Source organism: Rhinolophus sinicus, linkage group LG09 (assembly GCF_036562045.2).
Source record: "Rhinolophus sinicus isolate RSC01 linkage group LG09, ASM3656204v1, whole genome shotgun sequence".
NCBI classification, from domain to species: Eukaryota; Metazoa; Chordata; class Mammalia; order Chiroptera; family Rhinolophidae; genus Rhinolophus; species Rhinolophus sinicus.
The window spans coordinates 85,361,886-85,433,974 of NC_133758.1; the positions used below are offsets into that span (position 1 = coordinate 85,361,886).

At 38.6% G+C, this 72,089-nt stretch overlaps 1 protein-coding gene across 2 annotated transcripts; it reads left to right on the top strand.

Moving 5' to 3' along the window:
• The first annotated feature begins 16,367 nt into the window (after positions 1–16,367).
• Positions 16,368–52,068, top strand: COL1A2 (collagen type I alpha 2 chain). Of its 2 annotated transcripts, XM_019729717.2 has the most exons (52): positions 16,368–16,586; positions 19,304–19,314; positions 19,920–19,934; positions 20,591–20,626; positions 21,794–21,886; positions 23,184–23,237; positions 26,151–26,195; positions 26,284–26,337; positions 26,437–26,490; positions 26,803–26,856; positions 27,272–27,325; positions 27,847–27,900; positions 29,459–29,503; positions 29,792–29,845; positions 29,946–29,990; positions 30,338–30,391; positions 30,890–30,988; positions 31,119–31,163; positions 31,279–31,377; positions 31,779–31,832; positions 31,991–32,098; positions 32,471–32,524; positions 32,626–32,724; positions 33,641–33,694; positions 34,156–34,254; positions 34,637–34,690; positions 35,168–35,221; positions 35,375–35,428; positions 35,699–35,752; positions 36,724–36,768; positions 37,974–38,072; positions 39,248–39,355; positions 40,434–40,487; positions 41,422–41,475; positions 42,194–42,247; positions 42,350–42,403; positions 42,502–42,609; positions 42,990–43,043; positions 43,872–43,925; positions 44,895–45,056; positions 45,786–45,893; positions 46,571–46,678; positions 47,076–47,129; positions 47,217–47,324; positions 47,501–47,554; positions 47,939–48,046; positions 48,508–48,561; positions 48,685–48,792; positions 49,118–49,376; positions 49,793–49,977; positions 50,674–50,916; positions 51,598–52,068. In XM_019729717.2, the coding sequence occupies exons 1-52, from the start codon at positions 16,508–16,510 to the stop codon at positions 51,742–51,744; spliced, it is 4,110 nt and encodes a 1,369-aa protein (XP_019585276.1). In that variant the 5' UTR covers positions 16,368–16,507; the 3' UTR covers positions 51,745–52,068. The 2 variants fall into 2 exon arrangements, with proteins under 2 accessions (XP_019585276.1, XP_074196840.1); XM_074340739.1 differs by lacking the exons at positions 19,304–19,314; positions 19,920–19,934 and having other exon boundaries at positions 16,380–16,586; positions 20,555–20,626.
• The last annotated feature ends 20,021 nt before the right edge of the window (positions 52,069–72,089 follow it).

A 72,089-nucleotide genomic window follows, 5' to 3' on the forward strand; every position in this document is an offset into this window, starting at 1 on the left:
TGCTTGCCTCCAATCTCAGCTCCCTGTGATCCATCCTATTCATATCAATGTTCTAAAACACAAACCGAACCACAGAATTCCCTACTGAGAATCCCTCAATGATTCTCCATCTCTTACAAGATAAAACTGTGTCCTCTATACATGGATGCTGCCTGCTTCTCTGCTTCTCTTCTGATTCTTCACCATAAGCGGCCTCCATGTTCCAGCCATGGGAAATTATATATGGTGTTTCAAACACAACATGTCTACAAGGGAATACATTATTTTCTCAAACTCAAATCCACTGTTCTGCCAGAATTCTCTATCTCAGAAATGTTAGACAGAAACAACAAGACAGAAACCTGGTAGTCATATTTGATTCCTCCCTTTTCCTGATTCTCACATCCCAAATCTACCTAATTCTCTTCACCCCCAGTGTTACCACCCCCGGCTCCACTGCCATTCATTTCTCATCTGGAACAGTCACTTAAAGGGTCATGTTCCACTCATCCCTTTCCAATCCATTCTCTAGACCACAGATGGAGTTATCTTTCTAAACAATATCTGATCATGGTTAGAGTTAGAGGGTCGGGGTTAATGTTAGAGTTAGGGTTTAACACTTTTCAGTGGATTCTCACTACTGCTAGGATATATTTCTTAAAATGTCTTTCAAGGCCATCCCTCTAGCTCACCTAGAACATACCTTTATGGACTCAGCCCCTACCTCACTGATCCCCTTTCCCTGGGATAAATAGCACCCATTTGTTAGGGACTGAATGTTTGTGCCCCCTCCACTCAATTCAAATGTTGAAGTTCTAACCCCCAATGTGATGGCATTTGGAGGTGGTGCTTTGGGGGGATGATTAGGTTTAGATGAGGCCATGAGAGTGAGGCCTCCAAAAAGGAATTAGTGCCCTTTTAGGAAGACAAAGAGAGGCCAGAACTCTCTCTCTCTCTCTCTCTCTCTCTCTCTCTCTCTCTCTCTCTTCCATGTGAGGACACAGCAAGAAGGCAGAGTTCTGCAAGCTAGAAAGAGGATTCTCACCATGAACCAAATCTGTGGGCCCCTTGCTCTTGAACTTCTCAGGCCCAGAACTGTGAAAATTAAATGTCTATTGTTTAAGCCACACAGTCCATGGTATTTTGTTATGGCCGCCCAAGCTGAATAGGACACCACTCTAGTTCTAAGTTTGTCATTTCCTTAGAGTCATTCCCTGTGTTCCAGGGCTAGCGTCCCTGCCATGTACGCCAATAGCACCCCACAGATTTCCTGTCAGATGACTTATCACACATTATGGTGCAGACTTATTTTATGCCTGTCAAGATAGCAGGAAGCTCTTCACCCTAGATTATCAATGCTTGTCACTGTACCTGAGATATAGTAGGCATAAAATAAATATTTAATAAATAAATGAATCAAGAACTTGATTCCACTATACTGCTATGCTTTTGCATATTCCTGTGTATTTCCTGCAGATCCAACCTAACAAACCCTTACCCATCAAGACTCACCATCTCTCCTTGAGGATCCCTCTTAATCTTCTCAGGCAATGTTAGATACCTCTTTTCTGTTTTCCCACAGAAAGACCTCTATCACATTGTTTTGTTTCTCACACACCCTCACTAAATTATGAGCAACTTGAAGCCAATTAGCATCTTAAGCATTCTTCTCTCCTCAGCACCTAGGATTCAATACATGTTTGCTGAATAAATAATTCACTTGAGAAGGAGGTAAGTTAAAGTAATATTTCTTCTAATAATAAGGTATGGAGCTATCCTAACTGTTCAGTGATTTCAGTTGTTCGTTATCATATTCGAAAAGTGTTATAAACATACAAGAAACAATATTCTATTTTTTTAAGTATAGAAAATAAGGGTGTAAATATAGTCATTTTACCTTTTACATAAAGAAAACACTTTCAGTTAATTGTAAGACCATTCTGTCTATTCCTTATTGTTCACTACAGTACATACTTTAGCCCATTCTTTATTTTTTAAAATGACGGAAGTAGTGGACATTCCTTAATATTCTTTGGAAAATCTGTCTAAAACATTAAAGGCCATACAATTTTAAGTTGTGCCTTGAATTTCCACTATTCTTTCTGAAACAATTATTTTTCTATTTGTAATTCTTCAAATTATCACTGTCATCCTCTGACTGTACTTTCTACAAACGTTTTAGAGATGAAGTCTATAGAAGGAAAAGATTAAAGTTCCAAGAATCGGTGCACTGTACTATTTCAGACCTTTGCCATTGACTGGTCACAAGACATTGATGGAACCACTTTGTGTCTCTGGAATGACTCCATTATGCCTCACATGAAGTGTGGCAATCAAGACTGCAAAAATAGAACAAATGGTCTCTTAAGTCCCTTCTTGTTCCCCACTCCTGTCATGGGCTTTCATAGCTGCTGAGTCTTTATCTGGACAGTTTCTTCAGCTTGAAGAACATTTTGTATTATTTGAGACAATTATAGATGGCTCACATTGATTTGCTGTATTTTTTTAGTTGTCTTTCTTTCTCACAAGACTGTGAGATTCTTTTTAAAAAATTGAGGTGAAAGCGCATAATATAAAATTAACCATCTTAAAGTGTAAAATTCAGTGGCATTTAGTATATCCACACTGTTATGCAACCATAACTAATATGGAATTCCAGAATATTTTCATTATCATCAAAGAAGACCCCACACCCATTAAATAGTTATTCCCCATAGCCCTTTGGCCACCACAAATATATATATATATATATATATATATATATATATATATATATATATATATATACATATATATATATATATATATATATATATATATATATATATATATATATATATATATATATATATATATATATATATATATATATATATATATACACATATACTTATACATATATTTTGCCTCTGTGGATTCACCTATTTGGGATATTTCAAATAAATGGAATCATATATTATATGATCCTTTGTGTCTGGCTTCCTTCACTTATCAAAATACTTTTGACGTTCATCTATGTTGAAGCATGTATCAGTACTTCAGTTCTTTCTATGGCTAAATAAAATTCCATTGTATGGCTGTGCTGCATTTTGTTTATCCATTCACTTATTGATGGACATTTGAATTGTTTCCACCTTTTGAATATTGTGAATAGTGCTGCTATAAATATGTCAGCTTCTTAAGGACTAGAATTATATATCTTGATATTCTCAGTGCCTGGTAATTTGCTAATCAAGTCTATTGAATATAATAAGTTAATGTGTTAATAAATATACAAAGACAGATGCACACACACACACACACACACACACACACACACACACATCCTGCTTCTCTTCTTATTTTCTTCATCTCAAATAATGATAATACCAACATCTACTCAGTAGCCCAAGGCAGAGACTTCTCCATTCTCCATATTTAAATGATTGCCAAGTCCTATCAATTCTAAGTGTCAAATATCTCTCAGATCAGCCTTCTTGTGTATTTGCTGTTTTAGCCCTAGGTTAGGCACTCACCATCCCTGCACTGTTATAATGTTTCTAAGTGACTGACCACTCTCCGGGCTATTTCCACTGCTGCTTGGTTATCCTACTAAAACATAAATCAGATGGTATCATTCACCTGCTTGGAATCCTCCAGTGGGTCTATCCATGGACAATATATTAAAGGAAGACTCCTTAATATGGCACAAGATAACACTTAATAATTTCTCTTTATTTTATCAATAGCCTTATTTTCCCACTGCTCTTTAATTATACCCTAACCCAATGCTGAATATGTATAGTAAGTCCTCACTTAGAGTTGTTGATAGATTCTTGGAAACTGTTACTACTTTAAGTGAAATGACATATAACAAAACCAATTTTACCTCAGGCTAATTGATATAAACAAGAGTTATGTCCCTGAGGCAGATTTCTGCTCACAAAAACATCACCAAACTTCTAAATAAAGACCTAAAACACTCTTAATATTAAACACAGCAATAAATGTGAGCTATACATATAAGAAAGATGACTAAAAACAAGGAAGATATTTCCCAAGCCACTTATTCCAGTTCCGGCTCATGGGTGGTCAGAGCCTGTCCCAGCAGCTCAGGGCGCCAGGTGGCAATCCACCCTAGGCAGGACGTCCTTCCATGGCAGGGCCACTCACACCCACACTCACTCACAATGGGACAGCATAGATATGACAATTAACCTCACATGCACATCCCTGGTATGTGGGAGGAAACCAGAGGCCCCAGAGAAACCCATGCAGACATGGGAAGAAACGTGTATCTCCACACAGACAGTGGCCCTGGTGGGAATCAATCTTTTTTCTCATCAATATTATAATGAAACAATATTGAATGAAAAGATGTTATTCAAGAACCTGCTGTATTTCCCCTCCTCAAACATTTCCCCTTCTCTTTCATGCCTCCATTCACTCAACAAATGTTAAATGAGTACCGACTCTTCCTCCAACCATGCTAGGTCCGGCTGACAAAGCGGTGAAAAAGATAGGCGAGGTCCCAGCTCTCATGGGACTTACCTTACAGAGCAGTGGCAATATTGACATTTGAGGGGAGTAATTATGTGTTGTGGCATCTATCGTATGTATGTAGGATATTTAGCAGCACCTCTGACCTCTATCCACTAGACCCCAGGAGCACATTCCTCCCTCTAGTCTTGACAGTAAAAACTGTCTTCAGATATTGCCCAATGTCTCCTGTGGGCAAAATCACCCTGGGTTTAGAACCACTATGCTAGAGGAAAATGGTGATAACATCGATTATTTTTAAATACAAATTATGATACATGTCACCTGCCTCTTCACATGTTGTACTGTCTGCCTAGACAGGGTTTTCCTTTCCTTTCTGCCTGGTGAATTTCTCCAGGATCCAATTTCAATGTTCCTTTTCCCTACTCAGCCTTCCTAAGGAGAATCAGCTATTTCTTGATATTTGATCCTCCTCATGGACTCCCTTAGACCTTGTTAATATATTGTTCAATGAATAAATGCAAAATATCTCTGTTTGAATGAGCTAATGTGCTATTTTCTCCCGTTAGGTAAACTCCCCACCACCACCACCATTAGTGAATTGCCCCTACTTTAAATTTTAGTAAGCAAGGGATTCCAGAATATGCAAATTTAGTTTTGTGCACTTTTTTTCCAACCACAAGAATCTTAGTTTCAGTATATGAGAATTATGAGTCACTCCTGTTGGGGATAATTAGAAGAAGAAATTGAGTGTTGTGGATAAAAAAGTAAAGCAGATGGCATGGTTATAAGTTTTTGCCTTGAGGCTTTAGGAAATAAGCGAATTTAAGGAGACATAAACCAGGACCTTAAAATGGCACTCTCACAGCTGCCAGGAAGGAGGGAAGTGATATTTGCGGAAGAAGGGACTGATGGCATGTGCTTTGAGGGTTATGTCTGGGACTGAGGATGCCAGAGTCAAGAATTCCAAATCATGAAATCAGAAAGGCATTGCACATTTGGATGGAGAACCAGATATGGGGGGGGGGGGGGAATCCTTTCATATGTACATTATCTTCAGCAAACCAAAGCAAATTTATGGGCATTTCATTAAAATGGCAGGGGAGAAAGACCCTGAGAAATTTCAATTGAACAAGAGACGGTTAATTGAAAGCAATTGTGCCATAACCATTATTAGTAATTTAAGATGTGAAAAATGTCACTGATGCTCTATTTAGCATGCTGTCTTGACGGTTCCACTTTAAAGATGTACAAAGATTTATAAGGGTTTGCATTTAGTCCCTCTATTACCTTATTTCAACCTCCCAAAATCTTAAGTACTTCAAACTGAAATATCTTCTCACCCTCACAACTGGGGAGGATCTACTGTGTTTGCAATGTCTTCTGAGCTTGGAATCTATACCTTATTCCTCTACTTATCCCCGCATTTGCACCTGGCACATAGTGGGAACACCATTATTGTTTGTTGAACATACAACCCAAAACAAGAGGTGGCTAGAGGAACTGGCAAAACCCACCCTCTTCTCTCAGATGGAGATTCTGAGAGAAAAGTGGAGATTGGGAGCAGGCACCACAGAAATGGACTCAGCTGCAGGCAATAGCTGGACGTCAGAAGCAGGGCAAACACAGAGAGAACTACTGTGTGTGCTGGGCCAAGCCAGGACTGCCATCAGTGGGGTCCTGCAAGAAGGAATGCAGGTGTTGCAACAGGTGCTGGCATATAGAGCCCCGGGGAAGCACTATGGCAGATGGAGCCAGGCAGGTCTGCAACAGTGACAGACGCGAACATAGAGACATGGCGCTGGAGTTTAGGGGCAGAACTCTGGTCTCCAGGGTGTCAGGAAAGGGCAGGAGAGGGAATGTTGCCAAGATCATGTTTCAGGCTCTGTTTCCAACATAGTATCTTACATAAACAGTAGGAAATTTGTTGAATAAATTAGTAAATAAAGTGAATAAAGCCAATTATAGAGGAAACAGGCACATTTTCGAAAGAACTCAGGTGCAAGAAGATAGAAGGTAGGCTATAAGAATGGGCATAAAATTTAGACTGGGTTTCAGCTATATGAAGCCCAGGCAAAAGAACAGTGTCAGAGAGTGAAATCCAACGAGTGGCAGTTAGACAATGCTACAGCTGGAGCTTCTTACTTGTATCCTCTACAAGGACAGAGCCTGTTTCCAGCGTCTGCGCAGGACTGGGTTTGCAGGTGTGCCTAAAGGGCCAAGGTTGTAAAATAAAAACCCTGTCAGAAAACCCAGCAGGAACTCCCAGGCAAAAACAATGACTTCTCTGATTGTTTTAGTCCAGCAGCTTGCACTTCCTGAAATAGGAAGATCTATTACTTACTCTCTTATTCTCTGTCTCTTATATACTCTCTTGGGTGCTTCAGAAGGAAAGTTCATTTTTTTAAGGCTCCGGTGTGCCATTTTTATTCAAGTACCAAAACATGACATGGGAACTACAGGGAATAGAAGCATATGTCTGAGCTCTCAATATATAAATAAAATGTTTCCAAACATTATCTGGGTCTTGGGGGGCATTGTCTACAATGAGTAATGAATGGATTCGCAGTAAACCATAAATCTTTCCTGTCTCACCTGAACTGTTTAATTATCTAAGGAATTGTACCCCAGGTCCACAGAGTGGTAAATTCCAAAGTACGGTAACAGGAAGAAGTTAATTGGCCATAGAGGAACTGAGGCTACAACCCAGACTTCATTAGCACAAGTTCTAACCATTAGGCCAATCACACTTAGCTTTCTTGAAATGTTAGTATATTCTTTGGAACATTTTTCCACTGTAAATGTTATGTTATCCGAATAACCATAAACAGGGTTTGGATCAACAAAAAGGAATTAAAATGATCTTCCTTTGATGTTACAAATACTGTAAATAAAAAACAATTAATAGACTTTCAGGATGTTCAGTTACCCATCCCCACGAACCAAAGAGAATCAAGAAAAGACGAAGTAAAGATGGGTACTAGACTGATGGGCCTGGTCACTTTGTAAGTTACACAAATGTATAATCAATCTATTGTAGACCTGAAACTAATATAATATGTCAACTGTAATTGAAAATTGTTTTTTATATTTTATAAAATAATAGAGAAAAAAGAAAAGAAGCAGTAAGTCAACAGATATATTAGAGAGAGAGCAAAAATTGATTTTAAGGGGGCTTTCTGGAGTGAAAGAGAAGAGAAAAAAGGAGTTAATATTTTCCTAACTGGGCTCTTCTAGTTTTTAATCTTGTTATGCTCACATCTATTCTCCATGATGTTAAATTCAGATTTATTTCAAATTTAACCATAGCAGTCCCATTCCTCAAACCCAGAGGGCTGTTAAAACACAGGTTGTGCTAACTCACCTCCAGAGTTTCTGATTTAGTGGGTCTGAGATGGGCATGTGATTTGTATTTCTAGCAAGTTCCAAGGTGATGCTGATATTGCTGGTCCGGGAACCACACTTTGAGAACCACCGATCTGGAGAAAACCTTGAGTTTTTTTGAGCCTCAATTTTCTTCTCTGTAACATAATAACTAATCTCCAGACTACTGTAAAGGTTAAATACTGCAAAATAGTCTAGACAAATGCTAGCTGTTATTTTAATTTCGAGGAAAGAGCAAGAGACTGGGAATCAGGAGATCCCCTGGTTAAAGGTCTACCATAAGCTAGCTCATCACATAAACTTCCTGGGCATGTTTTCTCATTTATAAAATGTATTCATTCTTGAAACTAAAACTTATTGAATACCTGCTGTGTACTTGACATTTGCCAGACATTAGAAATATGAAAGAAGAACAAATCCTGATTCCACACATGTATATGATTATGATTTGGATGATATCTAAATTGTCTTCCAACTCTGAAATTTCATGACTTTATAATTATTAATAAAATTAGCTTTTTCCTATTCTTCAATCACTTCGCTCTTCATAAGTAGACTTAATAAAATAAAATATTAAAAGATATCAAGGAATAATTAGGTGCTACTATTGGGTGAGTTGGTTAAAATACATTCATGGACTACTCAAGTAAATTTCGTGTGTTGATTGTCAGTCTTACCTATCAATAAAAAGAAATTTTAAAATGTGTGGGTTAAATGGTTAAACCATCAATGAAAAAAAGTAACCAGAATTTACATTTAAGTTCTATATTCTCCAGTTATGTCATGCCAAATCAGACTTCATTTATTGAGGAAAAATATTTGTTGAGCATCTATTATTCAGCAGACATGATGCTAAGATCTGGGGTTGGGAGTGTGAATAAAATAGGCATCGTCTCTGCTATTGAAGACCTCTCATTCAAGTGAAGCCAGTCAATGAACAATTAACTCCTTTAATTAATCAATCAATTATCATTGTGATACATACTAGATGTTAGAAATACAAAACATTTTGAAAATGTACAACAGAGGCACTGATCCATTCTAGGATCTGGGGACACATAGACAAGTCACTTCATCTTTCTAAGCCTCAGTTTTGTTTTATTTTGGTTTGTTTTGTTTTGTTGCTTGTAAAATTGGGAACAATAAAACACATCCTACTAAAGTTTAGATGATTGTTGGAGGTTTGAGATAATTTATGTGAAATTCCTGGCAGAGTACTTAGCACACTATATATTAGACAGTTATGATGTCACATTAACGAACTGGAAGATTGTTCATGCAAGTAGAGAATTCCAACGGTCAAAAGCAAATTTTAAATTCCAAAGAGTTCATCAGTAATGCCATTAACTTAATTTGCTAGTTATTTTTAAAAGATGAAATACAAATTATATGAATTCTAAATATGGCATCATTTAATAAAGTACTTATAATTCTTTTTCTATATGTAATGTAGGAACCAAAGAGAATATATCTTGATTCAACTTAATGGGTCAATCAATCAATTACAACACCCAGAACCTTTTTTGCAACTGAACAAAAAGTCTCCTTATTTCTTTCCACCACTTGAAAAGATCTGAAAAATATTAGCTTAGAAACCAAGCCAACCAAACTTCTAATAAGCCAGAGTGGACTTTTAGAATGCATTCTGGTGCTCTACAATTTAAAGACGGATTTGGAGCTAGCTGAATAAATGTAATCAGCATCTTCTCAAAGAAAAAGGTAGACTTGATTTAAAGCTGAAATTTGTGTGCCCTGACACATCTCTCTGAATTATGGACCATTGACGATGGAAGAGTCGATAACACGATACCACAAAACACCTATATTCATATAACCTGTACAAGAATACTCAGTGGTTGTCTATTTCATATTTCTAAACCTGCAAAACAGGTCACTAATCCCAGATTAAACTGGGATTCATAAACTATGAGATAAATGGACTCTGTCTACACATTTTAAAAGGAACTCCTGAAGAAAAAAAATTGATCATTCACTACCAAGTTAAAAGTGCTCCTTCCTTTAATATTAAAAAGAAAATGGGGGAGAGGGGAGTATAATGTAGGAAACCTCAAGAAGGAAAACAATATTTCAATGGAAGTCTTTAAAATGGAGTGAGATTGAACGTCTGCTTCTGATGGGATCTTTCTAACATGCGTAATTCTCTTCCAGGTTAATCCTAATGTCACCCTTAAACTATATCCCAGGTCTCTCCTGACTTCTGTTATACAACGTTTTGGTCCACGACTCACCCATGTACAAGTTCATAAGATTATAATGGAAACTAGATTTGGGATGGTGAGCAGGCAATAGAGTATACAGATATTGAATTATAATGTTGCACACCTGAAATTTATATATTATTAACCAATGTTACCTGAATAAATTTAATTTTAAAAAGAAATTATAATGGAGCTGAACACTTCCTATCACCTAGTGACGTAGCTGTTGCAGTGTGGTAGTGCAATGCGTTACTCACATGCTTGTGATGATGCAGTGTAAACAAACCTACTGTGTTTGTTGTTGTGTAAAAGTATAGCACATACAATTACAGTGGTAGGCTATACCACCCAGGTTTCGTAAGAGCACTCTATGATGTGTATATAATGTTGAAATCGCCTAATGTTTTCTCTGATGTTTTAATTACCTCAGTCTTCCATGTTCTCTCAGCTGGATTCTATTCCCTTGAAACCACCTTTACCAAGATCACCATGACTTCCAAGCTGCTCATTTATGTAATAATTGTAGCCTATGTTTCTGACTTGACCTCTCAGAAACATATGAAACTTTTCAGCAACCCCCAAAACTATATTTTGCTCCCTAAACAATCCGTTCCCTTGCCTTCTGTGATGGAGACACTGGTGTTCTTCCACCCTGTACGGCTGTTCGTTCTCAGTCGTCTTTATGGATTTTCCTCTTCTCCTGTCTATTGCTTACATGCTGGAGCTTTTCAGGATTTTGTTCTAGGTTTCATTATTGTCTGTTTCCATACATACATACAACCTGGGCGATTTCCTCCACTCGAATGACGTCGGTAATCCGATGACTCACTCTCTTGTCCATAAATCTAGGCCAAGCATAAGTTTTGGACTTTAGGCCCGAATATCTAATCCCCTGTGAGACCTGTGGTCCACAAACACCCCAAACTGAACATACCCAGATTGGCCTCTTTATCCTCCCCTGACCCACCCCAAGCCTTCTCCTCAGCTGTTTCCCACATAGATGGTTTCAGGCAGCCAGTGGCCGAGGCCAGAAACCTGGTGATGCTCCTCAAGTCCTCCTTCTCCCTCACTCCCCCCACCAAACACCAGAGTCTTTTTCTTCTACTTCCAAAGTATTTCTAAAACCCACCAACTTCTCTCCAACTCCACCAGCACTACCCTACTTCAGGCCACCATCATTTTCCTTCAGAAACACTGCTGCAGCCTCCTAACTGGTTTCTGTCTCCAATGTGTTCTCCTGCTAATCATTTCTCTATGCTGCAGCCACAGTTGTCTTTTTTTTTTTTTTTAAGTAATGAAAAAGCAGTTCATTAGTAGGAAAAGTACACTCCAAAGAGTTTGAAGCGGGCCGAGCAAAGGCAAGGCTCCAAAAGGCGTGGGTCACAGGAGCCTGGGGGTCTTATCTGGGATGAATGGTTCCTCTCCAGGTGGGGGACTACCTGATTGACACCTGTGATTGACAAGGGGCTATTACCTTATCTTTTCAGACTGCTTTACCTTTCAGACTGTTCTCTGTAGTTTGAAATTGTTAACTACAAGCGGATTGGCCCTTCCTCCTACACCTGAGCTAATAGTTTTGGCGGGCTCTGCAGCTTGAATCTATTTTGTTCGCTATTAAAGTTATTTCCTTTGGCTTTGTTATGGTCTCCGCCTTAATCCCCTCCACTGGGGCCATGTCCCTGACTGCCTATGGTTTTTCTATCTCAATCCCCCCTCTGATGACATAACCCTAACTATCAGAGCCCTGAATACTTCAGCCATCACCAGGGAGATCTGAAATTAATCCTGCGCCATTCAGATAAGTGCCCAGATGGTGGGACTTAACCCCAAAGGGACAGTAATGGGCGGTTACATTCTCCTAATACTTGCCTTTTTCCTCTTTTTTACTGGCACCCTCATCTGCGCAGCCCTAGACCTAACACAACAAAAAAATGTTGTTTTTACATACATCATACAGGTCCATAGTTACCCATTTGGACACTGCCAGTGAACTAATAACTTCCATTTGGGTCTCTCAGACTGGTGGGCACCCCTTAGAGCCCAGCGCCTGCAATGGCTACGGCCCCTCCTGGCCCCTCTACTCGTCCTCCTCCTTCTACTCTCCTTTGGGCCCTGCATCCTCAACCTACTCAGGAGGTTTATCTTTTCTCTCCTAGAAGCCATAAGATTACAAATTGTACTCGACATGGAGCTGCGTATGGACTTACAAGACCTACCCATCTACCGTGGGCCATCAGACCGGCCTCTGACCGACTAGCTCACTGCCAGTCCGTACTTCGCTCCTCTTCAGCAGGAAGCAGCCAGAGGAGTCTTCGGCCCTTTCCCTAGCCACAGTTATCTTTTTAAAAGCACTCTCTCGTTGCATAATTTCTATGCTTAAAATCATACAAACACTCCCCATAGCACATAGTTAAGAAAACAGAAGCACCAGAATACAGCTTAACAAGTGTTGTTTGATCTGGCCCCTACTAAATCCACTGATGTCATCTCTCGTTCCTTCCTCTATTCCCCCCCACCCCTTTCACCCCCCACATGCTGAAAGACTTGCATTCCTCAGAACTGCCAAATCTTCTCACGCCTCTGTGCCTGGATCTGTGCCCCATCTCTTTTAAATCCTATTCACATTTAAGGCTTGAGCTTGTTGCATCCTCCAGAAAACCCTCCTTGACTCCACCCACCTAAATCTAGAGTAGGTGTCCATCTTAAATCCTCCCATTAACACATAAGCTCCCTGTACCCCCATCACAGTACTCCCCCACATTATTCTCTATTCTCCAACAGACTACAAGCTCCTTGAGGCAATGGCCATGTCATTCTGTTTCGTAGTTATATACCCATCAACTAGTACAGTGCCTAGCACAATGCTAAATATTAGTTGAGTGAATACATCTGGACCCATTTTACTTTATTATTTTATTATTTTATTTTGGACTATTGGGGAACAGTGTGTTTCTCCAGGGCCCATCAGCTCCAAGTTGTTGTCCTTCAATCTAGTTGTGGAGGGCGCAGCTCACTGGCCCATGTGGGAACCAAACCGGCAAGCCTACTGTTCAGAGCTCGCACTCTAACCAACTGAGCCACGTGGTCACCCCTGGTCTCTTTTAAATAGAAAGAACTGAATAACCTAATTGACATGATGTAGGGCAGGAATCTACATTTTCCAAAGTAGTATCACACTGAGAGGTCAGCCCTCAAACCTTTTCAGCAAACACCTTAATTGTCAGCTCATACCTACTTAGCAGTTGTTTGACAACCAGCTTAGTTAGAGCTAGAACTAGAAGGAGACAGTGTAGTATCCTTAATAAATGTTTGAAAGGAGATGTCAGTCAGATGTTCACTTTGATCAAAGAAAGGAATAAAAGTGTAACATAATATGGCCTTTCCAGGCTGGTTTGCATCCCTTCAGTAGTCAGGCTCCCAGCCATTATCTTGCCATATTTTTAAGTTTGGCCTAGTTTGTCATCTGTAGGTCATAGGGAGATGAAGAGATCATCCTTTTTGCAACAGACAGTGATTTAGGAATAGGAACCCAGGTGTTCACTGTCTAGTGGCAAAATATAGAAGTCTTTGATTTCTGCCTCCCGTGTTCCATCCACCACTCACAACCTCTACCCCCTCTACTCCCTTACTCTTTGCTCCTCCTACTCAGTCTCCAACCTTCCCCCCCACCCCTGATCCCAGGCACAGAGGCTCCCCCTCCACTCACACCCAGCCATCAGCAGGACACTCAGTTTAGGCTTTGGGTCAGCTCTTTCCCCAGCCCCACTCCATTCACGCAAAAAAAGCCTCTCCCTGTTTGGAGGCACGAAATGTTAAACAGATCTAAATGTAATCATTAAAGAAATCTTGCCATAACACAAACACTTAATTAACTGTGTTCTCCACTGAGTGATGAGTAAGAGAAAGAGAGGATCCAAATAATGTGTAAAAACTGCTGGAACTGGAATCCATCTCCCACTTAAAAAAGAATTCCCCTTCAGTTTTCTCCATTTCCATTGTTCCATTTAGATCCAGGGCCTCCCACCAATCACGGACGACTGCCTGCTTCAAACGCTGCCACATCAGCAGGGAGGGTGCCCCACCGCATTTGGTATTTGCATCAGTTTCCAGGAATGTGTTTCAAGTGATCAGTTTACTCTGCAGAGATGTGTTTTTTTTCCTTTAAGTTTATAAATGTGTGCTTGAATTCATATTTCTCTAATTCTCAAAAACTAGCTGAGAATTTTTTATGCTAAAAGGGAAATTATAATTGCACTTCCAAAAACTGTTTTACAATTGCAATGATCAGATTTGACTTTGGATTGATAAACACCTTGTAAACACCTTCCTAGAACTGACCAGAACCCCTTTCAAATTCCTTTACTGCACGTTATCTCAAAAAGTCTTCCATGGTTATCTCTCAAGTCAGTGCTCTTACTTAGAATAAAATAAGAGTTTATTATAGTTTTGGGTTGTTCTCTTTTATTTCCATAAAACTTTTTGTTCGTTTGTTTGTTTTTAAAGTTAGAGGAAGCAACCAGTTTAAGAATATTCAATCCCTTCAGTTTATAGCAGCTGCTGATGAGTTAGGTAGAAATTCTTCCTTAAAGTACAGCCAAAAGAAAAAAAGAAAGGAGGGGAGAGATGGGGGAAGAAAGGAAAAAAGATTAGTAAGAAACTATAGCCCATTGAATTTCTGTTTGGTGGAGACAGAATTGACCTAAAGATGCCCCTTTGCGTTGACTTCTGGGAGAGGATGGCACTCTGAGTAACCCATGGCAGCCTCATTGGGGGTGCTGGGCAAGCAGAAGCCGCCCCAGACCCAAAGCTTTTCCTCTGGGCCTGAAATGACATCTCAAGAGGGCTGGGAAAAGGGCAATCCACTGAAGTTGACTGCACTCAGTATTTTGCAATTCCTGGGAGCGCTGGCCTCCCACCCCCAGTGTCTCAGGGTCAAGGCCCCAGCTCCTCCTCTCCCTGGCGGGAAGCAGAGAGTGGGATGGAGCCGCAAGGAGAGAAGGACGTTGAGTGTTGGGGAGTTAACATCCACGTTGATGGGGGCGCTGCTTGGGATGTTACCAGAGAAGACTGCCCATATCCCCAACTCGAATTAGAAGCTTCTGAAGATGGGCTAGGAGGTTTCTCCAAGCTGTGGAAGGACCTGGGACAAAAGGAAGGAAGGTGCTTGGGCACTGATTGCTTGTAAGAGTGGGGTCAGTGAACGGGCAGCGAGATCAAGAGGGGCTGTGGATGGTCACTAGAGGGTTAGCAGAGTCCAGGCTCAGGATGGAACCAGTAAATGCGGACAAGGAGTCTGTGAGGATGAGGAGAGGGAACGGAAACCTGAAAGAGAAGGTGCGGGTCCTACACTGCAACCTCAGCAAGGAGACTGCGTAAGAGAGATGTGCAGGTCTGTCCGTTGCAGTCATTTCGCAGGGCCAGATAATTCCCAACGCCTCGATTTAGAATCAGCCTCAGCAGAGGGAAGCGAGGAGGTGAAAGGTCTTCCCGATGGCTTGGTCTGGTCTAGTGTGCACAAAGCGTATCCTCCCTGTAATGGGTGCCACGCCGCCCTAAGCCCGCTCTCCTCCGAACCCCCAACAGTAGTTGTCCTCCGACTCCAACCTAACCCTCCGCGGACACAACCCCCCTCTCACCCTCTCCTGGAGCCAGGAGAGCGTGACTGCTGAAAGAGTGGGCGCACACTCCCCAAAGCGGAGAAAAGAGGTAGGGTGGAGGGTGGGCTGAAGGGGGCGGGGGCGGACTGAAGAGGGCGAGGGAGGGCGGCCTCCGGCTGCGCCACGCGGTCGGATCCTTGCTCCCTCCTCCCCTGTCCCCTCCTTGCCCGCTGGGCCCCTCCACCCTGCGGGCCCGCGGGGCACAAGGTGAGGCCTGGCTGGACAGCTCCTGCTTTGATCTCCCGGCGCCCGTCCCCTCTCCAGCTGGCCCGCAGTCCCCAGATCTGCAAACTCTGCCCACGTCGGTGTCTACAGAGGGCTCCGACGTGTCCCAAAGTGTTTCCAAACTCGGAAAGGGAGGGGGGAGGGCGGAGGGACGGGGGAGGGCGGAGGTATGCAGACAGCGAGTCAGAGTTTCCCCTTGAAAGCCTCAAAAGTGTCCACGTCCTCAAAAAGAATGGAACCAATTTAAGAAGCCAGCCCCTTGGCCACGTTCCTCCCCCCTTCGCTCCCTCCTCTGCTCCCCCGCAGTCTCCTCCCAGCTGTGGCTGCCCGGGCCCCCAGCCCCAGGCTTCCCATTGGTGGAAGCGTTTTTGGAGGCACCCTCGGGCCAGGGAAACTTTGGCCGTATAAATAGGGCAGATCTGGGCTTTATTATTTTAGCACCAAGGCGGCAGGAGGTTTCGGCTAAGTTGGAGGTACTGGCCACGACTGCATGCCTGCGCCCGCCAGGTGATACCTCCGCCGGTGACCCAGGGGCTCTGCGACACAAGGAGTCTGCATGTCTAAATGGTAGACATGCTCAGCTTTGTGGATACGCGGACTTTGTTGCTGCTTGCAGTAACTTCGTGCCTAGCAACATGCCAATGTAAGTGCCTTCAGCTTGTTTGGGGCAGGCGGGGGAGAGAGATTAGATGGGTGGGCACCCTGGTCTGAAAAGGGAAAACCTAAACTAAGTTCGAGGTACAGCTTGGAGGGAAGGCTCTCTGGCATGTGGAGAAATGCTGGCATTGATAAGAAACACGTAACTTACCTTAGAAATGAAAACATAAAACTCCCGACTCTCGCCAAAAGTTAGGAAACTTTTCTCTGAACTCAGAGTGAGACTGTTAACTTGATCTGGATCCTCTGGATAGTGAAGTTCAAAGGGAACAGAAAGGCTTTTTCCCTAAGGATGAGATAATTAACAACTGATGTGATGAAGGAAGAAGGCAAGGGCCTTCCCTAACAGGCCCCATAACTGCGCCGATATTCACCTTGTAAAACTTGAGGCCTGCTTTAGAAAGCCTTCTAATTTAGTAATACAAAACTCACCCCCTAACGGCTTTTCTGGGTGTTTAAGACTTGTCTGGATGATGATGATAATGTTGATGATTATGACGATGATGACGTTGACGACGGCTGTCAGGCGCCCTCTAGAGGGAGGACAAGGAAAGCACAGGGGACCAGGCCGTAGGCTAATGGAAGACTATATAGGTTTATAGAGAGGTGGTCTGCATTTCTGACTGAAGCCATTCCCAACAGCTAGTCAGTTTCTGGGAAGGAAAATGGATGCTACTTGGAATGGATCCATTCTGAAAAGTAAAATTAGCTTCTCAAATTCATTAGCTTCTCAATTCATTATTAGTCATGGAAATGGTAACTGAAATCTGCTCTGCCTTCTGTTGAACCTGAGAGTTACCTCGTAGACCTGTTTCCAATGACAATCAGACATTTTGAAGACAGCAAGTTGGGAAACATCAACACTGATGTGAGACTCAAGAGACCCAGGTTTTTCCCATGATGTTGCTACTAATTTACCATGTGACCTTGGGCAAGTCAAACTGAGCTTTTTCTGAAATGCAGGATAGAGATTAGATGGACCCCAAGGCCACGTTCCAGCTGTAGGTTTTATGACCAGACTTTCATGTCAAGATAGAATGAAGAAAATCAGTCCATTTTTGATGTCTTGAAAATGGCTTCCTAATCACCAAAGATACTGACTTGATGGAGTATGAGGGGTGTCTGACTATACCCAACACTCCAAAAAGTTTGCTCTACCACATACCACGGTGTCTACCATTGCATTATTACTGATGCATTTTTGGTGTGTTTTCTCCCTTCACCCACTTTTAGTGTACACGCTGTGGTTACTAAGGAGTAATTGCATTGAACAAATTCATATCACCAAGTTCTTTTTTTGTGAGATCTGAGGGTGAGGGGAAAGAGTTGGCTCCTAGAGAAAAGATGAAAACAGACCTAGGGAAGTTTGAAGATACAAAAGACAACTCACCTTCTGAGTAACAGCCAACCACAGTCTGAAATAAAAGTTACCAAACACAGGTTCTTCAACATGGCTCAGTCTGAGTAATTAAAAGGCAAATTTCCAAAATCATAAGGACTTCCGTTAATCAAGTGCAGGCATAATTATTCTTCCTGTTGATGGACACAATGAAGTAAACATATAATTTTCCTAATTTAAAAGTAATTCTCATAAATTGCCCTTAAATGTCAGTGCTGGATGTGGTCCACCCTCCTGAATTGTGACTATTGCAACAGATGTTCTCACTTCAATGACATATTTCTTGTCCACTTAATTAAAGCAATTTTTAGGGGTGATTCATCTTGTTGCCAGGTTGGCCACATTTATATCCTGTGTTAACCTATAATTTTTATACCGTAGAAGAGGAATTCAGTCTTAAGGACTTACAGCAATCATGGCAAAGGAGGGGATATTACTTTAGTGTATTTTTCCCATTATTTTTCAAGATGTTGAATCCACAGTTTTTCTATTTATACAGGGAAATTCCTTCTAAGGGACAAAAGTAATCTGTAAAATGACCTTACCTAATTTAAGTGAACTAACTTAAAGCAAAATTTCAGATGTCCGAATGAATCCAGTTTCATATTGCCAATTAGATCTTTTGAAACAGGACATTAAGAAAGGTACAAACTCGGTGAAGTACTACCATGTTTCCACAAAAATAAGACCTAACCAGAAATTAAGCCCTAGCATGATTTTCCAGGATGACATCCCCTGAACATAAGCCCTAATGCGTCTTTTGGAGCAAAACTTAATATGAGACCTGGTCTTATTTTCAGGGAAACATAGTAAGTAACTTTAATGTTTTATCAAAAAAAAAAAAAAAAAAAAAGTCTACTTTCGGCAACATATTTTCCTAAATTCTTCCTTTTCTTAGATTTTTAAGTATCAAAAATTATCTAAACCATAAATTATTTCCTCATCAATCTACTGGTCTTACTCATCACATTCAGTGATCCATGTGTGTAATTTACCAGCTTAATTACTGAGCATTAGAAATATCCTTTGGACACATTAATATTTCACAAATTTATAAAATAGTAAATAACAATTCGATTCAAAATATAGTTACATGTTAATATTGTATGCAAGTCACCCTGATCCCTGCCTACTTTTGACCTGCATAATTTCCAAGTCATTAGAATTCTCCTAATAAAAAACACAATTGGTCTTTTACTTAGGTAAGTTAATTTTATAGACTAATATATTTATTTGGTATTCACTGCTGTTCGTCAATGAAATAATACTAATAATTATTTCCTGTTTTCCCCTTTCTTCTAAAGCTTTACAAGAGGTAAGTAAAATTATTTTTAGAATATATATTTTTTAATACTTTGATTGCCTTGGCCATAGTAATGTCTTCTTTGGGAGGAGAAGGGGAGGCTACGTTGGTATTGACCAACCTGAATTCCCAAGAAAATTATCAAGAGTTATGGTAGTCAAACCTTTCTGGTTGCCTTAGAAAGTACCCACCCCAATTTCCAAAATGGGCGGGGCTACTGAATAAGACCACTCTCATAAAAAGACCCAGAAGAAACAGAGAGTAAATAATCCAGTGGAAGGTTGGATTTTAGCAGCTGCTACTACAAAGCAGAAGACTTCACAGAGCTAGAGAACTTTGTCACTCCCTTGGAGTCATTTGCAAGAGTATAATGAACAAATTCTTAGCTCATGAATTGAATTTGAGGCATGATTACAGATAAGTATATATTTCAGTTCTGTACATATTTTCTTTAATTTACTTGTAAAATTTAAAGTCATACTTTGAAATACTAAGATAATAGTAATGCTCAATATATATACTCCACAGGTATATTGTATACTACAGAGAAATGGGAACCATTTTAAAATACATGTATATAATTTTCCTCATAATAATCTTTTACATTTCTTTTCTAGGCAACTGCAAGAAAGGTAAGAGTCCAATACTTCTCCATAATATCTGAAATGATCAGCAATAATTTATAATTTAACTAAATTTATAGTGGACTATACAAGGAAAATACTTTGTCAAGATTTGCCCATATTCATTTAGCTATTGAATATGCATTAGCTAACCCAAAAATAAAATAGCTTTGATGTTTAATATAACAGTTTTAATATCTTCCAGAATCATTTCTAATTACACTTATATTTTATAAACTGGTGATATACATACTAAAGAAAAAAAAGACTTGTCTTTATCCTTGAGACATAATGACTATTATGTTAATTATAGGTAGATGAAAGTTTATTTTAAAGGGCTTTGACTATATAAGTATGCTGCTAACGATGTAACAAAATGGTAACTCTTTCCACAGAAATCATCTTTCTAAAAACAGTAGTTATAATATTTTGGCCTAATGACTAGAGACTGTAGCCTCCAATATCCCAGTTTTAAAAAAACTTACATGTTAATTATAATAAAAACAACACACTTTTATCTATTGTATTGTGCCATTTTATAGCTGTTATCTAATAACATTGTGATTAGATCAGTCTAACCAACTAATTTTTATCAAGAATGCTTTGCTTGTTCACTGGAAATTGCTTAGACATTTAGAATTGTGCTGTTTGTATCTTCCTTGTAGGGCCCAGCTGGAGATAGAGGACCACGTGGAGAAAGGGTGTGTAATTTTTGAACTATTAAAGGGTTTTGACCCATAATTGAATAACTACATATTAGAAACTACCAGAGACTGACGATTTATAAGACTATCATGTAGCCAGATAATTGCACCATCTTTTAAGCAGATAATGCCCTACAGAAGAGACGAATGAGCATTATTATATATAATCAATATTCTTTTCAGGTCAAGATTACCTTCAAGAAAGCAAAACTATTACAGACAGCCATATTCTTTGCATGGTCCATCTTTTTTTTGGTTTTAGTTGACCTGTCCAGTACATACACAGTGAAAATGTATCCACTACCACCACATAGTTCTTCTCTTATTACGGCATTTTGTTTGCTTTTCAAGTAAGATCTCTTACGTAGCCTGGTAATAATAGTAAAACAGCAGTCAACAACATATTTCTGTCTAAATTCATAAATATGTAAATTAGGCATACATTTTATTCATGGTATTCTTAGCTCTCCCTGCTATGCTTATTTGGCATGTATAACTATATGGTTTTGCATTATATAACACTTTTACCAAGTACCTATCTCTTGTATCTATCTGAAAGTACAGACTTAAATGTATTTCAAACAATCTATTAAAGGTAGCATTATGTCAGCAAGTTACTTTAACAACATAAATAATTAACAACATAAATAGTGTTAATGGTCAGAAATCTGTAGGATTTTCTACCCTGTGATAAAATTACTTTGCTATCATATTAATTAATCTACTATTCACACATAGCATAACCAAAACAATTCAGTAAGTTCATCAGTCGGAAACAGTCAATCAATACACATAGCACATCACTGTACACTGTTAACCGTATGAAGTTTATGGAATCATAAATTTTAGCTATGATTTCTTTCTTTATTTGAATACTGGAGCTCCATTATGAATTAATATTTAGCGGCTGAGGTAGTTTCTCTTCCTGGAGGAACTACCCGGTCTTGTGTATTCGTGTATCAGTTACTAAACCTCCTTCTAAAATAAACCCAAGTCACAAGTGAATTTCAAGCAGGGACAAAGATGGCATATTGAATGTCCAGACCACTTGCTCATTGAAAGGTCTGAACAACTGATTTGACCACATGTGTTCTTAGGGATCCTTTGTCACGTATAAGTTCCTATGGGGTCTAATCCTGATGTAATTCACTTTTTACATAACAGGGTCCACCAGGCCCACCAGGCAGAGATGGTGATGATGGTACCCAAGGCCCTCCTGGTCCACCTGGTCCTCCTGGCCCCCCTGGTCTTGGCGGGGTAAGGTATCTTAAGTATTGTTAACGTTTAGCTAACTTTGGTTTCTCGTACTTCTATTGGAAAAGGCTCGTGAAATTTATTTTTAGCAGTTTAGGGAGGGGATGCTATTTGGATATTGGTATACTTTGTTTCATTTCTTTGGTTTCTTCATTCAGAATTCTGCTTTGCCCATTCTCTTTGTGAGCTCTTACCAATTACAGGCTGGTTTTTGGGTTCACTGAAGGTAGCTGCAGCTCATCATTTAATTTGAGTATTTAGTATCTTTCATTGGTAGGGCACAAATAAGAGGTGTTGCATTATTAAAGAGCTTGATTATATTGAATTATAACTGAAATCCTTGCTTTTAAGTAATTTCACAAACATCCTACTCTTTTTATTCTCCTTGGTTTGAAGTCTGCTGAACCAACATTCAAAAGAGTTTTAGGTTTAATTTGCTTGAAACTAATTTGAGAAAAGTACATTTCCTTTTTCAGTAATATCTTCTTTTAGTTTTAGGTATTTAACAATGGTATGAGTGCCACATGGCCTCACCGCAGGAAGGAAAACATATTTGCTTAATTGGTTAGCACTATGAATCAGAAGCCTGATTCCAATACTCAACTGTATGCCAGTAAAATAAGACCTTTCTCCCCCAAAGATCTTATTATGATTGCTTATCTATTGAGTACCTCCAAAAGCACCTTCTTGAATAGATCTACCACTATAAGAGATACCTTTAACAGGAAAGTTATTACTGTGAACTATTTTTTAAAATTTAATCTTCCAAAGGGCATTTTAATTTAATTTTCCTCTAAACTTGAAAACTCTTTATATCTTTTTTGAAACTTTAGCAAGGGAAAGGTCTCTTAGTCATTCTGTGGAGTTCTGGAGGAGTGGGGCAACAGGAAGTGCACAGTCGTTTTCTTGGCCTCTGCCCAGTTTATTAGGGGCTCTCAGTGACTTCTAACATTTTTGAAAGCTGCCCTTCCGCAGTGCGGAGGCATGAGATGGGCGTGGAGAGAGGGTGAACAGGGCAGGAAAGGGTTTGAAAAATAAGGTAGGGAAGCTCCCCAATTCAAACTAGGTATGGAGTAAATTTTAAACTTGTATTTCCCTGACTTAGGAATTTAGCTCAATATGGAATTCTAAACTAATAATTGTATCAAAAATATTGCTCCCTTTTAAACAACAATAGAAAAATCTTAACAAGTAGAATGAGAAAATGAACTACAAGGCTGGTAATTATAATGTATATGTATATATGTATATATACATATAATATATGTATATATGTATATTTTTCCCCCCACCCTTCTAGAACTTTGCTGCCCAATATGATGGAAAAGGAGTTGGACTTGGCCCTGGACCAATGGTATGTATATCTCTTTTTATCTTAGCCAAAAAATTACTGAATAGAGGATTTATTTTACGTTAAATTTCACATTGCCATTATTTAGCTATCTAGGTTAACACCCTAATACTTAGATCAGATTAAAGCAGCAACTCTTTTTGTATTCAAATCTATAAAAATCTAAACCTAGTTAAAGGGGGTTCAGTTTTCTCTGTGAACATGCCTCCTTAGGATAGATCAGATACTTACATCCAAGAACTAACCTCTGGACATAGTAATCATAATTTAAGTAAATCAATTTAATTCAAAAGCGTGATCACTTTAATTTTTTTTACATCCTTTAACATTGCTCAGAATTTTAAGCAACCCTTAGAGACACAGAACTATTAAGTTCTACAAACTTGTTGAAAGGATCGACAATTTCTAGTCCAGACTTTTCATTTTATAGCAAGAGAGTTTACGCCCCATATAGGTTGTTAATGACAGAACTAGAACAACAGCCAGACAAGATGTCTGATGTTTGATGATGACATGGCTCATGCATGTATATAGCACTTGAATAAAATATTAATTTATTCAACACATATTTATCAGGTGCCTTCGATGAGCCCCAAACTGTATTATGCATTGGGGATACAGCAGTGACTATGACAGAGTTTCACCCTCCCTCAGGGGTTAATAATGTAGGAAATGTTTCTTGGTATCCATTTGGATAAAAATTCATTTTTCAGTCTATTAATTACAAATCAATATAGAAGAAAATATAAGTAAAATTTAGCACATATTAATCAGCACAAATATTCAGCAATATGTCCTATAATTTTAGTAACATTTAGAAAAGTTTTCTATATGATTATGATGATGATGGTCTATCTTCAACAAGTGAACCTTTTAACAAGCATTAGTGAGACATGTTAATGAAAAAAGCGATATGAGCATGCAAAATACATACTAGTATGTATAAAATAGAGGGAAATATACTAGAAGTAAAAACATTAAGTTGATTAAACACTACAGTTTAACACACACACACACACACACACACACACACACACACAAAATCTGGTGATTTTAATTAATTGCTTCCAAAGTTAACATGGTCTTTAAAAAATAAATTTTACTTGGACAATGCGTTCAGTGCCCTATCTTCAAAAGAAGATATTTTACTGGAGCTAATGGTCCCCAATAAGCTAATACACTATAAGGCCAAGATAATATTTTCTGTAAATTAAAACTCTCACTTGAGAAGTAATGTGCCTTAAATGATGCTTTCCAATTTCCTGGTAATTTAAAATATTCATATATGAAATGAAGAAGTAGAGATTTTCTTTTGGCTTTGTTTACATTCGATATATAAAATTAGCCATTTCAGCTAATGCTAGACATTAGTCAGTTTTAAAGCAGTACCTATATTTCAAGAAGAAGCTAAAGGGGGAAAAAATAAAGCACTAATTTAAAAAGCCTACATAAGCCCAGAAAATTAATATGGATTTCAGATTCCCCTGACTTTGGAACATCTCTCTGGGGGACATAAAGCAAAGTGTTTTACTTTTAAATATCAGTAAAATATAATTTAAGCTTGCACATCCACACACATTCACAGACACATGTAATCAACAGGTGTGTATTTCACAAATAGGAACGATAGGCCGCAATAAAGTATTAAAATAATTTTCCGTGTTGGAAAGTCAATAACTATAAAACCCTACAGGGTTCTTCTCTGAATTAATGAGTAATCATTGTCTCACAGCCTCCACAACACAAACTACTTTTTATGCAAATGAAATTGTTGCAAATACATGGAAAAAATGAATAATATAACTAAAAATTCATGGTGTCAAAGAAAATTGTTTATTAATGTATACTTAAAAATTATTTTGATTGAAAATTGACAGTTTCTTTGAAGGTCGATGCATTTCCCAAATAATTCTTATAATTAAGATGATGTACTTTTTAATAAAATCTGTATTATTTCACTTTAGGCATTAACACCGTGGGGCAGACTTGACTGCAGAGTCCCCACAGTTGATGACGGACTGCAGAGTCCCTCATGAGCAAATTACCCAAGACTTGTCTGTACAGTATTTTCAGCAATAGAGGAACGGGCTCCTACAGAAGAGCTTGCACAGGCGTGGATTACTGCAAAGGGAGTCAAGAATGTATATTTAGCTTGCAAACTAAATATTAGCTTGTAAGCTAAACTAAATTTAGCTTGTTTCACTCTACTTGAGTGCTACAGAATGAAGAACAAAGGGGAGAACAATCGGCTGTCATTTGGGTCATATTTTCAGTAACAATATTATGCAATAGACTCTTCCAGGGGGATGTTTCAATAATATTTTATTTCTCCTTTACCCCTCATTACATCGACTTTTGTTTGACATTTGTATCAGTCACCAACAATCCTTAAAGTAGTTATCAGGTTATAACAAACCGCCCTCTAATCGTTAAAAAGGATTTTTGATCCTTTTCAATTTATGCCCCTTGTGGCAATAAAAATATCAATTTCTTGGCTAAGGATGACATGAGGAGATGACATATGATCAAGGGAAGCCAAATAGAAATGCTTCGTCAGCTGCATAGAAGGCAGCTGTGTACTCTGTACTGTGCAAAGGCTGATTTCTTAGAACAACCTCAGTATGCCCGCTGTGCACAACTTGAAGGAACCTATGGCCACCCCATCCAATTCTCATTGAGTTCAGCTGCTTTGGGTTAGTAGGAAAGGAAAAGCAAAAGCAGAGAACTAGTGGAGGAAACCTGAGTCCCTTAAAGCTTCCTTTGGGAAAGACAAAAACTATGAAATAAGACCAAGACAGTTCTGTTCATCTGTCTATCACAAAATGTCTGTCAATGGTACTACGAAGCTAGTTCTCTCTGACCTTACTCCAGGCCATTACACCTTGGCTGTGCTGAGTATATCTGTCCTGTTTACAGGGTTTGATGGGACCCAGGGGCCCTCCTGGTGCAGCTGGAGCTCCTGTAAGTATCAAAAGTTTGTAATCTCTCTTTTGTAAAAAGATGGACAATTAAAGAAAGGCTTGGAGTATGACAGACTGGTTTCTCTTAGGGCCCTCAAGGTTTCCAAGGACCTGCTGGTGAGCCTGGAGAACCTGGTCAAACTGTGAGTCCATTCTTCCCCTTTGTGATACTTTTATTTTATTTTTCCAAGAAATTTGTTCATCCAGCCATAACAAAATGATGGGTCTTCCGTTTTTTTTAGGGTCCTGCAGGTGCTCGTGGCCCAACTGGCCCTCCTGGCAAGGCTGGTGAGGATGTAAGTGTTTACTTTTCAGCACTTCCATATGCCATTTAGTACTCCTGTCTCAACGAGATTTTCTAGATTCAAATGAAGTATTCTGCCAAGAGCCAAATATGTCTGACATAACTGTCTCCATATGGGAAATATTATTTTAATAAAATATAAATTGGATTATATTTAAGGAAATATAATTGCGAATTAAATGTATGTTTGGATCCACATTTTTATGAGGTGCCCTTTTCCTCTATTGTAAAAACCACCATACCCACATTTTCATCTGATAGTTTACCAAGAAAAGGTTAACCCTATGATGCTTTCGTGTTTTAGGGTCACCCTGGAAAACCCGGACGACCTGGTGAGAGAGGAGTTGTTGGACCACAGGTAAGGCTTTTTACAACAGTATATAGTACAAGCATCAGAGAGCATCTCACATATAAGATAGTTGCTAAAAGTAAAGTCAGTCTAAATGGCAATATGGATGTCTGCATACTTATAACATTTATTGAAGGCATCTGGCCTAGTTAAGAATGCATCCAGTTTTTATTAAGGCAAATAATATAATATCAATGACAGCAGGCATACTATCAACAACAAAATGGTATTTTCTACAAATACCACAGTATTAGTTATTCAAATTAGAGTAAGTTAATTTACAGCTCTATGCTTAAAAATATATTAGTCTTTGATTCCAAGCTTGAACTTCGATAAGAACAAATATTTTGGAGGGAAGAAACAATTTTCATTTTATCTGGAACAGAAAACATTATTTGTCTTCTTCTGTGTTTTCTTTTTTAAGGGTGCTCGTGGTTTCCCTGGAACTCCTGGACTGCCTGGCTTCAAGGGCATTAGGGTGAGTATATTCTTTACCCCATGAGAGAAAATGTTGATGATTTTTAGGAAAAAGTTCAACCATATTTAAACTCCTGGGTGACGTATATTTGCCTTCCAAAGTCCTGGAGTTTGCCAGAGTGGAGAGAGAGTTAAAGAATAAGGACCACTGGAAAGTAAAGTAAAGTGGCATGTAGTTTGTTTTCTGTCTGTTCATAGCTTCCAAGAAGCGGGGATCCATACAGAGAAATTGTGTACAATAGGCATGGCTCAAGTGGTATTTACAGCCATCTGAAGATCGTAAAATTATTCAAGATGGAAAGGACAGAAGAGAACCTCTAGTCTTAGGTCCTTCTCTTTCCGGGGCAAGGAGGTTCACCTAGGGCAATGGAGGGAGCTGGCCTGGAGCTGGAGCAGGCGGATTGCATTCTGCAGATGAGGTCACAGGAGTCAGCCAGGAGATAGTGACTACAAAGACAGATGTTTGATTTGACCAAGCACCATAATGGAATAACATTTTAATAATGAGGATTTCCCTTTCAGGGACACAATGGTCTGGATGGATTGAAGGGACAGCCTGGTGCTCCAGGTATAAAGGTAAATACTAAAGCAGAAGCATTTTTAAAACGATTGATTGTCTTTCCCCATCACCACTTGAAAGTATATTTTGACTGAAATCTACTCATATTCTAAACAATATTCTATTTCTTCTTCTATTTTAATTAAATATTAATTAATCCTTCAGTGGTGGGGAGTATGGGATTCTGTGACAAAAGGCCAATTATTGATAATATTCATTTAATTAATATCTTTTACACAACTGTGATTTTTAAAAATGTCAATAGTTTCATCCTCCATTTCCTTTCTGCCCGTAATTTCAGTTGATCTCTGCAGCGAAAATAAAAGTAAATAAATATACTCAGACATGAGAACAGTATAGGCTATTTTAAACTGTAAATTCTCCTTTGCCATGCACTAATTAGATAGGTACATCCGTGCCACAATACATTTTTCTACCTCTTTCCTGTGCTTTATCTGTGCACACTCAAAAAAATTTTAATTCGATAATTAAAGTCTCAGAAGTGTGTTATCTCTGGGTTAGGCTCTTCTCTGACAGGGTTTTCAACTGTAAAATGTTCTCTCTCCTATTAAGGAGATAATGTGATATTAAAGTGAATACCAACGTAATTACAAATTAATGAGTAACGAATACTAGTGGGACCAGAAATGAACATGAATATGGAGAATCTGTTCTAACTTTCTAGCTGCCACATAAATGGATAAGGTCAAACTCATTCTCTCTAGAGCCTAATATAATACCTCAGACTACTAATCACAGCATCATAAAACGTCAAAGCTTGCAAGGAGCTTTGGAGACTTCCTCATTTTGCAGATGAGGGAAACCAGGGCTTAGAGGAAGTGAGTGACTTGCCCAAAGTCACACATCTGGTAGTTAGAAGTATATGGGCTAGAATTCTTAACCCTTCTCCAGTGGTTATCCCCAAAGGATACATAGCACATAGGATCCCAGAAATAAAGGTTCTTTAACTGGTCTCTTAAACCCTGTTTATTCCATATCTGAATCAGATTATCTTCAAGGAAAGTTCTTTTTATACGTGCCATTGTATCAAATTATCCCACCACGATCACCACCACTCAAGATAAGAATATAGATTGGAAATAAATAAGACAACTCTAAAAATATTACGAAGTTCAAATTTTCATGCATATTTTACACAAATAAAAATATTGAGTGTTCAAAATAACTTTAAAGAGGGTAAATATGGTAATATTGAAAGCAAATTTATCTTCTGACATCTCTTTTTATATCTTTCCTAATTTATAAGCCTAACCTAAATGATATCCAAAATCTAAGGGGAAATTAGGGAAAGGGTAACACTCAACCACATCTCCCTAGTACCATGATATTTGGTATTATCCAAATGAAAACCTGTATTTTAGAAATTTTAAAAATTTACGTGTTTGGCATAATTGAGAAACAGTCTATATGTGTAAGAAATGTTACAAAATATGTGAATGGTTCAAATGGAAAATAGGGTAAAAACTGCCCAATCAGAAAACATAATCGATATATACACATATCGATATATATATGAATGTATAATGAACAAAAACTCAATCCTTTTCCATGTAGGGTGAACCTGGTGCTGCTGGTGAAAATGGAACTCCAGGTCAAACAGTAAGTACTGATAATTGTCAATCTAAATCTGTATACTCTTTGCAAGCTGGAACTTCTTTAATGTTTTTGGCTAATTACTATTTCCCTCAGCATCGTATTCTTTGATGTTTTTCTACTAGCCTTCTGCATACTTAATTGGAATCCATTATCTTTTAGTTGGCATTACAACAAGACCTATTTATTTGTAGTGGATTCTTGTGCATGTTGGAAATTGAACAAAGCAAATGATGCCTGTGACTTTTTCAAAATTAGCATTCAGGATTTCATTGAAAATATTTCTGCTTTTAGGGAGCCCGTGGGCTTCCTGGAGAGCGAGGACGTGTGGGTGCCCCTGGCCCAGCTGTGAGTGCTTCCATTTTTGCTCATTTTCATCCCTTTAAAAATCTTCTGATAATTGCCTTTTAACTTTCCACTTGACTTTTTCTCTTTATTTTCTTCATAGGGTGCCCGTGGAAGTGATGGAAGTGTGGGTCCTGTGGGTCCTGCTGTAAGTTTTGACACTGAAGAATTTGAGAGTATGGGATGGAAGCTATCTTCTTTATTAATTTCCTATGGAATAACACCATTTTAGACACCTTACCAAATATTCTGTGGGGTCTTTTGAAGGTCCTATTTATAAGTACTATCCCTGGGGTGTTGATTGATTTATAAAGTAAAATCTACTCTACTTTGGATACTCTGAATGTCTTCCCTTTGATAAGACTACTGACAACAGACTAGCTGTCAGTTTTTTCTTTGCCAATACTAAATAAGATCAAACCATTCCAATCTTCTGTTGTTGTGTTATTAATTTACTAGGAGGAAATGTCTTACCACCTTCTACTTTGATTTCAGGGTCCCCTTGGGTCTGCTGGCCCTCCAGGCTTCCCTGGTGCCCCTGGCCCCAAGGTAAAAATATGGTGACCGTTGTCATTACCTTGATAAACTTTTTATAGTGATGAGAAAGATAGGAGCTGTGTTTGCAGATGGAGAGATAATTATAGGACAGGTAGCTTAACTAGTCCCTCCTTCAGAGTGGTTATAGAATGACCAGTTTTCTCACTCCCAGCTTGAAATAGATCATCTCTCTGCACTTGAGCACTATGAGTATAGATGTAGATGACAGCATGGAAATTGATTCCATGGGGTCTTCTGGGATGCACTCCCAAACTCGTTGGGACTGACTAGCTGAGCACCAAAGTCTCTACCACAGAGAGACAGAGGTAGGTGAAGGTAGCACTGGGAGCCAGATGGCAGAACCAGGCCACGAAAATAGGAACCCATTTTTTGCTGTGGTACCAGACAATTGCAGTTCTGAAGAAATTTCATAAAATTGGTGTCCTAAAACTGGAGAAGTGCTGTTTCTTTACATATTGGCTAATGTCCCAGTGTCATTCCCTCTTTTAGGGTGAAATTGGACCTGTTGGTAACCCTGGCCCTGCTGGTCCTGCGGGTCCCCGTGGTGAAGTGGGTCTTCCAGGCCTTTCTGGCCCCGTTGGACCTCCTGTAAGTAGCCATTGTCATTAACCTTACTGAGTGGAAGAAAACAAAAAAACCAAAGGAATCATGATGAAGTCAAGGAAGAAGAGAAATATTCCTATTAACTGGTATCTTTCTCCCTTCCTTTTCCTCGTAGGGTAACCCTGGAGCCAACGGCCTGGCTGGTGCTAAGGGTGCTGCTGTGAGTATGTGGCGGGAGTGGCTAACATGCTGCTGTGGGTTAGAAGGCGGGGGAATAAGTGCTGCCTCTCCTGTCGGTGGCCTTAGGATCGACCACTCTGCATTTTCCTTCACAGGGCCTGCCCGGTGTTGCTGGGGCTCCTGGCCTCCCTGGACCCCGTGGTATTCCTGGCCCTGCTGGTGCTGTTGGTGCTACTGGTGCCAGAGGACTTGTTGTAAGTAGTCATGGCTGCAACTTTCATCATCCATTATTTCATCACTGTCTAGACTTCCTCTTACACTTTTTAATTCTTATTGTTTCCTTCCTTAGCATTTAGTTTGTATTTCTTCTATAAGTGCACGTACACGTCTCTTCCTGTCATGCACACACATACAGACACACTCCTGCTATCCCAAAACATTACCCAAAGGTCAGTGAGGCATATTTCTATAAGATCATTCTTGTCCTTTCAGTCAAGACCATTCCCCAGTGAGCTCTTTAAATATCAACTGGGCACATTTCTTTGAGAACTTGAGTTTTTCTTTACCTTGACCTATAAACATTTCAAGATGTTTGTCTGCAAGAGAGTTGTGACAAATGTTTGTCATGTGACCACTGTTTTGTATTTGCCCCTAGGGTGAGCCTGGTCCAGCTGGTTCCAAAGGAGAGAGTGGTAACAAGGGTGAGCCTGTAAGTAGTTCTAGAATCAAACTTTTATAAAGTTATTACTTTTTCATTTAAAAAATAATACCTTCACATTTTAAAAAAGTTATTACTTTTTCTCTAGCTGGATATGACATAAAAATTATTTTTCCTGTTCCCCCCTCTTTTGTTTTTTCATTAAATAGGGCTCTGCTGGGGCCCAGGGTCCTCCTGGTCCCAGTGGTGAAGAAGGAAAGAGAGGCTCCACTGGTGAATCTGGCCCTGCTGGCCCCCCAGGACCTGCTGGGCTGAGAGTAGGTACCAAGTGTTCTTGACACCCAGACACACCAGAGGCAGAGGATGACACCCCTTCTCTGGGAATTGGTCAGAATTATTGAGTGCATTTTCTAGACAAAAGAAGCATCTGCTTTCCATCTGCTTTATTAAATTAGTGATTTTGATATGTTATAAAATTGGTCTGGAAACAATATTGACCTACTTTGGCAGAATGTCTCCTCCACACATTCCGTTGGGGTTTGGATGAAGTTTTTTGGCTTGGTTGGTGTTCCTATTCCCATCTTAAGAGGCTCAAGATTTTTTGCAGAATGCCATGTTTCAATAAACTCTGCCCTATGTGATTCAAGGATTTCCTGCAATTCTCTTCTGTTTTATGTGCTTTCTTACAGGGAAATCCTGGTTCCCGTGGTCTACCTGGAGCTGATGGCAGAGCTGGTGCCATGGTAAGGTGTCTATTACTCATTTCCTGGGAAGCAACTTGATGTTTCTGGTCGTGGGTGTGTCATTCACTTTTACATCCTCCTTCCCCACTTCTTTTCAACAGGGTCCTGCTGGCAGTCGTGGACCAACTGGCGCTGCTGGTGTCCGAGGTCCCAACGGAGACGCTGGTCGCCCTGGAGAGCCTGGTCTCATGGGACCACGAGTAAGTTTCAGATTGATTCTGAGCAAGTCACCCATGGAACTGTTTCCTTTTTTGAAGGGATGATTAATATTTGAAGACGACAATTTAAAAAAATCAAAAGTAAATTTGTTAGTCGACTTGCCGATGGTTGCCTTTTTAATTTAACTGCATCAAAGCCCAGTAGATATTTTTCCAAATTTGGTTAGTTCATAAATTTCCTATTTATTACTGGATACAATAGCTGTAAAGTTTTTGGAAGAATTGATTTATTTTACTATATCCAAATTAAGTTGGTTCTCCTGTCAGCACAAATCTTTTATCTCAATTTGTGAGTTTTACATAAGGTGTACATGGAACGTATTAGGACTATACATTATCAGTTTATTAGATTCATAAGTGGAATCATTTTTCCAGCAATCGCCAAGTGCTATAATGTATTCAGCATCACACTTGCTATGGAGAAATGACCTTTAGATCCGTAGGCACTCTAATCCATAGCAATGGAGTAATTTTTTTGCCTCCATTATCTCTATGGATGAATATCAATGGTAATTATACCATAAACAAGTAATAAAGACACCAAATATAGCAATAAATAAATCCACTATGAAAATTGCTTACTAAAAGTATTTGTTTTTCTATTATGAGTAAATACCCTGATACATCTTGCCCACATAGTATGTTGCTTAACAGTTTCTTGATATATCTGCAAATAGATCAGTTATACTAAAATTCAGTAAAAGGAAAGGCACAAAAAATCGAAAGAAATATTTCAGATCTTTTCATACCTCCCAGTTAGTGGCTAATACCCCTAATGATTTGCCCTAGGCAACAAACAGAAACTGGGGGAAAAGTGCTTTTGTGAGATTTCAATTAATTAGATCCTCAAGTATGTGCATGAAAGTGCCAATATGAAGCATACTCATTTGCTTTATAGGGTTTTCCTGGTTCCCCTGGAAATGTTGGCCCAGCTGGTAAAGAAGGTCCTGTGGTAAGTATTGCTCATTTTCAATTATATTTTCAAGGACACTGATTACACCCTTATAAAGTCTATTCTGTGGCTTACTTACACATGAACACATTGAAAATAAATATCAGCCACATACATCATCGGGAACGCAAAGTAATAGATTGTAATTATGGAGTCCAAATGAACGCAGTACTGAAAGGGGAGGAGGAGAATGAAAAACATTGCAGGGAAAATTGAAGAGGGTGACAAGAATATAGAAAGAGGGAGAAAAGAGGAAATTATGTACATATGAAATTCACTTGGCTGTGTGTGTACCAACATCCTAATTAGAAAAGGAAAATGAATTCATAATTTATTGATGCTTTATACAGGAAGCTCTATTCATTCAGAAAATGATAATTTCATCTCCTGACAGCGTCACAAGCTTGAGGTTGTAAGACCCTGTTGATGCTGAGCAAAGTTTAAGTTAACTCTGGTTTCAGGGTCTCCCTGGAATTGACGGCAGGCCTGGACCAATTGGCCCCGCTGGAGCAAGAGGAGAGCCTGGCAACATCGGATTCCCTGGACCCAAAGGCCCCACTGTGAGAATCACCATAACCTCCTCTCCCTTGGCAGTTTTTTGCCACATTTCACCAAAACTCTAGTGTTTCTCTCCTGCCTCAGTTCATTCTAACTCAAAGGCGTCACTTTCAATACCAGAAAACTGCAAGCCACTTACCACATTAAAAGTTGACCTCCAGTGTATCACTGTACACCTTCTGAAAAATCCATCTCCTGAGTCATGCTTCTGCAGACACAGGTGTACCTTGTTGTATGCGGAGCTGCATAATGACGGATCATACCTGAGATAACAGAATTAAAGGTCTAGGAATCTAAAAAAAAAGCAAGAAATTAATGTTTCAATATGGTCACAGTTAATCTGACATTAAATGTGTAAGGTTTTTTTTTTAATGTTTTTTATAGGGTGAGCCTGGCAAAAGCGGTGAGAAAGGTCATGCTGGTCTTGCTGGTGTTCGAGTAAGTGTTAATTTCTCTGCGGGTCTATCCATGTAGCATTCACGTGGAATACTTGTGGAATAGGAAGCACTTCCTGTGAAGTCACCTGATATCATTCTGTCACTTTCTTTCCAAGATGGCATCCCTTAGGGTTCTTTTGCCATTACAAAATGTTTTGTTTTGTTTTTTAACCATACTTGTAAGGAAGTGAGCTATAACAAAACAGAATATATATTAAGTCAGAAATATTTATGGATGCCTTTGGTTTTTATTTATTTCATTCTCTGGCTTTCATAAAATGCCCTCCACCTGTGGACTTTCTCTGAGCCATATCAAAAGTTAGTAGGCAGTATTTGGGCCTTGGCAGGGGACCCACGATGAGTTTAATTCATGCTAAAATGATAAGTGTTATTTTGAGGAAGTAAAGTCTGAGGCTTTGAGGTATCTCAAAATACCTGACCCAGGGGTCACTCTGAGCCTTTCTGCTAAACATTTTAGGGCGCTCCAGGTCCTGATGGAAACAATGGTGCTCAGGGACCTCCTGGACTACAAGTGAGTATTTCTCCCACTCTTGTTCTTTTCTGCCCCAGAGTGAATCTGTTCTCCCAGAATGACTATCTCCTTTTTCTAGCCCAAAAGTTATGTCACTGGACAGTAATGGTCACTGAATTCCTTTATTTATGCTGTCTTTCCTTTCACTTTCAGGGTGTCCAAGGTGGAAAAGGCGAACAGGGTCCCGCTGGTCCTCCCGGCTTCCAGGTAAGTCATCTAAAACCTACAGAATGCTGCCTTTGGTCAGACTGCCCAGCTGGAAGTCACCATACTGCTCTCCCCCACCACCCAGAACATGATTTAAGAACTGAAGCAAAGAAGTGTTCATTTTTTTCAAGGCAAACTTTCGTGTACTGCTTTAATAACATACAGTAGTTAGTGATCATGTCGATATTAGATAGTTCCCCCCAAAACCCAAATATTAGCAAATCTCCTGAATATAGCCATAAGATTGAGATTGATATTTCTTTCATGTAGGGTCTGCCTGGCCCCTCAGGAACAACTGGTGAACTTGGCAAACCAGGAGAAAGGGTGAGTAAAACAAGTTATTATAAATTCACCTACACTTGAGACATTCCCCCGTTTAATACCCTACTACAGTGCAATTATATTTACAAAGGAAACTTCATATTTCATATGTTAATGATAGTGTTCCACATATGTTGGTACTGATAGAAAGAATGATCCAAGTTACTCAGTTTTGTTCAAATTACTTTGTTTTAAGGATTGAATGAAACATCACATTACGGAAGTAAAATAAATCAATAAACATTCCATTTAATAGCCTTATTTTTTGTATTGCTCTTGGTAAATACAAATTATGCCCTTCCCCTTAGAGAAAAGTAAATGCACTGATTTTCCATCAAACTAGCCCCTGACAAATCACATTTAATGTTTTTCTTGGCATTCAGACATGGCACCACTATCCACAATCAGGGCATGAGTTCTGAGTCATTTTCTCTGTAATTGTGATGAATGTTTCTCAGTTCAGTTACATTATATGGCCTGGTCTTCTCTGTCAACAGTGGGGCACATTAAGGAGACAGCTGGTCAGTAATAAAAGAGATACACTTGGGTATACAACTAGATAATGTGCATAATATGATCATTTCTATTAAGACAGCAGCCTGTTATATGACTAAAAATAGGCAATGTCTGATATTATTCATCATTATTTATCGTATTACCAAAGGAGATAGTGTGTATGGTCACTTTTTTAAAAAGCAATAAACTAAATAATAGGAAACTTAAATTTACTGATACCAGGTTCTAGGAGAGATGTAGCTTTGATGAATGGGATTCCCACTTTTTGTGTCTTTCCATACACAACTGAAAGTTTTCTTGTTCCTAATAGCCCATGTACTGATACATATACACTCATGTAGGTAGAACCTATCTGGCTTTATTTCACTGTTTCAAAAGTTTTCTAAATATCTTATTCATAAGTAGATTTAGAGAACATACATTAATTTCATGCCTTTTTATTCTCATGTTTTGCCTAGGGTCTCCCTGGTGAATTTGGTCTCCCTGGTCCTGCTGGTCCAAGAGTAAGTGTTATTTGATTAACTTCCATAAACTTCTGGATATGCTTTTTAGAACAAGCTCTGTTTTCTCCTAAAAACTACTGATGACCTTGCAACAAGTTCCTGACACTCTTCTGTAGTCAAACATTATCTGTAGAGAGCATTTGATTTCTGACTTGATAGTAGACTTTTTTATTGAATTGCTCACATTTCTTACTAAACAACCACGTGTAGTTAAAAGAAATATAAATGAACTAACATATGTGTTATTTTCAGTGATTTATATAGACAAGCATGATATATTTATGACAGTCTTGACTTGAGCAAAAGAAAAGTAATATCTTACTAAGATTTCAAGCCAATTTTTGCAATGTGTGCTAATGTTCAAAATCTAAAGCTGAAATCATGAATGTGCTTTTACAAAAAATAAACAAATAAATTTAGTTTGTCTGTGGTCATTAGAATAGCTAGAATGATTAGTTTGCTCCTAAAGTATCCTGTTATGTAGCTAGTTACCATATATCTGGGATGTCCAAACAAATTTAGTACCACAGAATCAAGTTATAACAGGGGACTTTGAAACAGTTGCAATGTGGACTTATGTGTTAAATATTCTGGGCCATAGAATGCTAAGTCATAATGATATTTACATGCAAATTGGGAGGTATTTAGGTAGATAGACAAATACACATACATATACGTATACATACACATATACATTTATCCTCTTTATAACTGTTGCATCAGTATTGAACATGCCCTTTCTGGCAAAAAGGAGCATGGATATGATAATATTTAATCTTATCTACACCTGGCATTACTAGTCACCTAAAATGGCACAATGTTTCCCTTTGAATACTATGCATAACTGGCATCTCTTTTTCCCAATGGATCTATCACACACACACACACACACATACACACACACACACACACACACAGCAAGCAAACAAACAAACAAAGTAAATTCAAAAGGCTGAATATTATACTCTAAGAGCAACACATTTTGGAGTTGTAGCCACAGAACATTAGAGCTGAATGAGACCAGAGATTATCTCATCCCATCTCTTCATTTTACTAGTAGAGAAATTAAGGAACAATAATTATAATTTACTAATAAATGGAAGAACCAGGATTCAAAAGTTAAACGAGTGTGAATTCTAATGTGTAAAACAGTATCTTTGAAAATGATTAACAGTACAATACTTCTTCTAATCCCTTTTTTACAGGGAGAGCGTGGTCCCCCAGGTGAAAGTGGTGCTGTTGGTCCTTCTGGCCCTATTGGAAGTCGAGGTCCTTCTGGACCCCCAGGGCCTGATGGAAACAAGGTAAAATTATATGTTATATACTGCTGGTTTGGCCCAATATACTCTAGAATAAGTATATCCTTTACAATAGTAAACAGTTTTTCAGATTTTTTTTTTACTTATTTCTAGTCCTGTGATGATTTTCGTGTCAGTAAATAACAAACTGATTCCAGTGGACCTGAATTTTTCCAAAAGAAGGAAAACCCGGTGTTCTATACACATAAATGAATTAGTAGGGGTTTTCACTTTTTACTCATAACACTGTTTACACTTCTGTTTTAATCTAGAAATGTCATATACATTTGGACACCATTTTTAGAGAACAAACTTTTACCTTCTTAACATTCTACTTCAGAGTAAAATTTCAAAAAGTAGTCTAAATTTTAATAAGAAAATTTATGATAAAAATTAACTGGACAGTACATTCACCCCAAAAACATAAACCTGAAAATTTGTTTCAAACTAGAATCCATGGTTTAGATTTTAAAATACGTGGAATTACTTTAACCACAATAAAGAAAAGGCAACTCATATTATTTCTGATTCTTAGCTTTAAAGAAAAAAAAAAAGTAAAGATTAGATGCAAAAAGCTATTTGTTATATAGAAGGCTATTGGGAAAAAATATAATGCAAGTAAGAGGGAGAAAGGAGGAAATAAGAGAGGAAATATGGTTCTGTGAGGTAGCACTTTCAAAGAGTTTCATCTCAGAAGCTAGTCAACGGGTTTTAAGTATGTGGAATTGCAGAGCTTTATATAAAAATGGAGGCTATAGTCCCCACTCTTAAGGAGATTAAAATGTAAACATCTCCTCAATTGATGAGGTCTCTTTCCATCTTCCCTGTCTGGGCTAAGAGATATATCCTTGAAAAACGTTTGTGGGCTAGCATTTTTCACTCTCTGCCTCCCATTGTCCTATCCAATTCTTTTCCATGCCCGACTTCCTTAAGAGGCTTGGGAGCAGGTTATAGAAACATCACAGCCACCCACTCCCACTACCCCCTTCTCTGTAGTCACCACGTTATAACAGCGTCTGTCTCGGTTATAGCCACCCTTCTTTCAAAAGCCCTCCTTTATGTCTCTAAGTAGACAAGAATGTTATCTATTAAGCGTTTAAATTGGAATCCTTCAAGAGTTTGAGTTTTCATTTTCTTCTTGTGCCACTGAAATAATTGATTTCACATGTGTTTGATTGAAGGGCGAACCTGGTACTGTTGGTGCTCCCGGCACTGCTGGTGCAGCTGGTTCTGGTGGGCTCCCAGGAGAGAGGGGCGCTGCTGGCATGCCTGGAGGCAAGGGAGAAAAGGTACCCTCTCTCGGTGCTGGGTCTTTAATACATACTGCTGATGCGTTCTCACAAGAAGGCTGCTGCACAAGGTTGCTCGATATTTTACAATTCTGGGCAGGTGGTCTAGTGGCGTTGTGATATTTGTCATGTCCCCACATGGTATCGCTCCCCGCACAAGAATGCAGGACATGGTGAGGCCAAAAAGGAGGACCAATGGAGCCATAGATAGGGGAGTCATACCACTATAGTCTCGCTGGTGGCCGGGCGAGACACAAGAAGTAGGATCAACACGATCCACAATCCACAATCTGCTCACTAACCACACTTGCTAGCCGCAGTCCGCTGTCAGTTTTTCTGCCAAATAACCAACCCCTTGCCAGCGCAGCCACGGCAGTTATATTAGTGGCTAATGGCTAACTGGGAACAGCTGATGGCCAACTAGTCACAGCTGATGGCCATCTGATTACAGGTGATGGCCATCTAATAACCAAGCCAGCACTTTTCATGAGGCCAAGAGCCTGGAAACTGCTCTCTGGGACTCTGTCCCCACACTATCTATATATGTTTCCCTCTGCCACCTAGCACCTACACATTTCTAAACTCACTAATCTGGCAAAGTTCCTTGCTACCATGGAATTTCACGCCAACAGATGGTGTTGAGTAATACATGAGGCTCATTTTAATGCCACTAACAATAATGCCTCATCCTGCCCTAATTAATGGCAAGAAGCTATACTGAACAGCTGTCAACCGTGCTGTTGCATTACTTCTGCCGTAAGAGTGATTGGGCACTGAAGCCCACAGTGATGTTGCCTTGTCATTCCGTCCCCGTGAATTTGCACCTTGCTAGATTATGCTTCAGGAGGGTCGTGGAAATTAAAAGAGAATATTTCCCAGAATAATCTGGGAAGGGCCTTGATTATTTTTCCTTTCTTTTCCTCATTCAACATCCTATGGGATGGTAGGGAAGTGAGGCATGACCAAAGATTTTAAATGACTGAGGCATAGCAGCATCTTCTGTAAAAATACTCCAGATTAATTTGGGTTCAAACATTTGGTCAGAAAACAAAACGTTACTCCTGCTTTATATTTTCAGGGTGAAACTGGCCTCAGAGGTGAAGTTGGTACCACAGGCAGAGACGGTGCTCGGGTGAGTAAAATGGTGTCCGTTTGCTTGCACTTAGTCTCTCTTTCTTTTACATGTCACCCAATTTGAGTTGAGAAGCTTTCCAAAATAGAATTGACTAAAGAAGGATTCAAGTTTCACAAGAGAGTATTCCATTCCTTCCTGGATCGGTGTCCAATAATATCATTGTACCTGTTCCAAAAGAAAACTTCAACAGGATTTACCCGTTGAAAATCTAGCCTGGATTTGCTACTTTCCTTAGTGTTAGCCATACCAAGTACAAACTACAAGCTAAGAACTCTCGGGTTAATGGAACTTTAAAGGATTGTTGAAGTTATTGTAAGGCTTTAGAAGAAAACAATAACTCTTGTATTTTTAAGAAGCCAGAACCTCTGACAAGGTCTTGTTTATTCAAATGTATGCCTTAAGAATGTATCACTCAAAGAGCAGCCCCAAAGATTAGCTGTTAATGCAATGGAGATGCCAAAGATAATCCTATGAAGGTATAATAGACCTACCTGGAGTGCTGGCATCATGGCTCTACAGGCCATAAGCTTGGCTCCTTTTCACCTCTCCCTCAGAGCTGATAACTCACTGGGGCACATCCTAATAGTCCTGTCTCTGAATCACAGTCCGAACTGTTCCAAATAAGGCTACTCATTTGCTGCTCTCCAGGGAATTTTACAAGAGCAGAGCATGTACCTCTCCCAAATTCCTAACCTGCTTTTGACGTACACATTTCCATAACCTTTATCACTGGGGTATTCTCCTCTTGAGAGTGGCTTCTAATAGTCTTGATAATTAGAACTGAAATGCATCAGAGGCTTTCTGGTTGTCTACCCAGAGGGCGCAGTGAAAGTTTCAGTCGCTGTAGAAGCACAGCAAGGGGGAATAGCAAGGGTCCTTTTTGATAGTATGGGAGTGTTACTAGTAAGACTTGTTTCCTTTTTGGTACCAGGGTCCTCCTGGTGCCATGGGTGCCCCTGGTCCTTCTGGAGCCGCTGGTGACCGGGTAAGCATGCATTTTCACTAAGCTGAAACTCTCTGAGCCAATAGCAGTATCTAAAATTTCCTGCCTGCCTTAGCCCTCCCCGCCCACCCCCCACAGGTCCCCAGCGATTCATTGTTATGGCTTGGTTTAAAGCCCACTTATTTAAAAGCCTGTCTGTTGAGATGGGGCAGCGGGAAACAAACACAGTGTGTTTAAAGTTCTCTTTCCCTTCCCATAGATGTGCCAGCTATGTGATCTATAATCTCTATCATTTGTTTCAAAGTCTTTCTCTGTTACCCATTAACAATATCCTAAAGCCTTCTCAAAGCCTTCAATTGTACCACACACAAAAAAAAAAAAAATCAATAAAATACATAGTACGCCCATTTCACATCGAACAGTCCACTTAAAATAGACCTTATTTATTGTATTGCACAGATTGCAGCAAATACATCAGTGCTGAGTTCATCTAAAAATTAAAATGTCCTCCTGGTATTGTGGGCACTGATTTATAGTGTTTTTGCGTGTATGACCCATACCACTTCTACCCCTAAAATGAATACAACATTCAGCAGAGTCAGAACCCACTTCACTTTACTCTGTGAGATGCACACTGGTTATCTCTTCCAATGCACCTGCAAACCCTGACAAGGGCCCAACTCATTACCACCGTTCACTCTCCCTTCCACCTCTATGAGCATCTGTGTGAGTAACACGCTGATCTTTGGTCCCATCACAGGGTGAAGCTGGTGCAGCTGGCCCTTCTGGTCCTGCTGGGCCTCGTGGTAGCCCTGTAAGTAGAAACCTGGGTCATTTTGGACACTCATGACTTTAAGTGAATTTATTGGTGAATCTACGATTGCTAAGACATTTTTAAATCCCTCCTTCCACCTAGGGTGAACGTGGTGAGGTTGGTCCCGCTGGCCCCAATGGATTTGCTGGGCCTGCTGTGAGTATCATATGTCGGGGGTTAATCTGAAAACATCCCACGTTGGCAAGTAGAGTGATTTGGAATACCTGAACTATAAAACTGGTCTTTTCCAACAGGGTGCTGCTGGTCAACCTGGTGCTAAAGGAGAGAGAGGAACCAAAGGGCCCAAGGGTGAAAATGGTCCTGTTGGTCCCACAGGCGCCGTTGGACCTGCTGGCCCATCTGTAAGTTGAATTCACTGGTGGTCATCACAGCCTGTAGAGTTGCCCATGAGATCTTATAATTCAACACACATCAGTCAAGTGCATACTACACATATCAGGGAATATACTAGATAGAAGATGATTTTTAAAGTCAGAATTAACATTTGCACGCTGCTTTACAATTTATAGAAGTCTCATATATATTATCTTACTTCTCTGATAACACCATCGGGAGGTCATATTGAAGGAAGAACATTTATTTTATATGACACAGTTAATCATTTTTAATTTCTGGATTTGCTTCTGATAGACATGGGAACTGATCTCTTTGAAGAAAAGAATAAATTTGTAAGAATCGTCTTATGATTTGACCCCATCTTTTTGTTTTTGTTTCCATTTAGGGTCCAAATGGTGCCCCTGGTCCTGCCGGAAGTCGTGGTGATGGTGGTCCCCCTGTGAGTATTTAAAACAGACTCTGATAACTTTTCTTTCTTCAAAATCTATTAGGGACAACTTGAAAGTTTGGAAATTTTTAGAAAATTGGACCTATAATAAGGAGACACTGAGATTCAAATTAACTCTATTCAGGGAAATTCTGAAATTGAAGTTAAGGACAGGTTCATGGGATGTTAACTTACTCCCAGCTGGAACTCAGTGCTGTGTATGTTGCTGCCACCTCACTTGAGATAATAACCAAAATGAACCCCAGGTACTTTGTGAAATGGGTAGCATATTTCTTTGGCACCCTGTATTCTTTCGTTGATGCCCCCTTCTTTTGCGTGACCAAGTCTGGAGACCCAGAGCTCCCCAGGAGTGAACTCCACTGACTCCTTTCTTCTTTCACTGGACAGCAATTAATACTCTTGGTCTTTTGTTGTATCTTCCCTTTGTAAACAAATTCACTCATTCAGTGTCCATTCCTTTAGCACCCAGCCAGGTGGTTAAGCCAGTTATTAATATACACACGTCCATGTATAACGGCAGAGTGTCTTATCTTCTAGCTCTTACAACCATCAGGTAACATGTTGACATTTCAAAAAGGACCATCAGAGCCTGAATGCAAAACATGGGTGTGGCACCTGGGGACATGCGGGAAGATGTGTAGAGATGGAGGGTCTTAGGTGTTCTGGTTAAATAATACCTTACATGAGATGACCACTATCTATTCCTTGGTCCATCCCTGGTCACCTGGTATCAAGGATTTGCCAGAAGAGAAATTTCCATTTTACCCAAATCCCTGAAGTTGGTGTTGATTGTAGAATTTCAATGTGCTTCACTCTTAGGGCGTCACTGGTTTCCCTGGTGCTGCTGGACGTACCGGGCCTCCTGGACCCAGTGTAAGTAAATCACTTCAAAATATGTCTTTATTCACTCTAGCAGAAGGACCTGGCTTTTGGTAGGAAACTAGTAAGAAACTCTCTTTGAAAACATGCTACCAATATTTAGTTATTACTTTCCCGGTCTGAAATCATTTTTTCTGAACCATTAAGGCAAAATCATCACAAATTATATTTTATAATATCAGTTTAAGAGGATTTTATTCATGTGAACAGAAGTCCCCTTTTAGGGGCATGGTCTCTTTGTTAAAAATAATTTTTTTTTTTTAAAGCACAATTTTAGTCACATATCAGATATTTCTATATCTAATTACCCTTTATGGCCAACATTCTGCCTCCGTTGTTAAAGTGTAATTATTCCTGAATTTCAAGGTGGTTTGGCCTCTAATTTAATTCTGATTCAGACTCTCCTGTCAGGACTCAAGAGAATTTAATTAATTACCAAGGATTAAGTCTTCCAGTTAAGGTTTCAGAGGAAAAAATAGCAAAGATGTTGATTTCTTGGAATCCTTTTATAGGTTCATAACAGAAAAATCTTCATTCCCTGTAGGCATTTAATTAAAGCTAGTTGAGAGCATATGCGATTCCTCATTTATGAACAAAATGCCAGTATTGGCTTTCTTCAAAAAGAAATGAGTAGTCCTCCAAAACCCAAAGTCCCATTCATTTACAGCTGATTCTTATACATAGTTCTAATATGCCACGTTACCGTGTCACACCATTGCTTGTCCTCACAGACATATGACATAGCTTTGGCCTCAGTCACTTTACTATGGCCTCAGGAGAAGGAAGATGGGAGTTGCTTCTTCCTACAAGAAAGAACGTTGAAAAGTCGAAACAGTTCCTCCCAAATGCCAGGATGTTATTTTGTGGCTTCACACTGCATCTTACTATCTAGAACCTCAGCTCCTCTCTTCCAGGTCTGTGATGATTAACACAAAGTAAATGACCTTGTACATTTGCCCACAGGGTATCACTGGCCCTCCTGGTCCCACTGGTGCTGCTGGTAAAGAAGGAGTTCGTGGGCCTCGTGGTGACCAAGGTCCAGTTGGCCGAACTGGAGAAACAGGTGCCGGTGGCCCCCCTGGCTTTACCGGTGAGAAGGGTCCCTCTGGAGAGCCTGGTACTGCTGTAAGTGATCTCAAACTCTTTTTTCTTAATACTTTGTGTTGAATTAAAATAAAACCCTTGAACAAATCTTCAAATGGTGTATATGTGTTGATGAGTATTGCTGGTTCTCAAGTAGAGCTCAACTGAGCCAGGAAATCTGTCCCAAAGATATTGAGGTGTTATAGCTTCAGCAGATGCTCAGAAAGCACTAGATGGGGGTGACAATAAATGAGGAAACTCGCTGTTTTTATCAAAACAGCCCTTTAAGCTGTTGAGGGCACCTTACTGGTACTGGGATTAATAGAATCCCTTTGCCATTGTCATCCTACTGTACATTAATCACTCTCAGTAAGCTACCAATTCTTTAAACGTGCATTGTCCAGTATTATTGCTACTCTGAAATGTGCGTTTACTAGACCTGGTGCAATTAGAGGCCAAGGTCAAAATTTTCTTCCTGGCACAGATTCTATAAAAACTCTAATCCATCATCCCAGATGGCTTCATTAATCTCAACCACATATTTTGTTTAGTGTTCCATTGGTCTCAAGGAGGAACCAGGTACAAAGAAATATATATATGTTGAGAAATATACATATGTCATCACCAGAGAAAAGGATATCCAAGGATATGTCCTGCTAATAGGAGACTTTTTGCTAAACTGAGGATAGCTCATTCTCACAATCCTCAAGCCAACCTAGGATATCACCTATGGTCTTACCAGTAACACTCAGTATTTGTCATCTTGCTCAGGGACCTCCTGGCACTCCAGGTCCTCAGGGTCTTCTTGGTGCTCCTGGTATTCTCGGTCTGCCAGGCTCTAGAGGTGAACGTGGTCTACCAGGTGTTTCCGGATCTGTGGTGAGTGTTTGACACCATTCTTATGTTCATTAACATAATAAAAGATTTTAAAAGCTGCCACTTCAAATGTGACAGATTGATCACTGAATAACTCCACTTAAGATTTTTTATTCATGGCATTTTCTTTATACAGATCACATGTCACTTATTTAAGAAGCTTTAATACTACCTTACTTAGACACACGCAATAAAGACACAGCTTAACATTATGCAGAATGATTTTTGTTCTTTTTACATGCTTAAGAATGATATAAGCTCTAATTGCATTCACTCCTCTGCAATATGAAATGCTGGCACCATTTATCCTGTAGGAAGAATGAAACTCTGGAAGTTCTAAATCATTCCATTAAACCTCATACATGACAGCAACTAGGAACCATCTCATCTCCATAAATTCTCTTAATTTTATGAATTCATTTCATTCAGGCTATCGGATGAAACTAGGTTTGCCTCATACAGAGCAACATTTCAAAACTACATAAAACTGACCATCATCAAAGTCTGTAGGAGGAGGGCAAGGATGACACTAATGACACTTCTTACCATTTTGTGGCCTAGTCACTTTCAATTTACCTTCTTTCTTCACACTGTAATCTCATGGCTAGGAATGTTTTAGGAGGCTGAGATTGGCACTCAGTTCAATGAGGAATGTTGTTTTGTCTTCTCTGATTTTTTAGGGTGAACCTGGTCCTCTCGGCATTTCAGGTCCACCTGGGGCCCGTGGTCCCCCTGGTGCTGTGGGCAATCCTGGAGTCAACGGAGCTCCTGGAGAAGCCGGTCGTGATGTGAGTCCAGCACTTGGTTTGTAAAGTCAAGCCTAGCACTGTTTCATTGTGTGCAACTTTATATCCTGAGCTAAGGTTCTCTTGTTTCAAGTTTCTAAACAAGATGTCTGATTTGTCATAATGTCTACATATACTGACCACTCATAGTATTGAAAATATAAAAAATTACTGGACTGGGGATTGGGTCTTTAAATAGCATACTTCAAAGTTGGCCAAAATATTAAAAACACCTCTGAAAAAATCAAGGTTGGTAAATTCTTGTCCTTATTTTTAACATTCTAAAAGGGGGTTCTCCATTGAGCACTGGGAGTGATGAAGACAGAACAGCTGAGCTGTTCTGGGGCTAGTGGGCTACAGACCCTCACTGACTGCCTTTATTGGCATCATGTCTTCACAGGGCAACCCTGGGAGCGATGGTCCCCCAGGACGCGATGGTCAACCTGGACACAAGGTTGGTGTACATCTTCATGTTTCTCTAATTTAAAAGTGATGAAAATGCAGGCCAGATTGATGCTAAGTTTCATTTTGCCTCTGGCAGGGAGACCGTGGTTACCCTGGCAATGCTGGTCCTGCTGGCGCTTTGGGTGCACCTGGTCCTCATGGCCCTGTGGGTCCCACTGGCAAACATGGAAACCGTGGTGAACCTGTAAGTTGTAAATACCAGTCCCTTAATGCTGTCATCCTCACACGCTTCACTTCTCACCGCCCCACACTTGGTAACTGTGGGTGCCTGGGGAGGGAGATCTGGGGCTTGGCTGAAGACTTACTGTTTTGTTTTTTGTTTTTATTTTTTGACTTACGGTTCTCTTTTCCAATTCACAGGGTCCTGCTGGTTCTGTTGGTCCTACCGGTCCCGTTGGTCTAAGAGGTCCTAGTGTATGTACAATGTGAAGCTTTCTTTACAGATTAATACTTGGGATCAATACAGATGGTCCATTAAGAAAATAAATAGTATATAGGCTAGATTTTATCTTTTTAGAAAAATTTAGTCCATGTTGAGAATTGCAACAAATAGCTTTTAAATCTCTTCTATTTCAAATCTCTTCTGCCTGTTTGTATTAAATAATCATGAAGATCTAGCCAACTTTATATATAGCTCAACTAAAGCAGATTAGGAGAGAGGAGTAGCACCCCCATGGCTTTTAGAACTTTACATGCCTTGATTACATTTATCAACAGATTAAACAAGATTTGTTGAGAAGTGAGTGTCATTTAAAAAAAAAAAAAAGTAAATGTCCTATCTGTCCTCTTTCCTCACAGGGCCCACAAGGTATTCGAGGTGATAAGGGAGAGCCTGGTGATAAGGGGCCAAGAGGTCTTCCTGGCTTAAAGGGACACAATGGATTGCAAGGTCTTCCAGGTCTTGCTGTAAGTAAAATGAGGACACCCAGCATATATGAAAATCTTAAGGCCTTCAACTCGGAATGATCTTCCTCAAATTTTCACTGTGATTGTTCTAAAATGACCTATATCACATTCATTTCCCATTCTCTGGCTAACTCCATCTCTCGGAGATAATGCTATTTCATCCCAACATGAAAAGGTGAGGGTTAAGGGAGATATATTAAAATCTCCTGGCAACAATGTCCTTCAACCCCACTTAAAATAAATATAATTAGAGGAATGACTAATAGTGCACTGCTGAAATAGCTTGTAGGAAAAAAAATAATTGAATATAATAGACATAATGGGAGAAAAGAGCCCCATTTTACATTTTCAATTTTCTCAATCCTGAGTTCATTGAAACTAAAGTTTTCCACTCAATTTTTAAAAATCTATTTATCAACACGTGTTCTGAAAATGTGATTTTTCCTGTCCTTTCTTTAAAGGGTCATCATGGCGATCAAGGTGCTCCTGGCGCTGTGGGTCCCGCTGGTCCTAGGGTAGGTCAATCTAAGGGATATTTATCTCTGAAATATAGCCAATGCCAGGCAGGGAGCCCCAGGCCTCTGCTCTCTTGGGAGGTTTTCACTGGCTCACACAGACTTGGTATCCTTCTTCCCTAGGGCCCTGCTGGTCCTTCCGGCCCTGCTGGCAAAGATGGTCGTACTGGACATCCTGGTACAGTCGGACCTGCTGGCATTCGTGGCACTCAGGGTAGCCAAGGTCCTGCTGTAAGTATTATTTGGGGAAAGAATAAAGGGTATCAGTCACCTAAGGCATGTTTTCTTCAGACTAAATCAGGAGTATTACATCAACACATTAAAGTAGTCCCTGAAATTTCTCTGAAATATGTAAATATGGTCTGTATGTCATGAGCTGTTTAAGCCCATCCCTGCAAGTATGCCTAGGAGCAAGTTGTTTATTTACATGAACTTGATTCTTTTATACTTATTAGAACATGCTTTTGTATAATGCCCATCTGAAATCCTGCTGTCCTTGAGGTGTCTCACTGCAACCCAATACAAAGCCTCCTTTTTCTCACTTTCCCCTTTGCAGGGTCCTCCTGGTCCCCCTGGCCCTCCTGGGCCTCCCGGCATAAGTGGTGGTGGTTATGACTTTGGTTTTGACGGAGACTTCTACAGGGCTGACCAGCCTCGCTCACCACCTTCTCTCAGACCCAAGGATTATGAAGTTGATGCTACTCTGAAATCTCTCAACAACCAGATTGAGACCCTTCTGACTCCCGAAGGCTCTAGGAAGAACCCAGCTCGTACATGCCGCGACTTGAGACTCAGCCACCGAGACTGGAGCAGCGGTAGGTCACGAGGTCCAAGTCAGACTGAGCTGTCTCACAGGTTGGGCTTTTCAAAATCAGTTTCCACTGACATTTAGAATGAAAGGTATTTGGGTAAAAACTGCATTAGGTGAAATCATAATTAATGAAGCACTTTGTTCTCCTAGCCATTACCAATTCTCAAGCTTCTCTTCATATATATATATGATTTTCCCTTTTTGTAGTAATATGTATCCTGATTTGATTTTTCATGGAGGAGGGAAGGAACTGTCTAATCTTGAAAATAGCTACTCCCTCCCTGTTAAATGTGGGGTAAACAATATAACTGTACAATCAAAATGTTACTTATGAGAATCAAAATCTTTGACCAGTAATTATTAGAACCTATGCGCCACTCAATAAGAGGTTTTATGATGTGGGTCTTATTTTCTTAAAAGGTTACTACTGGATTGACCCTAACCAAGGATGTACTATGGATGCTATCAAAGTATACTGTGATTTCTCTACTGGCGAAACATGCATCCAGGCTCAACCTGAAAACATTCCAGCCAAGAACTGGTACAGAAGTTCCAAGGCCAAGAAGCACATCTGGTTAGGAGAAACTATCAACGGTGGTACCCAGGTGAGGATCCCTACAAACATTCCTCCCCTTACTAAACAATATTTTGTAGGGTTGTTTGCTTTTTTTTTTCATTATCTGTATTTTAATCCTTTACCAAAATGGGCTTATGGAAAGAACCTACTCTTTTCTTGGGTTCCTGTTCTGTCCTCGATTGCATATTAAAGATGGATTGATTGGACATAGTGATACAATTCAAAGTTATTATGCAAATTTGACTTAACTAATAATCGCTGAAGAAACTGACTAATGTCATTTAGTGTAAAGGAGTATGAGCCAGCATATAGCCCCTACTCATGCATACGTATTTTCAGATCATGAACTGTTCTGAATTTTCAATCAAATCTTTTCACCAACTTTACTGAATGCCTACTGATGGATATTACTGAAAAAGAAAAAGCTTCAGATCTCATCTCCTTGCTCTCTTATTCTAAAGAAGAAACATACACAAAAAGGCTTATCTGAAAGAAGTACCTTTTTGAGATGACCTTACCTCAGCCTGATCATTCCTCTCTCCCTTCTAAGTAACTAATACTTCAAAGACACATGAATTTTGTTTCCTTCAAAAGTACCTTCTTCCTAAGGTTCAGATATGAGTCCATTATTTCTCCCTATACCAGACTTTTTTTTTTTTTAATTTGACTTTTAGTATCTGAGTCCTTCTCCACTTAACTGGAATTCCCATCTTATTCTCTGTAGTTTGAATATAATGTTGAAGGAGTAACTACCAAGGAAATGGCTACCCAACTTGCCTTCATGCGCCTGCTGGCCAACCATGCCTCTCAAAACATCACCTACCATTGCAAGAATAGCATTGCATACATGGATGAGGAAACTGGCAACCTGAAAAAGTCTGTCATTCTGCAAGGCTCCAATGATGTTGAACTTGTTGCCGAGGGCAACAGCAGGTTCACGTACACTGTTCTTGTAGATGGCTGCTCTGTAAGTAATAGTGAAATATGGGAATAGCATTTATTTGGGGTTGGGGTTGGGGGTGGAGTCCTAGTTTAGAGCATTAAATGAACAGATAAATGAGAGACCTAACTTATTCAATCTTTTTTTTATAAATGTATTTATTCAAATTCAGATGGCAAATCCAGAGTATTCTTATCAGATATTGCCTTCCTAAATTCTCTGAAATACCCATAACTTAAAATTTCTTGAGGTTAAAAGGGCTCAAGCTATAATTTATAGTTATGTGTATTTTATTGTACTTATTAGTACAATAAAATTATTTTTCTTCATGTTTTCTCTACAATCTGCTATAAATGGAAGAAAAATTAAAATGCACTAATAGCAATACTGCATACCTTGCAACTCTCCCCCGTCCCCCGCCCCCGACATACATCCTGCAAATGATGACATAGAAATAAATCACTTGGACTATGTATTGAAATGTTTTTAAAAATAAATAAATAAATAAAATTAGATGGGTAGGAAGCTTTTCCCCCTAAGGAGACCGCTAATGCTATTGTTTCAAAGATGAACTTGTTGACCTGGGGCCCATGTCTTGAGAATGACAGAAGCCAAAAAGTGGTTCTTACACTGTCTAAGGCTCAGATGATATTAGATTCAGAAATAGTCTGCTTTATGTATGTTTCTCCTTCTCTCTTTTTTAAACAGAGAAAGACAAATGAATGGGGAAAGACAATCATTGAGTACAAGACAAACAAGCCGTCTCGACTGCCTATCCTTGATATCGCGCTTTTGGACATCGGTGGTGCTGACCAAGAATTCGGTTTGGACATTGGCCCAGTCTGTTTCAAATAAATGAACTCAACCTAAATTAAAAGAAAGGAAATCCAAAAAACAACTTTCTCTCTTTGCCATTTCTTTTTCTTCTTTTTTAACTAAAAGCTGAATCCTTCCATTTCTTCTGCACATCTACTTGCTTAAATTGTGGGCAAAAGAGAAGGATTGATCAGAGCATTGTGCAATACGATTTAATGAATTCCCTCCCCTTACCCCCTCCCCCAAAAGATTTGGAGTTTTTTTTTTTTTCAACACTCTTACACCTGTTGTGGGAAATGTCAACCTTTGTAAGAAAACCAAAATAAAAATTGAAAAACTAAATAAAAACCATGAACATTTGCACCACTTGTGGCTTTTGAATATCTTCCACAGAGGGAAGTTTAAAACCCAAACTTCCAAAGGTTTAAACTACCTCAAAACACTTTCCTGTGAGTGTGATCCATACCATTAGGTGCTGACCTAGACGGAGATGAGCTGAGGTACTTGTTGTGTTTTGTTCACAATACAAAGGTGCTAAATAATAGTATTTCAGATACTTGAAGAATGTTGATGGTGCTAGGAGAATTTGAGAAGAGATACTTCTCTGTCTTGAGTTGTGTTGTGCTTTTTCTTTTTTCCATTTGATTCTGCATCAGTATTTTACATCGTATCCCTGAATAAAAGTATGTGGTTCATTTGCCCAACATTGTCCTCTTCTTTAAATTCAGCACTTGTTTCTTGCCAGTCTCATTTTCATCCTCTCCCATGGTTCCAAAGAAGCCTTGTTTCTCGGACAAGCAGGAAAATTAAATTGTACCTATTTTGTATATGTGAGATGTTTAAATAAATTGTGAAAAAAATGAAATAAAGCATGTTTGGTTTTCCAAAAGAAAACATTGAGTAAAATTCCTTGCTTCAATGCTCTTTGCAATACAAATATGGATGATGGCATCTCTCCCAGCCATTAGACCGAATGTTTCACATTAGATAGAAACTATGCGAAAATGGCAGTTTGGTATAATAGAAAGAGCAGAGAACAAGGACACAGAGCTGAGCACCAATTCTGGCTCTGCTCCTTTTGGCTCCTCGACCCTGAACACTTCATCTTTCTGAGTCTCAGTTTCTACGAGAACATCTATAATATGGGGAAGATTCTTTCTCTGAACTGTTAACATGTGCCCTATTCAACATACCTAATACCTGAGCAACATGGCATTGTTAACCTAAGTTTATTCTAAGTATAGGGCCATAGAACCTTATGGTGTATTAGCCATTAAGCCCTTTGAAACGGTGGCTGAAAGTTGGTCTGTGCACAATTAATACTCTTAACTAAGACTGTTTCAAATATTCAGGGAAAATGCCATACACTTAAGGCTGATGCCACTGAGTACAATGCCTGCTGAGAAGTAATGTGTGAGCTGTCAATCAGCACAGACAGTTGTGGATAATAGTACCACGAACGCCTACCTGCCAAATCAAGTTCATTCTCCTCCCCTGCACCCTTCAATGACATCTTTAATACACTTAAACATAGTAATGTGTCAAGTAAAATGTTAAGATTCATTTAGAGCTTATTTCCTGTTGCAGAACATAATTGTAATTGTAATATTTGCCTCCTGTGATAAGTCATCTCAAGATTCAATTAGTTTTAAAAGCAAAAGACTGAACATGATGAAAATCTAACATTGACGCTAAGAAGTTAGCAAGGTCTGTTAACCAAATGGTAACTTCAAATTATGGTCCTTCCACCACCTGAACCAAAACACTGGGTTGTTTGTCAAAATGCAGATTCTCAGTCCTTAGCCACCAAATTGAGACTTAGTAAGGAATCAGCATGCTAAAAGTACCTTGTAAAATTCTGATGTGCACTAATTGGGAAGCCACTGGTTAAGGTGATTTCCACAATCCTTTGTAGCTCGGACTTTCTACGTCTGGCAAGAATGAATCAATATACCTGACCAAACGATATAAAGAAAACTAAACCTCTGAGATCTAGTACTCCCCACAAGTTAGTAATTGAAATAGCCCAGGCAAACTTACATGATAACCAGTTAGAAATCTCTGGATTAAATATATGCTATGCCTTCAGGCTCATAGTACAAGGAACAACCATAAGTTTAGTATAAAGAAGAGAGAAAGATAAGACGGAAGAAAACCGACACTTACTGAGGAGCAACTATGAGCCAAACACTATGCCAGATGATAATAACAATGACATTTGAATCCAAATAGGCAGATTTCCTAAGCCAACAGTCACTTAATTATCAGTGGGAGACTAAAAGTAAATAGTTAAACAAATAATGGTCTATCCAATAGACAACAATGGGGAATAAGTGATGGTGTACTCAATAAATATACCAATGAGAAATAAATAATGGAATATCTAATACATAATAATAGGAAAACATAGTGAAATACATTTTCATATCCCAATAACATGAGGATGATTAAACAAAAGAAAAATGCTTAGAATGGAATGTTACAATCTTTACAATATAATATACAAATACATTGTCAGAAATATATTCAAATACATGTAAAGTGCTAAGAGTAGGTGCATTACCAAGTAATGATAGGAATAATTTTATGCCTAAATTTGCTGTAATATAGTTATATTACTTTTATCATTTACAACAATTTTACTCTTAATATTTTATGAAAAGTTATAAGCAGTCAACAAGTGTAAACAATCCTGGTTGAGGATTGGCCAGCTCCAGGGAAGGGGTCATTAACCTCCTGCCCACATATTTTCTGAAAGGGAAGGAAAAGCCTAGCCTAAGAGTCATCATTTACCATGTCCCAGCCACTCTGCAGGATCTGGGGAGGGGTGTACAAAGCTGTACCCAGCAGCAGCAACCTCAAGGATCTCGCAGTTCAGTTGCAAAGAGAGAATCGAATAATGGGTGAGGGCAATTTTAAACAAAGTGTCCCCCGAGGATAGCGGAGGACACTATTAATTAAAGAGAGGGAGTCTCGGGAAATTAACCCTAGCCTCATGTGGTAATGGTGATATTTGAATTGAGCTGGCCAGCTCCTGCCAAGATCTCATTTCACCGCCAAGCTCTGTATCTGGCTAAATGCTTGTTTTCTGAAAGCCAGGTATGAGAGCAGTCTGCTACTTACCGAGCCAGGAGGTCCACTGTGCGTGCTGCCAGGGCCTGGGCAATGCACTGAAGGCTTGTCCATTGTATGGCCCGCCCTCTCTTTAGAGGCTAGTCACCAGGCCCCAGGGACCCTCCTCACAACACCTCCTGACCCTTGCGCATGTGAAGGTCAGCCACCTCTAACTCATGCCCATGTGAGAGGCAAAAAGACCACACATAAGAGAGGGAAGGAGCGAGGTAGCCAAGATGAAGGGGGGGAGATATTAATCAAGTCTCAAAAAAGAGTCATTTAAAATTCGAGAATCAATACAGCCAACGCACTGGCAAACAGCACCAACACCTGGACAACGCTGAACACATTTATTGTCTTTAATGCCAGAAGTCTTTTTTATGCTGTTCCACTTAATAGCACCGAAAAGGAAGTTCCGAAATTGGATTATATATAAGCAAAGTTGGAAATGTCGTTTGGGGTCCGAACAACAATCCATCTAGATGAGTACTTTACCTTGGACAGTGGCACCAGGGGAAATTTGGGAGAAAGAGAGTAGTTGGCACTTCCCATGAAGCCAGCCTCAAAACTCTCACTTAATAACCCATTATAAATCTTTTTTTTGTACATAGATATATCTAAAGCCTTCCAGAGCCCTCTATCTGTTTTGAAATATGTTGGTATTACAGTACCAACAGGAGAGAGCTAATGCTGGATTGTTAGCTCAGCTTCCTGGCCCTCTGAGCAGGTAGATAAGATACGTTTTCTATCCTTGTGCCTGGATCAGCCGAAGATTTGGCAACTCAGTGTCCTCACAGAGCACCAGGAACTGCAGCAAAGTGGCCCATCATGATTGACTTATCTCTGTGGTTCAGTGAAGCGAGCACATTAATTTGTGGTCAGCAGCCAGGGTTCTGAGCAGCAGCTCCACCCCTGACCAGGGGCCTTGGGAAAGTCTCTGAAGTTATCTGAGAATTCGACATACCTGCTCTCAGGGATTGCCATTGGCTACCTACTCTGTCTGTCTCACAGTGGGAGGATTACATGTTAGATGGGGCCGGTGGGAAACCGCTTAGTGAGGCGTGAACACATGTTACTTGTCATCATTAGGTCAGAAACGTCCAGTCACTGGTAGTCACCTCTTGATTTACTCTCCTATCCCTGACCCTCCAATTTAGGAAGAGGAGAGACTGTGATTTAAATTGAATTAGCATCACTCTCTAAATTGGTAGTCTATCAATTTTGAGTCATGCCTCCCTATCAGGAAAAATGTGAACTCTTACAACTCATTCTGTTAATCGATTTATATATAAGTATTATAGGTGGACTGTGGTACTAATATAGAGTGTGCAATATAAAACCTACATGGAAAAACACTTTAAAAGACAGAAAGGAAATTCCATACTCCAGTGGATCGGTTGGCGCACACGCTGGGGTGCCCGTACCTCTTCCCACCCCCCATTTTAGAGACTACTGCTCGAAACAAGGCTTCATGAGGGGACTCGGGGAAGAGCACATCAGTGAAGTCCTGAAACAGTGACAAATTTTGTGTATATGTGCATTTTTCTTGGACAAGGGTCCACAACTTTCTTCAGCTACTCCAAGGGGTCCATGACCAAAATATATGTTATTAACTACTAATTGAGGGAAGTAGTACTCACTTCATTAGACCTTGGACTTTTCTGAACTATGACTGTCATATCTCATCTTGAGTCTTGTACTCAGAACATGCTGTCTCTCCTAAGACCTGAGAGAACCAACCAGCACTGGCCCAAATTAAAATAAAGGTTTGTGTTTCGTTCTTCCATTTCCCTGCTGTGAGCCCTCTGTCCTGCACTTTAACAAGGCTTGGCAGATGTTTTGTGAGGCAGCCTTGTACTTTGCAAAATCAAAATGCGCTTGTCCACAGAATCTTTCCAAGTAAGAACAAATTCAATAACGGAGATCGATTAATGAGTTGTTCCTTTTAGGTAAAATATGCATATGTTCGTTACATGTTTTTTAGAAAGAAGCTTTAACCGAAAATGATTGTAATTCCTGCCACCATAAACGGTTGTAAGGACAAAAATTGGAACATGTTTTTCAGGGACCCACAAATCACCCCGTAGAACAAAATGTCTCCTCCTCATCTGACTGCTCCCAAGCAGAGCTGTTATTCTGAGCCCAAGGTATAAGAGTAATTTTGGCCAGAATTAACAATCCTAGTGGATTCTAGAAAGGTGTTCCTTAAAACTGCAATTCACCACATGTTTGAAAAAAAAATTCAAACCGGAGTGCTGGGGGGAGGCAGAAGAAGTGGGGGAAAAAAATTCATAAACACAAAAAGTGCTTCACCACTAAAACGAATATTTTTTCCTAGTGCAGCATTGCTCTTCGTGTCCCATGACTTAATTAACCATAAACAGCAAGGCGGGGAGGGGAACCAGAAACTTTTTTTTTAATGAAATCTATCACTGCCAGGCAGGATAAGAACACCTACTCATAAACCACTGTGCTGAGTGGAGGCATTTCTCTTCCTACAGGATGCCACTTCAAATTCACTGCTCCCCCTGCTGCCTGGATAATAGAACACCCCGGTCTTTTAACATACTACTTCATGCACACCATCAGAGAATGAAAACTCAGTTATAGGAGGAGAAAACACAACAACTTCCTCTGCTTATTTCCTGTTTGTTCCAGACACACAGCCTTCTCTTCAGCTTCTGTCATGGTCTGCCGTCAGGTCCTCAATGTTCCCTTTTTCTTTTCTTACCTTCTCTAATCTTTCCTTAATATCTCCCCCATGGAGCTAATAAGCAGACATCACAAGGAGGCAAACATAAGCTCAAAAGGAGAATGGGATTTTGGGTGAGTAGAGCTGTCCAATGCGATAAATGTTGCCCCAAAGTGCAGTGAGTAAACCTTGAGGATTTAAGCAAGGAGTTTTAGGGATTATATGAAACAGAGACAAGAGGATGTGACAGAAAGAGCAAAGGCTTAGGAAGCACAGCTATCTGGATTTGAATCCAGTCTCCATCATTTGCTCATTACAAAATGGGATAATGACGACACCACCCACAGGACTGTCAGTGTTGGGAAAAGGAACGCATAGCAGCTTATAAGGTTGGTAGAAAGTAGGTACTCAGCACGGCTGCTGTCATTATCTCCACAAGGCCGGATCTTCCCTAAAAGCCATTAGCTCCATAGCTAAGAAAAGTTATCACCTTTCCATAACTATCTTCTCCGACAGCAGTGGCCTAAAATGATAGCACATCTACAATTCAATTACACTTCAATTTCTCCTACTACAAATAGTTTCCAGTGAACTTCCAAACCCTCATAATTTTGGTAAGTCCTTCTTCGCAATCCAAGAAAACGGTACTGAGCTTTTATTAAAAGTTTGAAAAACTTTTCAATGTTTCACAAAGAAAACCAACAATTCCACCTTAACCGTTGAAAAAAATAAGTAAAGTTTCTGACAAAAAGAACAAATTTGCATTCAACTGGTCTCTGCCCTATGCCATTAGGTGCTTCGGATTTTGGAGCAAAAGCTTTCTGAGCTTAGACAGGCCTTTCTGCTTACTTGGAAGCCAGTTCCACACAAATGGACTGTAACTCATACATGTCGAAGGAGCAAAACTTCTGACACTTAATTTTCACAATTTGATTTTCTAAAACTTTGTCTCTGACAGGGAAAATCCTAACTGAAGAGTTATCAGCACAAGAAATTGATCATAATTATTAAATTGATGTCCTCAGGGAAATTTCTCGGCCTATATAAATTTACTCAAGGGCTTTAAACATCATTAAATCACCTATTATTGCAAGTGCTCTGAATGTCTATATAAGTAATATTATAAGTGGATCCACTTCAAAGAAACATAGAAGAAGCTTTGATTATAGTTATTTCCAACATGGTTTTTCTGTCACTGATTATAGGTCTTCTTTTCCTTATAACATAGAAATCTAAAATAATTTCCAAAACTTTCATCAATGTAACAAACTTCAAGTTTCCATCTACTGTTTTGCTCATCATGCTATGTTCCTAGTCAAAAAAATTAAAAAAGACCTTCCTCAAATAACATCTACAAAATGGCCCATTTAACCATTTCTCTGGGTTACTCATAATGAATATCTACTTTTAGTTATTGCTGGGCATGCTATTAAAATATAGCGAACTTATGGTCAGTTTGAAGCTCCACGTGTTTTCTTAGATTTTTTTCAACTAAAATGCCACAATAAACAATCACTTTGCCACCATAAATTATTAAAAGAGCCTTGCTTTTCTTCTCTTAAGCTTGGGAGGACTATCTATCAAACAGAGTATAACGTCCACTAAATCCTTTGAACCTTTGAAGAGAAAAAGACAAATCAATGCCAAAAATGATGTGCCTTCTCACCAATAAACACACACACACACACACACACAAACACACACAAACAACTGTGTATTTTGTAAGATTTATAGGGTAACTGGGCTTCTTTTTATTATCACTTTTGTGAGGTATTTGTCAAGTGAGTCTAATTCAGGAAAATTGATTGCTACATTGGGAAATATCTCTAGTCACCATTCTGGGTTGGGGGGAATAAACCATGCAGACAGTTTAGTCACACTGAACCACTCATATTATGATTTAATTGGTCTGAAATATTGTTTAAAGTCTGTTGGTGATTGTAATATGCAGTCAGTTGAGAAAAATTGTACTAGACTAAAGCCATAGGGTTCTGAAACCCTCCCTTAAAGTCACTGGTAAAGTTGCAAGTATGTGCATATGTGCCTTTTTCAAGGAAGACAGTGCGCAATACTTCTCAAAGATTTTCAAGACCCTACACAATATCTACCTAACCAGAATTGCTGGGGCTGGAGCTGAGGTATCTGTATTTTTAATGCGTACACTGGGGTGATTCTCGTGTACTCCCAAAGATTGGGAGCCACTAGTTTATTGCTGTGATCATCTTATTGACATATTCTTGGATGATTCTGTGCTCCTCTCTCCAAAAGGGTTAGGACCACAGCTCTAAAATCATGGGCTCTCTAAGCTGCTTAAATGAGAACATGTAATGGCTCATTGAACATGTGAGCAATTAATTTGGGAACAGTTGCAGTATTATAAATGTGATTACTTATTGCAAACCCAATTAATCCAGTCAGGAGGAATGTTAATTATAAACGAGTATGAAAATTAGCATGAGTGCATGACTAAATGCCTAAATTCTGACCTATTATATTACTTTTCTGGTGATTTACTTTAGAAATACTTCCATAGGAAGTCTCGTGTATATATGTGCATGTGGGTAATAAGGTAACACTAGTCCACACTCCAGGGCTGATTAAGTAACCTTGGAAATACCCTAATCAGGAAAATCTACAGCTCTAGAGGTGGCTACTCTGGTATTTCGAATAGCATTATTGAAATCTACACCAGAGGTTATACTAATTAGCATAAAAAATGTTAAAAATAAATCTTCATTGTTGAAATCATGGTATTAACGATATATGACTACTAGTTAATAAAGATTTACTATTAACAAAACTTGGGCTAAGCCTTGCTCTATTTATACCATACCACTTAACAGCCAGATTGGCAAGAAAAAACATATAGTCCAATCTATTTTCAGCCACCAGAGGCTAGCTATATTTACCCAAAACTCTTGAATCACTGAATTGGCATAGGTCAGTTCACAAAATGACTCAAAAAAAACCCCCAAATAAACAAAAAACTGAGAAATGGCAGAAGATGGCCAGGTAAATGACCTACAAAGCAAAACTATATTTAATTGATTTTTTTTAAAAAAAAGAAATGGAATAATGCTCAAAATAATAACTGCATTTGTTTTATGAGCAATGAGATTTCAATCAAAACAAATCCAGATATAGGAGAAAGCAATTGGGAAGGTTTCCAATGCTCCCAAGAAACTCTCCTAATTTGGAAACAGCCAAGATTTACTAGATCCTTCTAGGTACATTTCTGGCCCTTCTTCCTGGGGCATAACTGATAACATAGAGGTAGAGCCTTAGCCACACGGGGCCATTCGTCTCCTCTCTTCAGAAAATTTAAAAACTTGGAGTGGAGAATGACAGAGATTGAGAGCCAGGGAAGTTGAGGCCTGCTAACGACGACACTCTAGAGACAACTCTCAAATTCTGCTGATAAGTTTCCAGAATAGTACTAGGTTTCTGAATGTTCTTTGTATTATGAAATAATCCAGTATCCTTCCACTAATGTTCTTTTTTTGCTAACGTTAGAGAAAGTTGGTTTCTTACCTTGAAAAAAAAGTTTTAACTAATACACCTATAAACAGAAGAGGGCAAAAACAGGAATATAGGACAATCTTACAGGAAGTAGATACTTAGGGTTAGTAGAAATAAGAATCAAAAGTCTGAGTGGTTTTAAAAAGTATCCAGAGAAAGGAAATGCTGGGAGACAATTCTCCATGGGTCTTTGGCGTTTCCGCAAAATGTCTTACAAGCAAAGGCACTGATGATTTTTGTTGGACTATCTTTTCAAGAATGTTGGTACAGTGCTAGTGAACAGCCTCGGAAGAGAGAAATAGTGTCTCCCTGCAGAGTGGATGGCAGGTTACTGTCCAGTATAATAAAGGGAATATTTCTGTACAGGGCAAATATCAGGCAGGTTTGCCTGCAGCGTATTGTAAAGGACTTGGGCTCCCTTTGCTTGGTTTTCCTCAGTTGTGACACATCCACCTGGGTCGCTCTGCATTGCCCCCATGGGCAAGGACTCCAGAAGCAAATGTAAAACTTACATTGCCTGCCTTGCTGTGAGAAATAAAGTCCTTTGTCTCCAACTCAAAAATCACGTCTTCTGCCAGCATCTATTAAATTGTGGCAGTCTAACATCTTAGCTTTAAAGCAGAGAAAATTTCAGACCCTTCACAGTTCTTGACAAACATTTCAAAGAATTCACATCAGAATGAAGCTACATCCGTTCTGTATTCCTGTCTTTCAAGTTGCCTAGCAACTAGTTGGTCACCATTGATCTGACAATCTGCAGTAATGAAAGACCATGTTATGTAGGAAAGTGTGATTGAAGTATATTCTTCTAAATAACAGAGATTGTCTGATTCATCACTGTATTTCCTTTACCATCTAGCACAATTCCTAATATAGACTGTATACTCAATGATTTTATGTTGAAGAAATTGTGAAATGAAATAATTAACTATAAAAATAACTGCTGGAATGCGCATAGAGTTGTAGTAACTAAGATGGTTTTAAATCGGTATCATAGGTACCTTTCCTCAGAATCATTCTGTTTCTTCAAGTTCACTTAAATGTAAATAATAGCGATCCATTCAAGGAAGCTCAAGAAACTGGGACATACATTGAGGAACAGAGCAGGAAAGGTAAACAGCCTTGATGAAATGGGAGCTGGAATGTGGCTCTCTATTGAAGGTGGTTTGAGAATTCTCAGGAGCAGGAATTTGTGTCTTTTCTCTACCACTCTACCACTAATCTGGTTCATTCATATTCTGCATGTTTGTCTGTTCAGATCTGCTATTAATTGGCAATCTTTTTTTTTTCTACTTGCTATTCTAATTCCTTAGGGAGAGATTCCAGTGCAGTTCATAAATCCCTTGGCAGCCTATTAATTGGTGACCTTTGAGTAGACATCCCATCAACTATGATCATTAAAGTCATGTGGTGTAACATGTAGCCACCTAGGCGGCAGAAGCCATGGGTGGGGTGAGTTTTAAAGGAGGAGAGGACGTGAAAGGCCATAAGGAACATCTCTAGTTGAATATCTACTGCCTATCTATCCTTTTTACACTCTTCCTATCACTACTTTCTTCTGAAAAATGTGTAGCTTGTTTCATGTGGTTTGGGTATTTTGTCTTTAGATAAGGTCACAAAATACAAAGAGTTTTCAGACTTGAATTTTAAAAAATGCTTGCACCAAAACTTGTGGGGGTGGGGAACAAAGAACACGAATAAAAGAAGTAAAAGGCAAAAGGTCATTAAATATGCAAAAAAAAATGTTTAGTTCCTCTAGTAATTAAAGAAACACAAAGTAAAATTTCACCTAGTCTATGGTTATGCTTCCTTTTAAAACAATAAGTATTTTAGCCAAAAGACCAGTCTCATATACAGTTGGCATGAGTATAAATTGGTATAAAATTTCTGGAGAGTAATTTATCAATATTATCAAAAGCCTTAAAAATGTTCACACTGTTGACCAGTTGTTATTCCACAGCTGGGAATGTACCCTAGGAAATGAATCCTTGATTTTTCTAAAGAGTTCGGAACAAAGAGAGTCCATATGAGGAGTTTCTCCTAAAGCTATGAGACCCTGGTTTTCTTTCCACTGCCCAAGTCAGAACAACATATAGTTATCCTCCAGTGCAGCTGTTCAGAACACCCTAAGCGTGGAGGGAGAGAGATGCCGGTGTGAAGGACAAGCCTATGAATCACAGAAGTCTTCTAACGTCAAGAAATGCCATGGCTCTGCAGCATGAACCCGACAGAAGGACCCAGAACACTGTACCTCTCAAAACAGCCACAACAATTATACTCTGATCTGGATCACTTGACTAAGTGCCAATCCAACCCTCTGAACAGAAAATGTCATGTTAAGAAGTCTCCACAAAACACCAAAAGGTTGTATTAAAGATGTATGTTTTAGGAGCAGCGGGATGGCTCGGTTGGTTAGAGCGCGAGCTCTCAACAACAAGGTTGTCGGTTTAATTCCCACATGGGATGGTGGGCTGCAACTGGACTTGGAGCTGAGCTGCGCCCTCCACAACTAGATTGAAGGACAACGACTTGACTTGGAGCTGATGGGCCCTGGACAAACACACTGTTCCCCAATATTCCCCAATTTAAATAAAAGGAATATTTTAATACATTGAGATAATATTTATTAATATTTAGCTCCTGGGAACACAAATTGAGAAATAGTATGCTAGAGAATGTATATAAACTAAGATGGAAGAATCTAGCTCAAGATTCATGCACTTATTTCTGTTAGTAAGTTTTTCTTTATTTTGTGCAGAGTTCCTTTTATAATGTAAGTTTCTCAAGTATATTAAAATAGTGTTTTAAGTGATTTTTAAAACATTATTTTTGAAAAGATGATAAACGTGTTTTTTTAATGTATGTTTTATTGCCTCTTCTTCCATTGAAGGCAACCCTCAATTGATTACTGTGCAGTCACATTCCCCTCCCTCTTATATTTTATTAGCATGAAAGTAGTAAAAACACCTGAAGGAAAGACACAACAACAGCAGTAAGCACATGTGCACATTTGCAAAAATAATGGCTGACCATCATATCTCGGGCGCGGCAGTTGTTCCGAGCCTTATTTCTAGCAAAACATTCAAAATTAACTAAATGTCTAAAAATAGTGGGATGGTTCAAGTAGATACGACACATCCATCTGATAGACTGCCGTACAGTTATTACAAATGTTCTCAAAGAATACTTAACATCGGAAAGATTCATGACTATATACTAAAACTAGTAAATTACAATGAAGTTGCATCTCCTGCAGGAAATATGTTTTAAAATCAGCACATGATAAAAAAAAAAAATCTCATACAATTAACATTACCCTTGAAAATCTCCAGGTTGGACGCCAAATACCATAACTTCAACACAATTTTTCTTTTTAGTATTAGAATAGATAACGGTTTCTGTGATTGAGCATTAAACTTGTTGACTTGAGTTTTAGAAAAAAATATGTGTTTTTGCCATTAGAATCAGTCATGGCAGCAAGATGCATGTACTATAAGACACAAACAGAAATTAAGGAAACAGCAAATTCCTATGCCCCATCTCATGTGTATTACAGGGCATACATACTCATGAACAAATTTAAGGGCAAATTTAAAAAATCTATTTAAATTGTTGTCTCTAACACATGCAGAGTAAAATTAACAAGTTAAATGTGTGTAGTGATTATTTGTATAAGTCATAATATACTATGTAAGTCTAAGTTTCCTTAAAATTTTCCATTTATGCAGAGATGCATAAAAAAATCCAGAAAGATTGTATGCAAAAATTTTCATAGCCATCATCTCTAATGAGGTTATGGGTGCTGTCGAATTTTTTCTTTTATCTTTCTGTACTTTACAAAAAATTTTAAATGAATATTTATTACTTTCAGTATCAGGAAAAAAGTGATTATTTTTAAATGGCATTCACGAAACAAAAGATATCTTTAAAACAAAGCCATATTTGATTACAAGTGCTTAATAATATGTAGTTTTTCGTGTGCACATTCTGTATCAAAAGAATAAGCATTTGGTTAAACTACTGCTAAACAACAGAAACATGAAAGTACATTGCAGGAAGTTATGATCAACAGAATTCTATTAGTCTACCTTGGTAAAGCACTACTGTTAGGGACTATTGAATAAGACCTGGAAACAGGCCCTTCTATTGAACTGAACATTAAAATGTACTTGTCAAAAAAAAAAAAAAGGTTCTATATAGATGTGTGTTCTATGTACATGCTGAGTCTATAGTAAATTACCTTAGGAGGTGCTTTCTGAGCTTCCATGAATTCCTACCCTGTATGCACTTCCCTAAGATATCATTAAAATACCTATTACAGCAATACTTTCTCTGCTTTATTCATAAAAGATGCATAGACGCATTTATGTAATTCAGGCAATTTCTCACCGAAACACATATATCACTCTAGTAAGTCTGTTTTAGTCTCATACGAGAAGGATTTAAAAGACAGGTCAGTTAAAATAGTTCTTTGATTATATAAAATTACTGCTGGTTGATCCATTGTGTCAGATGTGAAATGAGATCAAACTGTCATAGTAAGTTTTAAATTCTCAGCCTTACACTGAATTAATAAATTGAGCAAAGACGTGGTTCAAGTAGGATTGAAAGGTTCTGCTAAAACCAGACTGTTTAGATCCATTAGCAACACAGCTACAAAGAAAGACTATCTTATCAGAAAGCAGTGTAAGCTGTGGAAAATTAATAGAGAGTGCTAGACCCAATCTTGGTGTAGAATTACATGGAAGGGATTAGGAAGTGAGGGGAAGGTAATTAAGTAGAAAGAACAGCCGGAAAGAACTGAAAAGCAAAAGATCAGATGGTCTGAGGTTGAGCCCCTCACCATCTGTTGGCAATCATCAAAATTTATTTGATCTTATTGTGTATTTACTTTGTAAAAGGGAAAAAAAAACCCCACCTCATTCTAATGAATGAATAGGTGAGCTACAAGGCGAATGCCCATTATAACACAGCTCATTATTACCGCAAGTAAAATCATTCCCTTTGCAACATAACAAATACAATTAATGCAATCTAATTGTTACATCTTTGTAAAAAGGTTCTTCTGTTTTTCTGGCCTTTTGTGATTTAGTTGGAGGGCTTTGTCTGTAATTTTCCTGTCATTGTTTATGTATGTCTGTCCATACAATTTGCTCTTCTAAAATTTCTGAGTGACTGCATGTATCCATTAGGAAAGTAGGTCAGCCAGCCACTTATGTTTCCCCTTCTAATTGCCATCAGCACCTGTGATTTCAATATTAGTTAAGGATGCTACTATCTACCCAGTTATATAAAGAAAAAAAAGAAAAAAACCTCAGTTATTTCCTCTGTTTTACCTCTGGCACCCATATTCATTCAAATATCAAATCCTTCTAAATGGTTTACTTTTGAAATATTTAGGTGCTTCCTCTCTTCTTTTTAACCTGTGCTGCAAATTTTCACTTCAGGCTTTCATGGTCTTTCACTGTAACTACTACCTGCCTCTCTTCCCGCCTCCCTCAAATCCATCTTCCATCAAACAGAGAAAATACAAATCTGACCTTTCAATCTCCTGTTAAAAGATTTCTGTTTCCACAGCACTTACAGGATAAAGTCAAAGGCATCTGTGTGGTATGTGAAACCCTTAACCACAACGTCCCCTGACAATTTCACCACTCTAGTTCTTCTCTCCCATCTCAGAGTATACATCCTTTAGCAAAACCAGAGTGAGTAATTTCGAAAGCAACTACAAATAAAACAATTAAGCAATATTTGTTATAATCAACTCAAGACATGCCTTGGGGGTATTTTCATTCATTCTTTAGGCCTGTGCCATGCATTACTATTTAAAATTAGCTGCTTGGGTTTTAGAGTTTGAGTCTTGCAAATAAGGCAGAATGGACTACACAGCCAGCTGTCACACAGGAGCATCTGTACAAAATGTCTCCCCACAGCTAACTCAGTGAGACTAGCAGATACATCATCTTATCTCGGGATACATATTAGCATTGCCTGCCAGTCAGGCAGTGTGCAGCTACACTGGAGAAGTGTATATTTTCCTTTATTAAAAAATGATTGAGACAGTGTCGTTCTTTGTCTAGTATCATCTTTCACATTGCTAGCAATACACTTTTAACATGCCGGATATTTGAAAGCTTTATCAGGAAAGGCTGGCTGCCTCAAATCAAGGGTTTTATTTAATTTAGTTCTAAAGTTGCTTGAGGAAAATAAAATTGATGTCAGGTTTTTCATTTTAAAGTTGCATTTGTGTTGCAGATGGACTATTTAACAGTTCACATAATCAATAAATTTATTGCTGAAGCCAAGGATGGGTTAATGAGAGACTCTAATATCTGAGTAAGTGGTTTCCTCCCAAAAAGTTGGATCATGTTTGCTTGCTTCAGTTTGTTATCATAAGAAACCTTTTTTTGATGAAAAAAGTAGCAGAATATTTCCACAAGATTTTTGGCTCTTTGCTCATGAAGTTAATTTCCTTTTAGGGACTAACATATCTTGATAAGTGGAAATATTCTATACCACACCCTCCACCCTCCCACCCTAAAAAAGAATGTGTAAATTCAAATTTGTGTGAACTGGTTTAAAGCACTGATTCATTACTGTGCTAAATGCCAATGAAGAAATATTTTTAAATGTCTTGTGTATTCTACATACCTACAAATAGGGTGAAATAACATTGAGCTAGTAAGAAGTTAACACTCTGCATTTTTAAATATTTATTTTTCTTTTTAGAAAGATGAGAGTTGTTTTTATTTTTTACTGGACAGCAAAGTTTTGTACTCTATATTTTAACAATTTTATTGAGGTATAATCAACACACAATAAGCTGCACATATTTAAAACATACAATTTAATGTATTAGGTTGATGCAAAAGTAATTGAGGTTTTGCAATTATTTTTAACCTTTTAAACCACAATTACTTTTGCACCAACCTAATATATATTTGATATATAAGGATTTTATTGTTTCTTGTTAAAAAGTTAGAAATAAATAAAGAAGAAAAATATCAACTATATCCATAGTACTATAGATAATCACAATTAAATCTTTAAAACATGCCCTTCCAAGTTTTTCAAAACCTATTCATATACATGTATGAATAAAATATACACATTCATTTCTATCAAATTGTGCACAAACTGCATATATTGCACGTAATTTCCCCCCTTTAACTAAACTTTTCATGAATATTTTTCCACATCATTATCTTCCTAAAGATGATTTTTAGTATAGAATGAACGTTTGCTTATCAATAATAAAATAATTACAAAAAGCATGATGAATAAACACCTATAATCATAGAAATATAACCACGGAAATAACCATACAAAATCACTATTTAAATTCTAAAATGATTTTAATCTAAACATGTAAATTATATAGATAACTGTATATACATATATGCTTTTATTTTTATTAAAATGGTAATCAAACTACATGTATTATTTTATACCCTAGTTTTAAAGGAATTTTAATGGGCATTTTCTATATTTGCAATTTTTTTTTTGCTTTCCAAAAGCTAAAAAAAATACAGAAATGAATGAAGAAGGAAATTATCATTAGTAACTCTAGTTATACAGATAATCACTATTAAAGTTTTGGAATAACAACCTGCTGGAGAGATGGGTATAGATAAAACTACATTATTATTTAAACTGCACTTGTGATCTAAATTTGATATGACCATTTTCCATGTCATTAAATATCTTTTTTAAGGAATAATTTTAAATAACAGAACAGGTCTATAATATTGAGTACTTTTGACAACATCAAGTATAAAATTTTATAAATCTTGGCCAATTTAATACCTAAATTTTTCAGTTTTTAAAAATGCATAATTCTTTGCTTAGCAATGAGGTTAAACTTTTTTTCCAAATGTTCATAGGCCCCTTTTTAAAAATGTCTATTTTGTCAGTGCCATATGCTATATTTTCCCCAGTTTATCATTTGCTTTTATGCTGATATTCATACACAGTTTTCAATATGTTACTTTATAATTTTTCCTTTGCATTTTTGCTTACCTTAAATATTCATTTATATATTTTTAATTTCTTTCATTTTATATTTTTAATTTTTCACATCTGGAATTTATTTGGTGAATGATGTGAGGTAACCAAGCATCCTTGCACATGACTTTGAAATGGCATCTTTATCACATAATAAATTCTTATGTATGCATTTGAATTTAAAATTTGTGCTCATGGAGTGATGAAAGCTGCAGTTCAATCTCTGGGCTTTTGTTCCTTTTGTATCAGTTTAGTTAAATATGGCATTGATTTAGGATGGTGCCTTTTATTTAACACTCCGCAAAATGCCGTTATTGAAGACTTACATTTCAATTTATACACACACATATAGTTATTTTTCCTCTTCAGATTTATACATATTTTTAAAGCAATGCAAGCTTTCTATAGAAAAAATAATGTAACTAAATAAAAGTATAATGAAGCAACAAAAATTATTTTAATCCCTCTTACTCTTAGTACTCAGCAGCAACCACTGATGACACTGTGGCATATTAAGTTCCTAAATTTGTTTTTTCACTTCTCCCCTTTGTAGAGTCAACAAGAGATGTAAATAAAGATTTTTCAATGCTTTCATAGTGATGACTTTTTAATCTTTTCAATAGAGCTTTGTTTCCTAATAATGAAATTCTTTATTCTGCTAATGAAGTTTAAAATATACATAACTATTTTTAAAATTAAATGTATAAATTCATACTCTGAAATAGAAAACAAGTATTTTTCTTCAAGTACTCATTAAAATGGAAATTCTCTATTTCACCAGCGGGTGGCAATCTCAACATATACACAGCTTGGTATTTTCAGCAGACCCGGTTCATGCAAAGAGGAGAAAACTACCTAAAATGTCTGACAACCGTAACTCCAGCAGCTGTTCGTTGCCCTTTAGTTGTTATGACTTAAAAAAAGAAAACAAGAAACCTGCAGGAATAATCACAAGTGAGAACATTGCACACCATGAAACAAAATTACCTTGACTTAAGGTGGGCACGGTGAAAATCAAAGCTATGTTGTAAAATATTATTCCCCATATGCTCCCAAAGAACACAGTGTTTTGAATATTTCCAGATAGGACGAAGAGTTTACCTTAAACAAATGTCCTACAATTGCATGAATTACAACTATTACAAAATAAAAGAAAAAAAAGTAATGCAGAATATAATTGTGATGGGAAAAGTGCAAATTTGAATTGTTAGCAAAACACAAGAGCTGAGCCACCACTCTGGCGAAAGGCAGTCAGGATAGAAGTCTGCAAGGGGAGGAGAGTCATGTGGGGAAGTACTTGCAAATACCAGTCTGAACTTGCTCTTATCTCCAATTTTCGAAACAAAAATGAACATAAAATCAAAGCAACTGGTTTTTTAGTGTAAACTTCAGTCATTTGAAACAGGATCATGAAAGAAAGCAGCTCTTGGTGCTTTCACTAATCGTTTGATCTATGGATTTATATACTTAGTCTCCAAACCAAATACAGTATAACTATGATAATTTTTTTTTTTTATTTTACAGAAAAAAACACACTTTTTTTTTTTTTTTTTGCACTGGTAATTGAAAATAAACTAAATAGCAAAATCTCTTGAGAGAGAGAGAGTGAGTCCTCAAAGTACAGGGCAGTCTAAAATTAAGGGTAGGAGTTAGAAGCAAAGTTGTAAGATTTATCTTTGAACCAAGTGCATGCTCTGAGACAAAGAGAGCTTTGAATCCACTCTGTCCAACCCACTTCTCTCTTAGTGACCATGATTCCTGGCCCCTTGACTATCTACAATTTGTTAGTTCCAATTTCCCACCTATTTCTATTCCTCTTTTCTAGAACCTATTGAACCAGGGGGAGCAGAACACAGGATTCAGCAATGCTGTGGACCTCTGGCAAACCGGTAGGCACTCCCTCAAGAAGCTCATAAAGACTGAGGAGGCTCTAGGGAGAAATGCTTGGGCAAGAATGAATGAATGAATGAATGAATGAATGAATGAATGAATGAATGAATGAATGAATGAACAAATGAATGCAAGGACCATAAAGCTTATTTAGAAACAAAATCATTGTAGCTGCAAAAGTAAGGGTTTCCAAAGTATAGTGACTCTTGATGGTAGCTATTCCCAGTGTAGCTTCAGGGACTCCTATTAAAGCTTGACTACAAACAGAAACCTAAAAACTGCAAACCTTTCCAGCAGCACCTAACACCAAAGGAAGAGACATTCTCATCCACTGCATTATCCATCCAGTCCTTTCAGCCACTTGTCCTGCAACGTAAGGTTTCTAGACCCTCCTCTATTTGCTTCTTTTTATCAGTGTCACTCTCAGGATTTAGATTCTCATAATTAAACCCAGTATTGTAGGAATGAGAAATAAAGCAGCTCCTTTAAGCTGGACCCTTTTTGTCCATTAATAGAACACAATATCCTTTTGCTTTTTTAGTATTGAACCAGTGCTTTGAGTAAATATTGATCAGAGGTCAGTTTAATATGAACAGCACTAAAATAGGCAATTTGCTACCTTAAACACTATGTGAGCCGTATTCAGCAGTCTAAGAGGGATTAAAATCACCGCAATAGATGGTAATAGATGAATTAATGCATGATCAAGTGCCAAAATGAGCACTGCAGATTCCAAGAGCTTTAGTAGTTCAGAGTCAAGGAGAAGTTATGGCAGACGGTTCTTAACAGCTAACATTCATTGAATGTTTATTTGGTGCCAGGTTCTGTCCTGTGTTCCCTTAGTAGCATGATCTCATTTAATCCTCACATCAACTCTGCCAGTTAGATACTATTATCATCTCCATTTTATGAGGGAGGAAACTGAGGCTTAGTGATGTTAAATAATTTATCCAAAACACACGTTAGTAATTGCAAAGACCTGGTTCACGAACCCAGACAGCCTGACTCCGTTCTGCTCTGCATTCTCCCCACACAGCTGTGGCACCATCGGTTTCTCAGTCATGCCCGAAAAATCAGAGGTGTCTCATTTAGCTTAGTTCATGGTGGCTGCTTTCTAATCTTCAGGGACTGACACTTCTAGGTTCCCTTTTTCATGTGAAACCAG

Bases quoted from the DNA above. Each gene is read 5' to 3' on its own strand.
- COL1A2 (XM_019729717.2), top strand. From the start codon at position 16,508: ATGGTAGACATGCTCAGCTTTGTGGATACGCGGACTTTGTTGCTGCTT. The intron at 26,491-26,802 runs GTAAGTGTTTAC...TTCGTGTTTTAG, and splicing joins CTGGCAAGGCTGGTGAGGAT to GGTCACCCTGGAAAACCCGG. The intron at 26,857-27,271 runs GTAAGGCTTTTT...TTCTTTTTTAAG, and splicing joins GAGGAGTTGTTGGACCACAG to GGTGCTCGTGGTTTCCCTGG.